Below are 72,089 nucleotides of genomic sequence, written 5' to 3'. Positions count from 1 at the left end.
GTGTAGATATTTCCATGTTCCTATAGATGGCGGTGTAGGTATTTCCATGTTCATACAGATAGCGATGTAGATATTTCCATGTTCATTCAGATATCGGTGTAGATATTTCCATGTTCGTAAAGATGGCGGTGAAGGTATTTCCATGTTCATACAGATGGCGGTGTAGATATTTCCATGTTCATACAGATGGCGGTGTAGATATTTCCATGTTCATACAGATAGCGGTGTAGTTATTTTCATGTATATAGAGAAAGCTGTGTAGATATTTCCATGTATATGCAGATAGCTGTGTTGATATTTCAATGTTCATACAGATAGCGGTGTAGATATTTCCTTGTTCATCCAGATAGCGGTGTAGATATTTCCATGTTCATCCAGATGTCGGTGTAGATATATCCATGTTCCTACAGATGGCGGTGTAGATATTTCCATGTTCCTATAGATGGCGGTGTAGGTATTTCCATGTTCATACAGATAGCGATGTAGATACTTCCATGTTCATTCAGATATCGGTGTAGATATTTCCATGTTCATACAGATGGCGGTGAAGGTATTTCCATGTTCATACAGATGGCGGTGTAGATATTTCCATGTTCATACAGATGGCGGTGTAGATATATCCATGTTCATACAGATGCCTTTGAAGATATTTACATGTTCATACAGATGGAGGTGTAGATATTTCCATGTTCAATCAAATGGGGCTGTAGATATTTCCATGTTCATAGAGATGGCGGTGTAGATATTTCCATGTTTATACCGATAGCGGTGTAGTTATTCCCATGTTTATAGAGATAGCAGTGTAGATATTTCCATTGATATACTGATAGCTGTGTAGATATATCCATGTTCGTACAGACAGCGGTGTAGATATTTCCATGTTCATACAGATAGCGGTGTAGATATTTCCATGTTCATACAGATAGCGGTGTAGATATTTCCATGTTCATACAGATAGCGGTGTAGATATTTCCATGTTCATAGAGTTAGCGGTGTAGATATTTCCATGTTCATACAGATGGCGGTGTAGATATTTCCATGTTCATATAGATGGCGGTGAAGATATTTACATGTTCAAATAGATGTTGGTGTAGATATTTCCATGTTCATAGAAGCGTCGGTGCAGATATTACCATGCTCATAGAGATGGCGGTGTAGATATTCCCATGTTCCTACAGATGGCTGTGTAGGTATTTCCATGTTCATACAGATAGCGGTGTAGTTATTTCCATGTTCATTCAGATAGCGGTGTAGATATTTCCATGTTCATACAGATAGCGCTGTAGATATTTCCATGTTCATACAGATAGCGGTGTAGATATTTCCATGTTCATACAGATGGCGGTGAAGATATTTCCATGTTCATACAGATGGCGGTGTAGATATTTCCAAGTTCATGCAGATGGCGGTGTAGGTATTTCCATGTTTCTACAGATGGCGGTGTAGATATTTCCATGTTCATACAGATGGTGGTGTAGGTATTTCCTTGTTCATACAGATGGCGGTGAAGATATTTCCTTGTTCATAGAGTTATCGGTGTAGATATTTCCATGTTCATACAGATGGCGGTGAAGATATTTCCATGTTCATTCAGATAGCGGTGTAGATGTTTCCATGTCATACAGATGGCGGTGTAGATATTTCCATGTTCCTACAGATGGCCTTGTAGATATTTCCATGTTCCTACAGATAGCGGTGTAGTTATTTCCATGTTCATAGAGATGGCGGTGTAGATATTTCCATGTTTATACAGATAGCGGTGTAGTTATTTCCATGTTTATAGAGATAGAAGTGCCGATATTTCCATTGATATACAGATAGCTGTGTAGATATATCCATGTTCATACAGATAACAGTGTAGATATTTCCATGTTCATACAGTTAGCGATGTAGATATTTCCATGTTCATACAGATGGCGGTGTAGATATTTCCACGTTCATAAAGATGGCAGTGAAGATATCTACATGTTGAAACAGATGGCGGTTTGGTTATTTCCATGTTCATAGAGATGGCGGTGTAGATATTACCATGCTCATAGAGATAGCGTTGTAGGTGTTTCCATGTTCTTACGGATGGTGGTGTAGATGTTTCCATGTTAATACGGATGGTGGTGTAGATATTTCCATGTTTATACAGAGTTCGGTTTAGATATTTCCATGTTTACATAGATAGCGGTGTAGATATTTCCATGTTGATACACTAAGTTGTGTAGATATTTCCAAGTTTATAGAGGTAGCGGTGTAGATATTTCCATGATTATAATGATAGCGTGGTAGATATTTCCATGTTTATACAGATAGCGGTATAGATATTTCCATGTTTATACAGATGGCCGTGTAGATATTTCCATGATTATAGAGATGGCGGTCTAGATATTTCCATGTTTACAGAGATAGTGGTGCAGTTATTTCCAAGTTTATAGAGAGAGCTGTGTAGATATATCCATGTTTATACAGATAGCGGTGTAGTTATTTTCATGTTTATAAAGATATCAGTGTAGATATTTCCATTGATATACAGATAACTGTGTAGATATTTCCATGTTCATACAGATAGCGGTGTAGATATTTCCATGTTCATACAGACAGCGCTGTAGATATTTCCATGTTCATACAGATGGCGGTGTAGATATATCCATGTGCATACAGATGGCGGTGAAGATATTTCCATGTTCATACAGATAGCGGTGTAGTTACTTCCATGTTTATAGAGAAAGCTGTGTATATATTTCCATGTATATGCAGATAGCTGTGTAGATATTTCCATGTTCATACAGATAGCGGTGTAGATATTTCCATGTTCATCCAGATGGCGGTGTAGATATATCCATGTTCATACCGATGGCCGTGAAGATATTTCCATAATCATACAGATGGCGGTGTAGATATTTCCATGTTCATACAAATGGCGGTGTAGATATTTCCATATTCATAGAGATGGTGGTGTAGATATTTCCATGTTTATACAAATGGCGGTGTAGGTATTTCCATGTTTATAGAGATAGCGGTGTAGATATTCCCATGTTCATACAGATGGCGGTGTAGATATTTCCATGTTCATGGAGATGGCGGTGTAGATATTTCCATGTTCCTACAGATGGCGGTGTAGATATTTCCATGTTCATCCAGATAGCGGTGTAGATATTTCCATGTTCATCCAGATGGCGGTGTAGATATATCCATGTTCATACAGATGGCGGTGAAGATATTTACATGTTCATACAGATGGCGGTGTAGATATTCCCATGTTCATAGAGATGGCGTTGTAGATATTACCATGCTCATAGAGATGGCGGTGTAGATATTTCCATTTTCATACAGATGGCGATGTAGATATTTCCATGTTTATAGGGATGGCGGTGTAGTTATTTCCATGTTTATACAGAGTTTGGTTTAGATATTTCCATGTTTACACAGATAGCGGTGTAGATATTTCCATGTTGATACACATAGCGGGGTAGATATTTCCAAGTTTATAGAGATAATGGTGTAGATATTTCCATGTTTATACAGATAGCGGCATAGATATTTCCATGTTTATACTGATGGCAGTGTAGATATTTCCATGTTTATAGAGTTGGCGGTCTAGATATTTCCATGTTCATAGAGATATGGTGTAGTTATTTCCAAGCTTATATAGAGAGAGGCGTAGATATTTCCATGTTTATACAGATAGCGATGTAGTTATTTTCGTGCTTATAGAGATAGCAGTGTATATATTTCCATTGATATACAGATAGATGTGTAGATATTTCCATGTTCATACAGATTGTGGTGTAGATATTTCCATATTCTTACAGATAGCGGTGTAGATATTTACAAGTTTATATAGATAGCGGTGTAGTTATTTCCATGTTTATACAGATGGCGGTGTAGTTATTTCCATGTTTATAGAGATGGCGGTGTAGATATTTCCACGTTTATAGAGATAGTGGTGCAGTTATTTCCAAGTTTATAGAGAGAGCGGTGTAGATATTTCCATGTTTATACAGATAGCAGTGTAGTTATTTCCGTGTTTATACAGATAGCGGTGTATATATTTACATGTTTATAGAGATGGCGGTTTAGATATTTTCTTGTTTATACAGATAGCGGTGTAGATATTTCCATGTTTATGGAGATAGCGGTGTAGGTATTTCCAATATTATACATGTAGCAGTGTAGATATTTCCATGTTCATACAGATAGCGGTGTAGATATTTCCATGTTTACACAGATAGCGTTGTAGATATTTACATGTTTATAGAGATAGCGGTGTAGTTATTTCCATGTTTATACAGATTGCGCTGAAGATATTTCCATGTTTACACAGATAGCGGTGTGGATATTTCCATTTTTATACAGATAGCGGTGTAGATATTACCATCTTAATACAGATGGCGGTTTAGATATTTCCAAGTTCCTACAGATGGCGCTGTAGTTATTTCCATGTTCATACAGATGGCAGTGTAGATATTTAAAAGTTTATAGAGAGAGCGGTGTAGTTATTTCAAAGTTTATAGAGAAAGCTGTGTAGATATTTCCATGTATATGGAGATAGCTGTGTAGATATTTCGATGTTCATACTGATAGCGGTGTTGATGTTTCCATGTTCCTACAGATAGCGGTGTAGATATTTCCATGTTCATACAGATAACGGTGTAGATATTTCCATGTTCATACAGATGGCGGTGTAGATTTTTCCATGTTCATACAAATAGCGGTGTAGATATTTCCATGTTTATAGAGAAACCTGTGTAGATATTTTCATGTCTATGAAGATAGCTGTGTAGATATTTCCATGTTCATGCAGATAGCGTTGTAGATATTTCCATGTTCATCCAGATGCCGGAGTAGATATATCCATGTTCATACAGATGGCGGTGAAGATATTTCCATGTTCATACAGTTGGCGGTGTAGATATTTCCATGTTCATAGAGATGGCATTGTAGATATTTCCATGTTCATACAAACGGCGCTGTAGATATTTCCATGTTCATAGAGATGGCGTTGTAGATATTTCCATGTTTATACAGACTTCGGTTTAGATATTTCCATGTTTACACAGATAGCGGTGTAGATATTTCCATCTTGATACACATAGCGGTGTAGGTATTTCCAAGTTTATAGAGATAGCGGTGTAGACATTTCCATGTTTATAATGATAGCATTGTAAATATATCCATGTTTATACAGATAGCGGTATAGATATTTCCATGTTTATACAGATGGTGGTGAAAATATTTCCATGTTTATAGAGATTGCGGTCTAGATATTTCCATGTTTATAGAGACAGTGGTGTAGTTATTTCCAAGTTTATAGAGAGAGCGGTGTAGATATATCGATGTTTATACAGATAGCGGTGTAGTTATTTTCATGTTTATAGATATAGCAGTGTAGATATTTCCATTGATATACTGATAGCTGTGTAGATACTTCCATATTCATACAGATTGCGGTGTAGATATTTCCATGTTCATAGTGATAGCGGTGTAGTTATTTCCATGTTTATACAGATGGCGGTATAGTTATTTCTATGTTTATAGAGATGGCGGTCTAGATATTTCCATGTTTATAAAGATAGTGGTGTAGTTAATTCCAAGTTTCTAGAGAGATCGGTGTAGATATTTGCTTGTTTATACAGATAGGGGTATAGATATTTCCATGTTTATACAGATAGCAGTGCAGATATTTACATGTTTATAGAGATGGCATTCTAGATATTTTCTTGTTTAAACAGATAGCGGTGTAGATTGTCCATGTTTATATAGATAGCGGTGTAGATATTTCCAATTTTATACGGATAGCAGAGTAGATATTTCCATGTTCATGCAGATAGCGGTGTAGACATTTCCATGTTTACACAGATAGCGTTGTAGATATTTACATGTTTATAGAGATAGCGGTAAAGTTATTTCCAGGTTTATACAGCTAACGCTGTAGATATTTCCATGTTTATACAGATAGCGGTGTAGATATTTCCATCTTAATACAGATGGCGGTGTAGATATTTCCATGTTCATACAGATGGCGGTGCAGATATTTCCATGTTTATAGAGATAGCGTTGTAGTTATTTCCATGTTTATAGAGATAGCGGTGTAGATATTTCCAAGTTTATAGAGATAGCAGTGTAGATTTTTCCATGTTTATAGACACAGCGGTGTAGATATTTCCATGTTTATACAGGTAATGGTGTAGATATTTTGATGTTCATGTGGATAGCGGTGTATATATTTCCATGTTCATACAGATAGCGGTGTAGATATTTCCATGTTCATACAGATGGCAGTGAAGATATTTCCATGTTCCTACAGATAGCGGTGTAGATATTTCCATGTTCATACAGATGGCGGTGTAGATATTTCCATGTTCATACAGATAGCGGTGTAGATATTTCCATGTTCATACAGATGGCGTTGTAGAAATTTCCATGTTCATTCTGATGGCAGTGTAGATATTTCCATGTTCATACAGATAGCGGTGAAGATATTTCCATGTTCATACAGATGGCGATGTAGATATTTCCATGTTCATACAGATCGCCGTGTAGATATTTCCATGATTATAGACATGGCGGTGAAGCTATTTACTTGTTTATACAGATAGCGATGTAGATATTTCTATGTTTATAGAGATGGCGGTGTAGATATTTCCATGTTCATACAGATAGCGCTGCAGATATTTCCATGTTCATACGGATAGCGGTATAGATATTTCCATGATCGTACAGATGGCGGTGTAGATATTTCCATGTTTACAGGGATAGCGGTGTAGATATTTCCATGTTAATACACAAAGCGGAGTAGATATTTCCAAGTTTACAGAGATAGCAGTATAGATATTTCCATGTTTATAGAGATAGCGTTGTAGATATTTCCTTGTTTATACAGAAAGCAGTATAGATATTTCCATGTTTATACAGATTGCGGTGTAGATATTTCCATGTTTATAGAGATGGCGGTTAAGATATTTCCATGTTCATATAGAGAGTTGTGTAGTTATTTCCAAGTTTATAGATATAGCGGTGTAGGTATTTCCATATTAATACAGATAGCGGTGTAGATATTTCCATGTTTATACAGATACCGGTGTAGATATTTTCATGTTTATAGAGATGGCGGTCCAGATATTTCCTGGTTTATACAGATAGCGGTGTGGGTATTTCCATGTTTATACAGATAGCGGTGTAGATATTTCCATCTTAAAACAGATGGCGGTAGAGATATTTCCATGTTCATACAGATGGCGTTCTAGATATTTCCATGTTAACACAGATAGTGGTGTGGATATTTCCATGTTGTTACAGATAGCGGTGTAGGTAATTTCATGTGTATAGAGATGGCAGTCCAGATATTTCCTTGTTTATACAGATAGTGGTGTAGATATTTCCATGTATATAGAGATAGCGGTGTAGATATTTCCATTTTTATACAGATAGCAGTGTAGATATTTCCACGTCCATAGAGATAGCGGTGTAGATATTTCCACCTTTATAGAGATGGCGGTGGAGGTATTTTGATATTCCTACAGATGGCGGTGTAGATATTTCCATGTTTATACAGATAGCGGTGTAGATATTTCCATCTTAATACAGATGGCGGTGTAGATATTTCTATGTTCCTACAGATGGCGGTGCAGGTATTTCCATGTTCATACAGATGGCGTTGTAGATATTTCCATGTTTATAGAGATGGCGGTGTAGATATTTGCATGTTTATAGACATAGTGGTGTAGATAATTCCATGTATATACAGAAAGCTCTGAAGATATTTCCATGTTCATACAGATGGCGGTGTAGATATTTCCATGTTCATACAGATCGCGGTGTATATATTTCCATGATTATAGAGATAGCGGTGTAGTTATTTTCACGTTTATAGAGATGGCGTTGCAGATATTTCCATGTTTATAGAGATGGCGGTGTAGTTATTTCCATCTTTACATAGATAGCGTTGTAGACATTTCCATGTTCATACAGTAGCGGTGTAGATATTTCCATGTTTATACAGATAGTAGTGTAGATATTTCCATGTTTATAGAGATAGCGGTGTAGTTGTTTCCCTGTTTTACAGATAGCACTGTAGCTATTTCCATGTTTATAGAGATAGCGGTGTATATATTTCCATGTTTATGCAGATAGCGGTGTAGATATTTCCACGTTCATACGGATGTCGGTGTAGATATTTCCATGTTCATAGAGATGGTGCTGTAGATATTTCCACGTTCATAGAGATGTTGCTGTACATATTTCCACGTTTGTACGGATGGCGGTGTAGATATTTCCATGTTTATATAGATGGTGTGTAGATATTTCCATGTTTATACAGAGGGCGGTTTAGATATTTCCATGTTTACAGAGATAGCGGTGTAGATATTTCCATGTTGATACACATAGCGGTGTAGTTATTTCCAAGTTTATAGAGATAGCGGTGTAGATATTTCTATGTTTATACAGATAGCGGCGCAGATATTTCCATCTTAATACAGATGGCGGTGTAGGTATTTTCGTGTTCCTACAGATGGCTGTGTAGATATTTCCATGTTCATACAGATGGCGGTGTAGATATTTCCAAGTTTACAGTGATAGCGGTGTAGTTATGTCCATGCTTATAGGGAAAGCTGTGTAAATATTTCCATGTATATGCAGATAGCAGTGTAGATATTTCCATGTTCATACAGATAGCTGTGTAGATAATTCCACCTTTATAGAGATGGTGGTGTAGATATTTCTATGTTCATACAGATGGCGGTGTAGATATTTCCATGTTCATTGAGATGGCGATGTAGATATTTCCATGTTTATACAGATGGCCGTGTACATATTTCTATGTTTGTAGAGATTGCGGTGTAGATATTTCCATGTTTATTCAGAAAGCGGTGTAGATAATTCCATGTTTACACAGACAGCGGTGCAGACCTTTCCATGTTTACAGAGATAGCGTTGTAGAAATTTACATGTATATTGAGATAGCAGTGTAGTTATTTCCATGTTTATACAGATAGTGCTGAAGATATTTCCATGTTTACACAGATAGCGGTGTGGATATTTGCATGTTCATACAGATAGCGGTGTAGATATTTCCATCTTAATACAGATGGCGGTGTAGGTATTTTCGTGTTCCTACAGATGGCTGTGTAGATATTTCCATGTTCATACAGATGGCTGTGTAGATATTTCCATGTTCATACAGATAGCGGTGTAGATATTTCCATGTTCATACAGTTAGCGGTGTAGATATTTCCATGTTCCTACAGAGAGCGGTGTACATATTTCCATGTTCATACAGATGGGGGTGATGATATTTACATGTTCATACAGATGACGGTGTAAATTTTCCACGTTCATAGAGATGCCGGTGTAGATATTTCCAAGTTCATATGGATGGCGGTGTAGATATTTCTATGTTCATACAGATGACGGTGTAGATATTGAAATATTTACACAGATAGCGGTGTAGATATTTCCATGTTGATACACATAGTGGTGTAGACATTTCCAAGATTATAGAGATAGCGGTGTAGAAGTTTCCATGTTTATAGAGACAGCGTTGTAGATATTTCCATGTTTATATAGATAGCGGTAAAGATATTTCCATGTTTATACAGATGGCGTTGTAGATATTTCCATGTTCATCCAGATAGCGGTGTAGATATTTCCATGTTCATCCAGATGGCGGTGTAGATATATCCATGTTCATACAGATGGCGGTGAAGATATTTCCATGTTCATACAGATGGCGGTGTAGATATTTCCATGTTCATACAGATAGCGGTGTAGTTATTTCCATGTTTATAGAGAAAGCTGTGTAGATATTTCCATGTATATGCAGATAGCTGTGTTGATATTTCAATGTTCATACAGATAGCGGTGTAGATATTTCTTTGTTCATCCAGATAGCGGTGTAGATATTTACATGTTCATCCAGGTGGCGGTGTAGATATATCCATGTTCATACAGAAGGCGGTGTAGATATTTCCATGTTCCTATAGATGGCGGTGTAGGTATTTCCATGTTCATACAGTTAGCGATGTAGATATTTCCATGTTCATTCAGATATCGGTGTACATATTTCCATGTTCATAAAGATAGCGCTGTAGATATTTCCATGTTCATACAGATGGCGGTGTAGATATTTCCATGTTCCTACAGATGGCGGTCTAGATATTTCCATGTTCATACAGAAAGCGGTGTAGTTATTTCCATGATTATAGAATAAGCTGTGTAGATGTTTGCATGTATATGCAGATAGCTGTGTTGATATTTCAATGTTCATACAGATAGCGGTGTAGATATTTCCACGTTCATCCAGATAGCGGTATAGATATTTCCATGTTCATCCAGATGGCGGTGTAGATATATCCATGTTCATACAGCTGGCGGTGAAGATATTTCCATGTTCATACAGATGGTGGTGTAGATATTTCCATGTTCATACAGATGGCAGTGAAGATATTTCCATGTTCAAACAGATGGCGGTGTAGATATTTCCATGTTCATGCTGATGGCGGTGTAGATATTTTCATGTTCCTACAGATGGCGGTGTAGATATTTCCATGTTCATGCTGATGGCGGTGTAGATATTTTCATGTTCCTACAGATGGCGGTGTAGATATTTTCATGTTCATACAGGTGGCGGTGTAGATATTTCCATGTTCATACTGTTGGCTGTGTAGGTATTTCCATGTTCATACAGATGGCTGTGAAGATACTTCCATGTTCATACAGATGGTGGTGAATATATTTCCATGTTCATACAGATGGTGGTGTAGATATTTCCATGTTCCTACAGATGGTGGTGTAGATATTTCCATGTTCATACAGATAGCGGTGTAGTTATTTCCATGTATATAGAGAAAGCTGTGTATATATTTCCATGTATATGCAGATAGCTGTGTTGATATTTCAATGTTCATACAGATAGCGGTGTAGATATTTCCTTGTTCATCCAGGTAGCGGTGTAGATATTTCCATGTTCATCCAGATGTCGGTGTAGATATATCCATGTTCCTACAGATGGCGGTGTAGGTATTTCCATGTTCCTATAGATGTCGGTGTAGGTATTTCCATGTTCATACAGATAGCGATGTAGATATTTCCATGTTCATTCAGATATCGGTGTAGATATTTCAATGTTCATAAAGATATCGCTGCAGATATTTCCAAGATCATACAGATAGCGGTGTAGATATTTCCATGTTCATAGAGATGGCGGTGAAGTTATTTCCATGTTCATACAGATGGCGGTGTAGATATTTCCATGTTCATACAGATGGGGGTGTAGATATTTCCATGTTCATACAGACGGCGGTGTAGATATTTCCATGTTCCTACAGATGGCGGTCGTGATGTTTCCATGTTCATACAGAAAGCGGTGTAGTTATTTCCATGATTATAGAGAAAGCTGTGTAGATGTTTACATGTATATGCAGATAGCTGTGTTGATATTTCAATGTTCATACAGATAGCGGTGTAGATATTTCCTTGTTCATCCAGATAGCGGTGTAGATATTTCCATGTTCATGCTGATGGCGGTGTAGATATTTTCATGTTCCTACAAATGGCGGTGTAGATATTTCCATGTTCATACAGGTGGCGGTGTAGATATTTCCATGTTCATACAGTTAGCTGTGTAGATATTTCCATGTTCATAAAGATATCGCTGTAGATATTTCCATGTTCATACAGTTAGCGGTGTAGATATTTCCATGTTCCTACAGATGGCGGTGTAGGTATTTCCATGTTCATACAGATAGCGCTGTAGATATTTCCATGTTCATACAGATAGCGCTGTAGATATTTCCATGTTCATACAGATGGCGGTGAAGTTATTTCCATGTTCATACAGATGGCGGTGTAGATATTTCCATGTTCATACAGATGGTGGTGTAGATATTTCCATGTTCATACAGATGGCGGTGTAGATATTTCCATGTTCCTACAGATGGCGGTCTTGATGTTTCCATGTTCATACAGAAAGCGGTGTAGTTATTTCCATGATTATAGAGAAAGCTGTGTAGATGTTTACATGTATATGCAGATATCTGTGTTGATATTTCAATGTTCATACAGATAGCGGTGTAGATATTTCCTCGTTCATCCAGATAGCGGTGTAGATATTTCCATGTTCATGCTGATGGCGGTGTAGATATTTTCATGTTCCTACAGATGGCGGTGTAGATATTTCCATGTTCATACAGGTGGCGGTGTAAATATTTCCATGTTCATACAGATGGCGGTGTAGATATTTCCATGTTCATACAGATGGCGGTGTAGATATTTCCATGTTCATACAGATGGCAGTGTAGATATTTCCATGTTCATACAGATAGCGGTGTAGATATTTCCATGTTCATAGAAATGGCGGTGTAGATATTACCATGCTCATAGAGATGGTGGTGTAGATATTTCCATGTTCATACGGATGGTGGTGTAGATATTTCCATGTTCCTATAGATGGCAGTGTAGGTATTTCCATGTTCATACAAATAGTGAAGTAGATATTTCCATGTTCATTCAGATAGTGGTGTAGATATTTCCATGTTCATACAGATGGCGGTGAAGATATTTCCATGTTCACACAGATGGCAGTGTAGTTATTTCCATGTTCATGCAAATGGTGATGTAGATATTTCCATGTTCATTCAGATAGTGGTGTAGATATTTCCATGTTCATACAGATAGCGCTGTAGATATTTCCATGTTCCTACAGATGGCGGTGTAGATATTTCCATGTTCATACAGATAGCGGTGTAGATATTTCCATGTTCATACAGATGGCGGTGTAGATATTTCCATGTTCATACAGATAGCGGTGTAAATATTTCCACGTTCATACAGTTAGCGATGCAGATATTTCCATGTTCATACAGATGGCGGTGTAGATATTTCCATGTTCATACAGATGGCGGTGAAGATATTTACATGTTCAAACAGATTGCGGTGTAGATATTTCTGTGATCATAGAGATGGCGGTGTAGATAGTTCCATGCTCATAGAGATGGCCATGTAGATGTTTCCATGTTCATACGGATGGCGGTGTAGATATTTCCATGTCCATACGGATGGCGGTGTAGATATTTCCATGTTTATACAGAGTTCGGTTTAGATATTTCCATGTTTACACAGATAGCGGTGTAGATATTTCCATCTTGATAGAGAAAGCGGTGTAGATATTTCCAAGTTTATAGAGGTAGCAGTGTAGGTATTTCCGTGTTTATAATGATAGCGTTGTAGATCTTTCCATGTTTATACAGATAGCGGTATATATATTTCCATGTTTATACAGATGGCGGTGTAGATATTTCCATGATTATTGAGATGGCGGTCTAGATATATCCATGTTTACAGAGATAGTGGTGTAGTTATTTCCAAGTTTATAGTGAGAGTGGTGTAGATCTATCCATGTTTACAGATAGTGGTTTAGTTACTTTCATGTTTATAAAGATAGCAGTGTAGATATTTCCATTGATATACAGATATCTGTGTTGATATTTCCATGTTCATACAGATATCGGTGTAGATATTTCCATGTGCATACAGAAGGCGGTGAAGATATTTCCATGTTCATACAGATGGCTGTGTAGATATTTCCATATTCCTACAGATGGCGGTGTAGATATTTCCGTGTTCATACAGATAGCGGTGTAGTTATTTCCATGTATATAGAGAAAGCTGTGTATATATTTCCATGTATATGCAGATAGCTGTGTTGATATTTCAATGTTCATACAGATAGCGGTGTAGATATTTCCTTGTTCATCCAGGTAGCGGTGTAGATATTTCCATGTTCATCCAGATGTCGGTGTAGATATATCCATGTTCCTACAGATGGCGGTGTAGGTATTTCCATGTTCCTATAGATGTCGGTGTAGGTATTTCCATGTTCATACAGATAGCGATGTAGATATTTCCATGTTCATTCAGATATCGGTGTAGATATTTCAATGTTCATAAAGATATCGCTGCAGATATTTCCAAGATCATACAGATAGCGGTGTAGATATTTCCATGTTCATAGAGATGGCGGTGAAGTTATTTCCATGTTCATACAGATGGCGGTGTAGATATTTCCATGTTCATACAGATGGCGGTGTAGATATTTCCATGTTCATACAGACGGCGGTGTAGATATTTCCATGTTCCTACAGATGGCGGTCGTGATGTTTCCATGTTCATACAGAAAGCGGTGTAGTTATTTCCATGATTATAGAGAAAGCTGTGTAGATGTTTACATGTATATGCAGATAGCTGTGTTGATATTTCAATGTTCATACAGATAGCGGTGTAGATATTTCCTTGTTCATCCAGATAGCGGTGTAGATATTTCCATGTTCATGCTGATGGCGGTGTAGATATTTTCATGTTCCTACAGATGGCGGTGTAGATATTTCCATGTTCATACAGGTGGCGGTGTAGATATTTCCATGTTCATACAGTTAGCTGTGTAGATATTTCCATGTTCATAAAGATATCGCTGTAGATATTTCCATGTTCATACAGTTAGCGGTGTAGATATTTCCATGTTCATACAGATGGCGGTGTAGATATTTCCATGTTCATATAGATAGCGGTGAAGATATTTACATGTTCAAACTGATGGCCGTGTAGATATTTCCATGTTCATAGAAATGGCGGTGCAGATATAACCATGCTCGTAGAGATGGTGGTGTAGATATTTCCATGTTCATACGGATGGCGGTGTAGATATTTCCATGTTCCTACAGATGGCGGTGTAGGTATTTCCATGTTCATACAGATAGCGCTGTAGATATTTCCATGTTCATACAGATAGCGCTGTAGATATTTCCATGTTCATACAGATGGCGGTGAAGTTATTTCCATGTTCATACAGATGGCGGTGTAGATATTTCCATGTTCATACAGATGGTGGTGTAGATATTTCCATGTTCATACAGATGGCGGTGTAGATATTTCCATGTTCCTACAGATGGCGGTCTTGATGTTTCCATGTTCATACAGAAAGCGGTGTAGTTATTTCCATGATTATAGAGAAAGCTGTGTAGATGTTTACATGTATATGCAGATATCTGTGTTGATATTTCAATGTTCATACAGATAGCGGTGTAGATATTTCCTTGTTCATCCAGATAGCGGTGTAGATATTTCCATGTTCATGCTGATGGCGGTGTAGATATTTTCATGTTCCTACAGATGGCGGTGTAGATATTTCCATGTTCATACAGGTGGCGGTGTAAATATTTCCATGTTCATACAGATGGCGGTGTAGATATTTCCATGTTCATACAGATGGCGGTGTAGATATTTCCATGTTCATACAGATGGCAGTGTAGATATTTCCATGTTCATACAGATAGCGGTGTAGATATTTCCATGTTCATAGAAATGGCGGTGTAGATATTACCATGCTCATAGAGATGGTGGTGTAGATATTTCCATGTTCATACGGATGGTGGTGTAGATATTTCCATGTTCCTATAGATGGCAGTGTAGGTATTTCCATGTTCATACAAATAGTGAAGTAGATATTTCCATGTTCATTCAGATAGTGGTGTAGATATTTCCATGTTCATACAGATGGCGGTGAAGATATTTCCATGTTCACACAGATGGCAGTGTAGTTATTTCCATGTTCATGCAAATGGTGATGTAGATATTTCCATGTTCATTCAGATAGTGGTGTAGATATTTCCATGTTCATACAGATAGCGCTGTAGATATTTCCATGTTCCTACAGATGGCGGTGTAGATATTTCCATGTTCATACAGATAGCGGTGTAGATATTTCCATGTTCATACAGATGGCGGTGTAGATATTTCCATGTTCATTCAGATAGCGGTGTAAATATTTCCACGTTCATACAGTTAGCGATGCAGATATTTCCATGTTCATACAGATGGCGGTGTAGATATTTCCATGTTCATACAGATGGCGGTGAAGATATTTACATGTTCAATCAGATTGCGGTGTAGATATTTCCGTGATCATAGAGATGGCGGTGTAGATAGTTCCATGCTCATAGAGATGGCCATGTAGATGTTTCCATGTTCATACGGATGGCGGTGTAGATATTTCCATGTCCATACGGATGGCGGTGTAGATATTTCCATGTTTATACAGAGTTCGGTTTAGATATTTCCATGTTTACACAGATAGCGGTGTAGATATTTCCATCTTGATAGAGAAAGCGGTGTAGATATTTCCAAGTTTATAGAGGTAGCAGTGTAGGTATTTCCGTGTTTATAATGATAGCGTTGTAGATCTTTCCATGTTTATACAGATAGCGGTATATATATTTCCATGTTTATACAGATGGCGGTGTAGATATTTCCATGATTATTGAGATGGCGGTCTAGATATATCCATGTTTACAGAGATAGTGGTGTAGTTATTTCCAAGTTTATAGTGAGAGTGGTGTAGATCTATCCATGTTTACAGATAGTGGTTTAGTTACTTTCATGTTTATAAAGATAGCAGTGTAGATATTTCCATTGATATACAGATATCTGTGTTGATATTTCCATGTTCATACAGATATCGGTGTAGATATTTCCATGTGCATACAGAAGGCGGTGAAGATATTTCCATGTTCATACAGATGGCTGTGTAGATATTTCCATATTCCTACAGATGGCGGTGTAGATATTTCCGTGTTCATACAGATAGCGGTGTAGTTATTTCCATGTTTATAGAGAAAGCTGTGTAGATATTTCCATGTATATGCAGATAGCTGTGCAGATATTTCCATGTTCATACAGACAGCGGTGTAGATATATCCATGTTCATACAGATGGCGGTGAAGATATTTCCATGTTCATACAGATGGCGGTGTAGATGCTTCCATGTTCATACTGATGGTGTAGATAGTTCCATGTTCCTACAGATGGCGGTGTAGATATTTCCATGTTCATAGAGATAGCGGTGTAGATATTTCCAAGTTTATAGAGATAGCGGTGTAGTTTTTTCTATGTTTACAGAGAAAGCTGTGTAGATATTTGCATGTATATGCAGATAGCTGTGTAGATATTTCCATGTTCATACAGATAGCGTTGTAGATATTTCCATGTTCATTCAGATGGCGATGTAGACATATCCATGTTCATACAGATGGCGGTGAAGATATTTCCATGTTCATACAAATGGCGGTGTAGATATTTCCATGTTCATACAAATGGCGGTGTAGATATTTCCATGTTCATAGAGACGGCGGTGTAGATATTTCCATGTTTATATAGATAGCGGTGTAGTTATTTAAATGTTTATAGACATAGCAGTGCAGATATTTCCATTGATATACAGATAGCTGTGTAGATATATCCATGTCCATACAGATAGCCGTGTAGATATTTCCATGTTCATACAGGTAGCGGTGTAGATATTTCCATGTTCATACAGATAGCGGTGTAGATATTTCCATGTTCATACAGATAGCGGTGTAGATATTTCCATGTTCATACAGATAGCGGTGTAGATTTCCATGTTCATACAGTTAGCGGTGTAGATATTTCCATGTTCATACAGAAGGCGGTGTAGATATTTCCATCTTCATACAGATGGCGGTGAAGATATTTACTTGTTCAAACAGATGGCGGTGTAGATATTTCCATGTTCATAGAGATGGCTGTTTAGATATTACCATGCTCATAGAGATGGCGGTGCAGTGTTCATATGGATGGCGGTGTGGATATTTCCATGTTCATACGGATGGCGGTGTAGATATTTCCATGTTTATACAGAGTTCGGTTTAGATATTTCCATGTTTACAGAGATAGCGGTGTAGATATTTCCATCTTGATACACTAAGCGGTGTAGATATTTCCAAGTTTATAGAGGTAGCGGTGTAGATATTTCCGGGTTTATAATGATAGCGTTGTAGATATTTCCATGTTTTTACAGATAGCTGTATAGATACTTCCATGTTTATACAGACGGCGGTGTAGATATTTCCATGATTATAGAGATGGCGGTCTAGATATTTCCATGTTTACAGAGATAGTGGTGTAGTTATTTCCAAGTTTATAGAGAGAGCGGTGTAGATATATCCATGTTTATACAGATAGCGGTGTAGTTATTTTCATGTTTATAAAGATAGCAGTGTAGATATTTCCATTGATATACAGATATCTGTGTAGATATTTCCATGTTCATACAGATATCGGTGTAGATATTTCCATGTTCATACGGATAGCGGTGTAGATATATGCATATTCATACAGTTAGCGGTGTAGATATTTCCATGTTCATACAGATGGCGGTGAAGATATTTCCATGTTCATACAGATGGCGGTGTAGATATTTACATGTTCCTGCAGATGGTGGTGTAGATATTTCCATGTTCATACAGATGGCGGTGTACATATCTCCATGTTCAAACAGATGGCAGTGTAGATATTTCCATGTTCATACAGATGGCGGTGTAGATATTTAAATGTTCATATAGATGGCGGTGAAGATATTTCCATGTTCATAGAAATGGCGGTGTAGATATTACCAAGCTCATAGAGATGGTGGTGTAGATATTTCCATGTTCATACTGATGGCGGTGTAGATATTTCCACGTTCCTACAGATGGCGTTGTAGGCATTTGCATGTTCATACAGATAGCGGTGTAAATATTTCCATGTTCATTCAGATAGCGGTGTAGATATTTCCATGTTCATACAGATAGCGCTGCAGATATTTCCATGTTCATACAGACAGTGGTGTAGATATTTCCATGTTCATACAGATAGCGCTGCAGATATTTCCATGTTCATACTGATGGCGGTATAGATATTTCCATGTTCATACAGATAGCGCTGTAGATATTTCCATGTTCATACAGATGGCGGTGTAGATATTTCCATGTTCATACAGATGGTGGTGTAGATATTTCCATGTTCATACAGATGGCGTTGTAGATATTTCCATGTTCCTACAGATGGCGGTCTAGATATTTCCATGTTCATACAGAAAGCGGTGTAGTTATTTCCATGATTATAGAAAAAGCTGTGTAGATGTTTGCATGTATATGCAGATAGCTGTGTTGATATTTCAATGTTCATACAGATAGCAGTGTAGATATTTCCACGTTCATCCAGATAGCGGTGTAGATATTTCCATGTTCATCCAGATGGCGGTGTAGATATATCCATGTTCATACAGCTGGCGGTGAAGATATTTCCATGTTCATACAGATGGTGGTGTAGATATTTCCATGTTCATACAGATGGCGGTGTAGATATTTCCATGTTCATAGAGATGGCGGTGTAGATATTTCCATGTTCATAGAGATGGCGGTGTAGATATTTCCATGTTCATCGGGATGGTGGTGTAGATATTTCCATGTTCCTACAGATGGCGGTGTAGGTATTTCCATGTTCATACAGATAGCGCTGTAGATATTTCCATGTTCATACAGATAGCGCTGTAGATATTTCCATGTTCATACAGATGGCGGTGAAGTTATTTCCATGTTCATACAGATGGCGGTGTAGATATTTCCATGTTCATACAGATGGTGGTGTAGATATTTCCATGTTCATACAGATGGCGGTGTAGATATTTCCATGTTCCTACAGATGGCGGTCTTGATGTTTCCATGTTCATACAGAAAGCGGTGTAGTTATTTCCATGATTGTAGAGAAAGCTGTGTAGATGTTTACATGCATATGCAGATATCTGTGTTGATATTTCAATGTTCATACAGATAGCGGTGTAGATATTTCCTTGTTCATCCAGATAGCGGTGTAGATATTTCCATGTTCATGCTGATGGCGGTGTAGATATTTTCATGTTCCTACAGATAGCGGTGTAGATATTTCCATGTTCATACAGGTGGCGGTGTAAATATTTCCATGTTCATACAGATGGCGGTGTAGATATTTCCATGTTCATACAGATGGCGGTGTAGATATTTCCATGTTCATACAGATGGCAGTGTAGATATTTCCATGTTCATACAGATAGCGGTGTAGATATTTCCATGTTCATAGAAATGGCGGTGTAGATATTACCATGCTCATAGAGATGGTGGTGTAGATATTTCCATGTTCATACGGATGGTGGTGTAGATATTTCCATGTTCCTATAGATGGCAGTGTAGGTATTTCCATGTTCATACAAATAGTGATGTAGATATTTCCATGTTCATTCAGATAGTGGTGTAGATATTTCCATGTTCATACAGATGGCGGTGAAGATATTTCCATGTTCACACAGATGGCAGTGTAGTTATTTCCATGTTCATGCAAATGGTGATGTAGATATTTCCATGTTCATTCAGATAGTGGTGTAGATATTTCCATGTTCATACAGATAGCGCTGTAGATATTTCCATGTTCCTACAGATGGCGGTGTAGATATTTCCATGTTCATACAGATAGCGGTGTAGGTATTTCCATGTTCATACAGATGGCGGTGTAGATATTTCCATGTTCATACAGATAGCGGTGTAAATATTTCCACGTTCATACAGTTAGCGATGCAGATATTTCCATGTTCATACAGATGGCGGTGTAGATATTTCCATGTTCATACAGATGGCGGTGAAGATATTTACATGTTCAAACAGATTGCGGTGTAGATATTTCCGTGATCATAGAGATGGCGGTGTAGATAGTTCCATGCTCATAGAGATGGCCATGTAGATGTTTCCATGTTCATACGGATGGCGGTGTAGATATTTCCATGTCCATACGGATGGCGGTGTAGATATTTCCATGTTTATACAGAGTTCGGTTTAGATATTTCCATGTTTACACAGATAGCGGTGTAGATATTTCCATCTTGATAGAGAAAGCGGTGTAGATATTTCCAAGTTTATAGAGGTAGCAGTGTAGGTATTTCCGTGTTTATAATGATAGCGTTGTAGATCTTTCCATGTTTATACAGATAGCGGTATATATATTTCCATGTTTATACAGATGGCGGTGTAGATATTTCCATGATTATTGAGATGGCGGTCAAGATATTTCCATGTTTACAGAGATAGTGGTGTAGTTATTTCCAAGTTTATAGTGAGAGTGGTGTAGATCTATCCATGTTTACAGATAGTGGTTTAGTTACTTTCATGTTTATAAAGATAGCAGTGTAGATATTTCCATTGATATACAGATATCTGTGTTGATATTTCCATGTTCATACAGATATCGGTGTAGATATTTCCATGTGCATACAGAAGGCGGTGAAGATATTTCCATGTTCATACAGATGGCTGTGTAGATATTTCCATATTCCTACAGATGGCGGTGTAGATATTTCCGTGTTCATACAGATAGCGGTGTAGTTATTTCCATGTTTATAGAGAAAGCTGTGTAGATATTTCCATGTATATGCAGATAGCTGTGCAGATATTTCCATGTTCATACAGACAGCGGTGTAGATATATCCATGTTCATACAGATGGCGGTGAAGATATTTCCATGTTCATACAGATGGCGGTGTAGATGCTTCCATGTTCATACTGATGATGTAGATATTTCCATGTTCCTACAGATGGCGGTGTAGATATTTCCATGTTCATAGAGATAGCGGTGTAGATATTTCCAAGTTTATAGAGATAGCGGTGTAGTTTTTTCCATGTTTACAGAGAAAGCTGTGTAGATATTTGCATGTATATGCAGATAGCTGTGTAGATATTTCCATGTTCATACAGATAGCGTTGTAGATATTTCCATGTTCATTCAGATGGCGATGTAGACATATCCATGTTCATACAGATGGCGGTGAAGATATTTCCATGTTCATACAAATGGCGGTGTAGATATTTCCATGTTCATACAAATGGCGGTGTAGATATTTCCATGTTCATAGAGACGGCGGTGTAGATATTTCCATGTTTATATAGATAGCGGTGTAGTTATTTAAATGTTTATAGACATAGCAGTGCAGATATTTCCATTGATATACAGATAGCTGTGTAGATATATCCATGTCCATACAGATAGCCGTGTAGATATTTCCATGTTCATACAGGTAGCGGTGTAGATATTTCCATGTTCATACAGATAGCGGTGTAGATATTTCCATGTTCATACAGATAGCGGTGTAGATATTTCCATGTTCATACAGATAGCGGTGTAGATTTCCATGTTCATACAGTTAGCGGTGTAGATATTTCCATGTTCATACAGAAGGCGGTGTAGATATTTCCATCTTCATACAGATGGCGGTGAAGATATTTACTTGTTCAAACAGATGGCGGTGTAGATATTTCCATGTTCATAGAGATGGCTGTTTAGATATTACCATGCTCATAGAGATGGCGGTGCAGTGTTCATATGGATGGCGGTGTGGATATTTCCATGTTCATACGGATGGCGGTGTAGATATTTCCATGTTTATACAGAGTTCGGTTTAGATATTTCCATGTTTACAGAGATAGCGGTGTAGATATTTCCATCTTGATACACTAAGCGGTGTAGATATTTCCAAGTTTATAGAGGTAGCGGTGTAGATATTTCCGGGTTTATAATGATAGCGTTGTAGATATTTCCATGTTTTTACAGATAGCTGTATAGATACTTCCATGTTTATACAGACGGCGGTGTAGATATTTCCATGATTATAGAGATGGCGGTCTAGATATTTCCATGTTTACAGAGATAGTGGTGTAGATATTTCCAAGTTTATAGAGAGAGCGGTGTAGATATATCCATGTTTATACAGATAGCGGTGTAGTTATTTTCATGTTTATAAAGATAGCAGTGTAGATATTTCCATTGATATACAGATATCTGTGTAGATATTTCCATGTTCATACAGATATCGGTGTAGATATTTCCATGTTCATACGGATAGCGGTGTAGATATATGCATATTCATACAGTTAGCGGTGTAGATATTTCCATGTTCATACAGATGGCGGTGAAGATATTTCCATGTTCATACAGATGGCGGTGTAGATATTTACATGTTCCTGCAGATGGTGGTGTAGATATTTCCATGTTCATACAGATAGCGCTGCAGATATTTCCATGTTCATACAGACAGTGGTGTAGATATTTCCATGTTCATACAGATAGCGCTGCAGATATTTCCATGTTCATACTGATGGCGGTATAGATATTTCCATGTTCATACAGATAGCGCTGTAGATATTTCCATGTTCATACAGATGGCGGTGTAGATATTTCCATGTTCATACAGATGGTGGTGTAGATATTTCCATGTTCATACAGATGGCGGTGTAGATATTTCCATGTTCCTACAGATGGCGGTCTAGATATTTCCATGTTCATACAGAAAGCGGTGTAGTTATTTCCATGATTATAGAAAAAGCTGTGTAGATGTTTGCATGTATATGCAGATAGCTGTGTTGATATTTCAATGTTCATACAGATAGCGGTGTAGATATTTCCACGTTCATCCAGATAGCGGTGTAGATATTTCCATGTTCATCCAGATGGCGGTGTAGATATATCCATGTTCATACAGCTGGCGGTGAAGATATTTCCATGTTCATACAGATGGTGGTGTAGATATTTCCATGTTCATACAGATGGCGGTGAAGATATTTCCATGTTCAAACAGATGGCGGTGTAGATATTTCCATGTTCATGCTGACGGCGGTGTAGATATTTTCATGTTCCTACAGATGGCGGTGTAGATATTTCCATGTTCATACAGGTGGCGGTGTAGATAATTCCATGTTCATACAGTTAGCTGTGTAGGTATTTCCATGTTCATACAGATGGCTGTGAAGATACTTCCATGTTCATACAGATGGTGGTGAATATATTTCCATGTTCATACAGATGGTGGTGTAGATATTTCCATGTTCCTACAGATGGTGGTGTAGATATTTCCATGTTCATACAGATAGCGGTGTAGATATTTCCATGTATATAGAGAAAGCTGTGTAGATATTTCCATGTATATGCAGATAGCTGTGTTGATATTTCAATGTTCATACAGATAGCGGTGTAGATATTTCCTTGTTCATCCAGATAGCGGTGTAGATATTTCCATGTTCATCCAGACGTCGGTGTAGATATATCCATGTTCCTACAGATGGCGGTGTAGATATTTCCATGTTCCTATAGATGGCGGTGTAGGTATTTCCATGTTCATACAGATAGCGATGTAGATATTTCCATGTTCATTCAGATATCGGTGTAGATATTTCCATGTTCGTAAAGATGGCGGTGAAGGTATTTCCATGTTCATACAGATGGCGGTGTAGATATTTCCATGTTCATACAGATGGCGGTGTAGATATTTCCATGTTCATACAGATAGCGGTGTAGTTATTTTCATGTATATAGAGAAAGCTGTGTAGATATTTCCATGTATATGCAGATAGCTGTGTTGATATTTCAATGTTCATACAGATAGCGGTGTAGATATTTCCTTGTTCATCCAGATAGCGGTGTAGATATTTCCATGTTCATCCAGATGTCGGTGTAGATATATCCATGTTCCTACAGATGGCGGTGTAGATATTTCCATGTTCCTATAGATGGCGGTGTAGGTATTTCCATGTTCATACAGATAGCGATGTAGATACTTCCATGTTCATTCAGATATCGGTGTAGATATTTCCATGTTCATACAGATGGCGGTGAAGGTATTTCCATGTTCATACAGATGGCGGTGTAGATATTTCCATGTTCATACAGATGGCGGTGTAGATATATCCATGTTCATACAGATGCCTTTGAAGATATTTACATGTTCATACAGATGGAGGTGTAGATATTTCCATGTTCAATCAAATGGGGCTGTAGATATTTCCATGTTCATAGAGATGGCGGTGTAGATATTTCCATGTTTATACCGATAGCGGTGTAGTTATTCCCATGTTTATAGAGATAGCAGTGTAGATATTTCCATTGATATACTGATAGCTGTGTAGATATATCCATGTTCGTACAGACAGCGGTGTAGATATTTCCATGTTCATACAGATAGCGGTGTAGATATTTCCATGTTCATACAGATAGCGGTGTAGATATTTCCATGTTCATACAGATAGCGGTGTAGATATTTCCATGTTCATAGAGTTAGCGGTGTAGATATTTCCATGTTCATACAGATGGCGGTGTAGATATTTCCATGTTCATATAGATGGCGGTGAAGATATTTACATGTTCAAATAGATGTTGGTGTAGATATTTCCATGTTCATAGAAGCGTCGGTGCAGATATTACCATGCTCATAGAGATGGCGGTGTAGATATTCCCATGTTCCTACAGATGGCTGTGTAGGTATTTCCATGTTCATACAGATAGCGGTGTAGTTATTTCCATGTTCATTCAGATAGCGGTGTAGATATTTCCATGTTCATACAGATAGCGCTGTAGATATTTCCATGTTCATACAGATAGCGGTGTAGATATTTCCATGTTCATACAGATGGCGGTGAAGATATTTCCATGTTCATACAGATGGCGGTGTAGATATTTCCAAGTTCATGCAGATGGCGGTGTAGGTATTTCCATGTTTCTACAGATGGCGGTGTAGATATTTCCATGTTCATACAGATGGTGGTGTAGGTATTTCCTTGTTCATACAGATGGCGGTGAAGATATTTCCTTGTTCATAGAGTTATCGGTGTAGATATTTCCATGTTCATACAGATGGCGGTGAAGATATTTCCATGTTCATTCAGATAGCGGTGTAGATGTTTCCATGTCATACAGATGGCGGTGTAGATATTTCCATGTTCCTACAGATGGCCTTGTAGATATTTCCATGTTCCTACAGATAGCGGTGTAGTTATTTCCATGTTCATAGAGATGGCGGTGTAGATATTTCCATGTTTATACAGATAGCGGTGTAGTTATTTCCATGTTTATAGAGATAGAAGTGCCGATATTTCCATTGATATACAGATAGCTGTGTAGATATATCCATGTTCATACAGATAACAGTGTAGATATTTCCATGTTCATACAGTTAGCGATGTAGATATTTCCATGTTCATACAGATGGCGGTGTAGATATTTCCACGTTCATAAAGATGGCAGTGAAGATATCTACATGTTGAAACAGATGGCGGTTTGGTTATTTCCATGTTCATAGAGATGGCGGTGTAGATATTACCATGCTCATAGAGATAGCGTTGTAGATGTTTCCATGTTCTTACGGATGGTGGTGTAGATGTTTCCATGTTAATACGGATGGTGGTGTAGATATTTCCATGTTTATACAGAGTTCGGTTTAGATATTTCCATGTTTACATAGATAGCGGTGTAGATATTTCCATGTTGATACACTAAGTTGTGTAGATATTTCCAAGTTTATAGAGGTAGCGGTGTAGATATTTCCATGATTATAATGATAGCGTGGTAGATATTTCCATGTTTATACAGATAGCGGTATAGATATTTCCATGTTTATACAGATGGCCGTGTAGATATTTCCATGATTATAGAGATGGCGGTCTAGATATTTCCATGTTTACAGAGATAGTGGTGCAGTTATTTCCAAGTTTATAGAGAGAGCTGTGTAGATATATCCATGTTTATACAGATAGCGGTGTAGTTATTTTCATGTTTATAAAGATATCAGTGTAGATATTTCCATTGATATACAGATAACTGTGTAGATATTTCCATGTTCATACAGATAGCGGTGTAGATATTTCCATGTTCATACAGACAGCGCTGTAGATATTTCCATGTTCATACAGATGGCGGTGTAGATATATCCATGTGCATACAGATGGCGGTGAAGATATTTCCATGTTCATACAGATAGCGGTGTAGTTACTTCCATGTTTATAGAGAAAGCTGTGTATATATTTCCATGTATATGCAGATAGCTGTGTAGATATTTCCATGTTCATACAGATAGCGGTGTAGATATTTCCATGTTCATCCAGATGGCGGTGTAGATATATCCATGTTCATACCGATGGCCGTGAAGATATTTCCATAATCATACAGATGGCGGTGTAGATATTTCCATGTTCATACAAATGGCGGTGTAGATATTTCCATATTCATAGAGATGGTGGTGTAGATATTTCCATGTTTATACAAATGGCGGTGTAGGTATTTCCATGTTTATAGAGATAGCGGTGTAGATATTCCCATGTTCATACAGATGGCGGTGTAGATATTTCCATGTTCATGGAGATGGCGGTGTAGATATTTCCATGTTCCTACAGATGGCGGTGTAGATATTTCCATGTTCATCCAGATAGCGGTGTAGATATTTCCATGTTCATCCAGATGGCGGTGTAGATATATCCATGTTCATACAGATGGCGGTGAAGATATTTACATGTTGATACAGATGGCGGTGTAGATATTCCCATGTTCATAGAGATGGCGTTGTAGATATTACCATGCTCATAGAGATGGCGGTGTAGATATTTCCATTTTCATACAGATGGCGATGTAGATATTTCCATGTTTATAGGGATGGCGGTGTAGTTATTTCCATGTTTATACAGAGTTTGGTTTAGATATTTCCATGTTTACACAGATAGCGGTGTAGATATTTCCATGTTGATACACATAGCGGGGTAGATATTTCCAAGTTTATAGAGATAATGGTGTAGATATTTCCATGTTTATACAGATAGCGGCATAGATATTTCCATGTTTATACTGATGGCAGTGTAGATATTTCCATGTTTATAGAGTTGGCGGTCTAGATATTTCCATGTTCATAGAGATATGGTGTAGTTATTTCCAAGCTTATATAGAGAGGGGCGTAGATATTTCCATGTTTATACAGATAGCGATGTAGTTATTTTCGTGCTTATAGAGATAGCAGTGTATATATTTCCATTGATATACAGATAGATGTGTAGATATTTCCATGTTCATACAGATTGTGGTGTAGATATTTCCATATTCTTACAGATAGCGGTGCAGATATTTACAAGTTTATATAGATAGCGGTGTAGTTATTTCCATGTTTATACAGATGGCGGTGTAGTTATTTCCATGTTTATAGAGATGGCGGTGTAGATATTTCCACGTTTATAGAGATAGTGGTGCAGTTATTTCCAAGTTTATAGAGAGAGCGGTGTAGATATTTCCATGTTTATACAGATAGCAGTGTAGTTATTTCCGTGTTTATACAGATAGCGGTGTATATATTTACATGTTTATAGAGATGGCGGTTTAGATATTTTCTTGTTTATACAGATAGCGGTGTAGATATTTCCATGTTTATGGAGATAGCGGTGTAGGTATTTCCAATATTATACATGTAGCAGTGTAGATATTTCCATGTTCATACAGATAGCGGTGTAGATATTTCCATGTTTACACAGATAGCGTTGTAGATATTTACATGTTTATAGAGATAGCTGTGTAGTTATTTCCATGTTTATACAGATTGCGCTGAAGATATTTCCATGTTTACACAGATAGCGGTGTGGATATTTCCATTTTTATACAGATAGCGGTGTAGATATTACCATCTTAATACAGATGGCGGTTTAGATATTTCCAAGTTCCTACAGATGGCGCTGTAGTTATTTCCATGTTCATACAGATGGCAGTGTAGATATTTCCAAGTTTATAGAGAGAGCGGTGTAGTTATTTCAAAGTTTATAGAGAAAGCTGTGTAGATATTTCCATGTATATGGAGATAGCTGTGTAGATATTTCGATGTTCATACTGATAGCGGTGTTGATGTTTCCATGTTCCTACAGATAGCGGTGTAGATATTTCCATGTTCATACAGATAACGGTGTAGATATTTCCATGTTCATACAGATGGCGGTGTAGATTTTTCCATGTTCATACAAATAGCGGTGTAGATATTTCCATGTTTATAGAGAAACCTGTGTAGATATTTTCATGTCTATGAAGATAGCTGTGTAGATATTTCCATGTTCATGCAGATAGCGTTGTAGATATTTCCATGTTCATCCAGATGCCGGAGTAGATATATCCATGTTCATACAGATGGCGGTGAAGATATTTCCATGTTCATACAGTTGGCGGTGTAGATATTTCCATGTTCATAGAGATGGCATTGTAGATATTTCCATGTTCATACAAACGGCGCTGTAGATATTTCCATGTTCATAGAGATGGCGTTGTAGATATTTCCATGTTTATACAGACTTCGGTTTAGATATTTCCATGTTTACACAGATAGCGGTGTAGATATTTCCATCTTGATACACATAGCGGTGTAGGTATTTCCAAGTTTATAGAGATAGCGGTGTAGACCTTTCCATGTTTATAATGATAGCATTGTAAATATATCCATGTTTATACAGATAGCGGTATAGATATTTCCATGTTTATACAGATGGTGGTGAAAATATTTCCATGTTTATAGAGATTGCGGTCTAGATATTTCCATGTTTATAGAGACAGTGGTGTAGTTATTTCCAAGTTTATAGAGAGAGCGGTGTAGATATATCGATGTTTATACAGATAGCGGTGTAGTTATTTTCATGTTTATAGATATAGCAGTGTAGATATTTCCATTGATATACTGATAGCTGTGTAGATACTTCCATATTCATACAGATTGCGGTGTAGATATTTCCATGTTCATAGTGATAGCGGTGTAGTTATTTCCATGTTTATACAGATGGCGGTGTAGTTATTTCTATGTTTATAGAGATGGCGGTCTAGATATTTCCATGTTTATAAAGATAGTGGTGTAGTTAATTCCAAGTTTCTAGAGAGATCGGTGTAGATATTTGCTTGTTTATACAGATAGGGGTATAGATATTTCCATGTTTATACAGATAGCAGTGCAGATATTTACATGTTTATAGAGATGGCATTCTAGATATTTTCTTGTTTAAACAGATAGCGGTGTAGATTGTCCATGTTTATATAGATAGCGGTGTAGATATTTCCAATTTTATACGGATAGCAGAGTAGATATTTCCATGTTCATGCAGATAGCGGTGTAGACATTTCCATGTTTACACAGATAGCGTTGTAGATATTTACATGTTTATAGAGATAGCGGTAAAGTTATTTCCAGGTTTATACAGCTAACGCTGTAGATATTTCCATGTTTATACAGATAGCGGTGTAGATATTTCCATCTTAATACAGATGGCGGTGTAGATATTTCCATGTTCATACAGATGGCGGTGCAGATATTTCCATGTTTATAGAGATAGCGTTGTAGTAATTTCCATGTTTATAGAGATAGCGGTGTAGATATTTCCAAGTTTATAGAGATAGCAGTGTAGATTTTTCCACGTTTATAGACACAGCGGTGTAGATATTTCCATGTTTATACAGATAGCGGTATACGTATTTCCATGTTTATACAGGTAGCGGTGTACATATTTCCATGTTCATACAGATAGCAGTGTAGATTTTCCATGTTCATACAGATAGCGGTGTAGACATTTCCATGTTCATACAGATAGCGGTGTACATATTTCCATGTTCATACAGATAGCAGTGTAGATATTTCCCTGTTCATACAGATAGCGGTGTAGATATTTCCATGTTCATCCAGATGGCGGTGAAGATATTTCCGTGTTCATACAGATGGCAGTGAAGATATTTCCATGTTTATACAGATAGCGGTGTAGATATTTCCATGTTTATAGAGATGGCGGTCTAGATATTTCCATGTTTATAGAGATAGTGGTGTAGTTATTTCCATGTTTATAGAGACAGCGTTGTAGATATTTCCATGTTTATACAGATAGCGGTGGGGATATTTCCATGTTTATACAGATAGCATTGTAGATATTTCCAAGTTTATACAGATAGTGGTGTAGGTATTTCTATGTTTATAGAGATGGCGGTCTAGATATTTCCATGTTTACAGAGTTAGTGTTGTAGTTATTTCCAAGTTTATAGAGATAGCGGTGTAGATATTTCCATGTTTATACAGATAGCTGTGTGGATATTTCCATGTTTATACAGATAGCGGTGTAGATATTTACATGTTTATAGAGATGGCGGTCCAGATATTTTGTTTATGCAGATAGCGGTGTAGATATTTCCATGATTATAGAGATGGCAGTGTAGATATTTCCAATTTTACACAGATAGCAGTGTAGTTATTTCCATGTTCATACAGATGGCTTTGTAGATATTTCGAGGTTTATAGAGATGGAGGTGTAGATATTTCCATGTTTATACGGATAGCAGTGTAGATATTTCCATGTTTACACAGATAGCGGTGTGGATATCTCCATGTTTATACAGATAGCGGCATAGATATTTCCATGTTTATGCAGATAGCGGTGTAGATATTTCCATCTTAATACTGATGGCGGTGTAGGTATTTCCGTGTTCCTACAGATGGCTGTGTAGATATTTCCATGTTCATACAGATGGCGGTGTAGATATTTCCGAGTTTATAGAGGTAGCGGTGTAGTTATGTCCATGTTTATAGAGAAAGCTGTGTAGATATTTCCATGTATATGCAGATAGCAGTGTAGATATTTCCATGTTAATACAGATAGCTGTGTAGATAATTCCACCTTTATAGAGATGGCGGTGTGGATATTTCTATGTTCATACAGATAGCGGTGTAGATATTTCCATGTTTATTGAGATGGCGGTGTAGATATTTCCATGTTTATACAGATGGCGGTGTAGTTATTTCTATGTTTGTAGAGATGGCGGTGTAGATATTTCCATGTTTATTCAGAAAGCGGTGTAGATAATTCCATGTTTACACAGACATCGGTTCAGGCCTTTCCATGTTTACACAGATAACGTTGTAGAAATTTACATGTTTATTGAGATAGCAGTGTAGTTATTTCCATGTTTATACAGATAGCGCTGAAGATATTTCCATGTTTACACAGATAGTGGTGTGGATATTTCCATGTTCATAGAGATGGCGGTGTAGTTATTTCCATGTTTATGGAGATAGCGGTGTAGTTATTTCCATGTTTATAGAGATAGCAGTGTAGATATTTCCATTTATATACAGATAGCTGTGTTGATATTTCCATGTTATTACAGATAGCAGTGTAGATATTTCCATGCTCATACAGATAGCGGTGTAGATATTTCCATGTTCATCCAGATGGCGGTGAAGATATTTCCGTGTTCATACAGATGGCGGTGAACATATTTCCATGTTCATACAGATGGCGTTGTAGATATTTTCTTGTTCGTACACATGGCGGTGTAGATATTTCCATGTTCATAGAGATGGCGGTGTAGATATTTCCATTTTCATATGGACGGCTTTGTAGATATTTCCATGTTCCTACAGATGGCAGTGTAGATATTTCCATGTTTATAGAGGTGGCGGTGTAGATATTTTCATGTTTATACAGAGGGCGGTTTAGATATTTCCATCTATACAGAGATAGCGGTGTAGATATTTCCATGTTGATACACTTAGCGGTGTAGAGATTTCCAAGTTTATAGAGATAGCGGTGTAGATATTTCCAAGTTTGTAGAGATAGCGGTGTTGATATTTCTATGTTTGCAGAGATAGCGGTGTTGATATTTCCATGTTTGTACAGATAGCGGTATAGATATTTCCATGTTTATACAGATGGCGGTGTAGATATTTCTATGTTTATAGTTATGGCAGTCAACATATTTGCATGTTTACAGAGATAGTGTTGTGGTTATTTCCAAGTTTATAGAGATAGCAATGTAGATATTTCCATGTTTATACAGATAGCTGTGTAGATATTTCCATGTTTATACAGATAGCATTGTAGATATTTACATGTTTATAGAGATGGCGATCTAGATATTTTCTTGTTTATACAGATAGCGGTGTAGATATTTCCATGTTTATAGAGATAGCGGTAAAGATATTTCCATGTTTATACAGATAACGCTGTAGATATTTCCATGTTTATACAGATAGCGCTATAGACATTTCCATCTTAATAGAGATGGCGGTGTAGATATTTCCATGTACATAGAGATGGCGGTGCAGATATTTCCATGTTCAAACAGATGGCGATGTAGATATTTCCATGTTTATAGAGATAGCGGTGTAGTTATTTCCATGTTTATAGAGATAGCGGTGTAGATATTTCCATGTATATACAGATAGCTTTGTAGATATTTCCATGTTCATACAAAAAACGCTGTAGGTATTTCCATGTTCATACAGATAGCAGAGTAGATATTTCCATGTTCATACAGATAGCGGTGTAGATATTTCCATGTTTATAGAGATAGCGGTGTAGATATTTCCAAGTTCATACAGATGGCGGTGAAGATATTTCCATGTTTATACAGATGGCGGTGTAGATATTTCCATGTTCATAGAGATGGCCGTGTAGATATTTCCATGTCCATAGAGATGGCGGTGTAGATATTTCCATGTTTATGCAGATGGCGGTGTAGATATTTCCATGTTTAGAGAGATGGCGTTGTAGATATTTCCATGTTTATACAGATGGCGGTCTAGATATTTCTTTGTTTATAGAGATGGCGGTCTACATATTTCCATGTTTACAGAGATAGTGTTGTAGTTATTTCCAAGTTTATAGAGATAGCGGTGTAGATATTTCCATGTTTATACAGATAGCTGTGTAGATATTTCCATGTTTATACAGATAGCGGTGTAGATATTTACATGTTTATAGAGATGGCGGTCTAGATATTTTCATGTTTATACAGATAGCGGTGTATATATTTCCATGATTATAGAGATGGCGGTGTAGATATTTCCAATTTTATACAGATAGCAGTGTAGATATTTCCATGTTCATACAGATAGCGGTGTATATATTTCCACGTTTATAGAGATGGCGGTGTAGATATTTCCATGTTCATACAGCGGGCGTTGTAGATATTTCCAAGTTCATCCAGATGGCGGTGTAGATATATCCATGTTCATACAGATGGCGGTGAAGATATTTCCATGTTCATACAGATGGCGGTGTAGATATTTCCATGTTCATACAAATGGCGGTGTAGATATTTCCATCTTCATAGAGTTGGCAGGGTAGATATTTCCATGTTTATACATATGGCGGTGTAGATATTTCCATGTTTATAGAGATAGCGGTGTACATATTCCCATGTTCCTGCAGATGGCCGTGTAGTTGTTTCCATGTTCATGCAGATGGCGGTGTAGATATTTCCATGTTCCTACAGATGGTTGTGTAGATGTTTCCATGTTCATACAGATGGCGGTGTAGATATTTCCATGTTCATAAAGATGGCGGTGAAGATATTTACATGTTGAAACAGGTGCCGGTTTGGATATTTCCATGTTCATAGAGATAGCGAAGTAGATATTACCATGCTCATAGAGATGGCGGTGTAGATGTTTCCATGTTCTTACGGATGGTGGTTTAGATGTTTCCATGTTAATACGGATGGCGGTGTAGATATTTCCGTGTTTATACAGAGTTCGGTTTAGATATTTCCATGTTTACATAGATATCGGTGTAGATATTTCCATGTTGATACACTAAGTTGTGTAGATATTTCCATGTTTATAGAGGTAGCGGTGTAGATATTTCCATGATTATAATGATAGCGTGGTAGATATTTCCATGTTTATACAGATAGTGGTATAGATATTTCCATGTTTATACAGATGGCCGTGTAGATATTTCCATGATTATAGAGATGGCGGTCTAGATATTTCCATGTTTACAGAGATAGTGGTGTAGTTATTTCCAAGTTTATAGAGAGAGCGGTGTAGATATATCCATGTTGATACAGATAGCGGTGTAGTTTTTTTCATGTTTATAAAGATAGCAGTGTAGATATTTCCATTGATATACAGATATCTGTGTAGATATTTCCATGTTCATACAGATAGCGGTGTAGATGTTTCCATGTTCATACAGATAGCGGTGTAGATATTTGCATGTTCATGCAGTTAGCGGTGTAGATACTTCCATTTTAATACAGAAGGTGGTGAAGATATTTGGAAGTTCATACAGATGGCGGTGTAGATATTTCCATGTTCCTACAGATGGCGGTGTAGATATTTCCATGTTCATACAGATAGCGGTGTAGTTATTTCCATGTTTATACAGAAAGCAGTGTAGATATTTCCATGTATATGCAGATAGCTGTGTAGACATTTCCATGTTCATACAGACAGCGCTGTAGATATTTCCATGTTCATACAGATGGTGGTGTAGATATATCCATGTGCATACAGATGGCGGTGTAGATATTTCCGTGTTCATTCAAATGGCGGTGTAGATATATCCATGTTCATATAGATGGCGGTGAAGGTATTTGCATGTTCATACAGATGGCGGTGTAGATATTTCCATGTTTATACAAATGTCGGTGTAGATATTTCCATGTTCACACAGATGGCGGTGTAGATATTTCCATGTTCATACAGATGGCGGTGAAAATATTTCCATGTTCAATCAGATGGCAGTGTAGATATTCCCATGTTCATAGAGATGGCGGTGTAGATATTACCATGCTCATAGAGATGGCGGTGTAGTTATTTCCATCTTCATACAGATGGCGGTGTAGATATTTCCATGTTTATAGGGATGGCGCTGTAGTTATTTCCATGTTTATACAGAGTTTGGTTTAGATATTTCCATGTTTACACAGATAGCGGTGTAGATATTTCCATGTTGATACACATAGCGGGGTAGATATTTCCTAGTTTATAGAGATAGTGGTGTAGATATTTCCATGTTTATACAGATAGCGGCATAGATATTTCCATGTTTATACAGATGGCAGTGTAGATATTTCCATGTTTATAGAGTTGGCGGTCTAGATATTTCCAAGTTCATAGAGATATGGTGTAGTTATTTCCAAGCTTATAGAGAGAGAGGTGTAGATATTTCCATGTTTATACAGATAGCCATGTAGTTATTTTCGTGCTTATAGAGATAGCAGTGTATATATTTCCATTGATATACAGATAGATGTGTAGATATTTCCATGTTCATACAGATTGTGGTGTAGATATTTCCATATTCTTACAGATAGCGGTGTAGATATTTACAAGTTTATATAGATAGCGGTGTAGTTATTTCCATGTTTATACAGATGGCGGTGTAGTTATTTCCATGTTTATAGAGATGGCGGTGTAGATATTTCCACGTTTATAGAGATAGTGGTGCAGTTATTTCCAAGTTTATAGAGAGAGCGGTGTAGATATTTCCATGTTTATACAGATAGCAGTGTAGTTATTTCCGTGTTTATACAGATAGCGGTGTATATATTTACATGTTTATAGAGATGGCGGTTTAGATATTTTCTTGTTTATACAGATAGCGGTGTAGATATTTCCATGTTTATGGAGATAGCGGTGTAGGTATTTCCAATATTATACATGTAGCAGTGTAGATATTTCCATGTTCATAAAGATAGCGGTGTTGATATTTCCATGTTTACACAGATAGCGTTGTAGATATTTACATGTTTATAGAGATAGCGGTGTAGTTATTTCCATGTTTATACAGATTGCGCTGAAGATATTTCCATGTTTACACAGATAGCGGTGTGGATATTTCCATTTTTATACAGATAGCGGTGTAGATATTACCATCTTAATACAGATGGCGGTTTAGATATTTCCAAGTTCCTGCAGATGGCGCTGTAGTTATTTCCATGTTCATACAGATGGCAGTGTAGATATTTCCAAGTTTATAGAGAGAGCGGTGTAGTTATTTCAAAGTTTATAGAGAAAGCTGTGTAGATATTTCCATGTATATGGAGATAGCTGTGTAGATATTTCGATGTTCATACAGATAGCGCTGTTGATGTTTCCATGTTCCTACAGATAGCGGTGTAGATATTTCCATGTTCATACAGATAACGGTGCAGATATTTCCATGTTCATACAGATGGCGGTGTAGATATTTCCATGTTCATACAAATAGCGGTGTAGATATTTCCATGTTCATACAGTTAGCGGTGTAGATATTTCCATGTTCATACAGATTGCGGCGTAGATATTTCCATGTTCATACAGATGGCGGTGAAGATATTTACATGTTGAAACAGATGGCGGTGTAGATATTTCCATGTTTATACAGATAGCAGAATAGATATTTCCATGTTTATACAGATGGCGGTGTAGCTATTTCCATGTTTATAGAGATGGCGGTCTAGATATTTCCAGGCTTACAGAGATAGTGGTGTAGTTATTTCCAAGTTTATAGAGAGAGCGGTGTAGATATATCCTTGTTTATACAGATAGCGGTGTAGTTATTTTCATGTTTATAAAGATAGCAGTGTAGATATTTCCATTGATATACAGATATCTCTGTAGGTATTTCCATGTTCATACAGATATCGGTGTAGATATTTCCATGTTCATACAGATAGCGGTGTAGATATTTCCATGTTCATACAGATAGCGGTGTAGTTATTTCCATGTTTATACAGAAAGCAGTGTAGGTATTTCCATGTATATGCAGATAGCTGTGTAGACATTTCCATGTTCATACAGACAGCGCTTTAGATATTTCCATGTTCATACAGATGGTGGTGTAGATATATCCATGTGCATACAGATGGCGGTGTAGATATTTCCGTGTTCATTCAAATGGCGGTGTAGATATATCCATGTTCATATTGATGTCGGTGAAGGTATTTGCAAGTTCATACAGATGGCGGTGTAGATATTTCCATGTTTATACAAATGTCGGTGTAGATATTTCCATGTTCACACAGATGGCGGTGTAGATATTTCCATGTTCATACAGATGGCGGTGAAAATATTTCCATGTTCAATCAGATGGCAGTGTAGATATTCCCATGTTCATAGAGATGGCGGTGTAGATATTACCATGCTCATAGAGATGGCGGTGTAGTTATTTCCATCTTCATACAGATGGCGGTGTAGATATTTCCATGTTTATAGGGATGGCGCTGTAATTATTTCCATGTTTATACAGAGTTTGGTTTAAATATTTCCATGTTTTCACAGATAGCGGTGTAGATATTTCCATGTTGATACACATAGCGGGGTAGATATTTCCTAGTTTATAGAGATAGTGTTGTAGATATTTCCATGTTTATACAGATAGCGGCATAGATATTTCCATGTTTATACAGATGGCAGTGTAGATATTTCCATGTTTATAGAGTTGGCGGTCTAGATATTTCCAAGTTCATAGAGATATGGTGTAGTTATTTCCAAGCTTATAGAGAGAGAGGTGTAGATATTTCCATGTTTATACAGATAGCCATGTAGTTATTTTCGTGCTTATAGAGATAGCAGTGTATATATTTCCATTGATATACAGATAGATGTGTAGATATTTCCATGTTCATACAGATTGTGGTGTAGATATTTCCATATTCTTACAGATAGCGGTGTAGATATTTACAAGTTTATATAGATAGCGGTGTAGTTATTTCCATGTTTATACAGATGGCGGTGTAGTTATTTCCATGTTTATAGAGATGGCGGTGTAGATATTTCCACGTTTATAGAGATAGTGGTGCAGTTATTTCCAAGTTTATAGAGAGAGCGGTGTAGATATTTCCAAGTTTATACAGATAGCAGTGTAGTTATTTCCGTGTTTATACAGATAGTGGTGTATATATTTACATGTTTATAGAGATGGCGGTTTAGATATTTTCTTGTTTATACAGATAGCGGTGTAGATATTTCCATGTTTATGGAGATAGCGGTGTAGGTATTTCCAATATGATACATGTAGCAGTGTAGATATTTCCATGTTCATACAGATAGCGGTGTTGATATTTCCATGTTTACACAGATAGCGTTGTAGATATTTACATGTTTATAGAGATAGCGGTGTAGTTATTTCCATGTTTATACAGATTGCGCTGAAGATATTTCCATGTTTACACAGATAGCGGTGTGGATATTTCCATTTTTATACAGATAGCGGTGTAGATATTACCATCTTAATACAGATGGCGGTTTAGATATTTCCAAGTTCCTGCAGATGGCGCTGTAGTTATTTCCATGTTCATACAGATGGCAGTGTAGATATTTCCAAGTTTATAGAGAGAGCGTTGTAGTTATTTCAAAGTTTATAGAGAAAGCTGTGTAGATATTTCCATGTATATGGAGATAGCGGTATAGATATTTCCATGTTTATACAGATGGCGGTGTAGATATTTCCATAATTATAGAGATGGTGGTCTAGATATTTCCACGTTTACAGAGATAGTGGTGTAGCTATTTCCAGGTTTATAGAGAGAGCGGTGTAGATATATCCATGTTTATACAGATAGCGGTGTAGTTATTTTCATGTTTATAAAGATAGCTGTGTTGATATTTCCATTGATATACAGATATCTGTGTAGATGTTTCCATGTTCAGACAGATAGCGGTGTAGATATTTGCATGTTCATACAGTTAGCGGTGTAGATATTTCCATTTTCAAACAGATGGCTGTGTAGATATTTCCATGTTCCTACAGACGGCGGTGTAGATATTTCCATGTTCATACACATAGCGGTGTAGTTTTTCCATGTTTATAGAGAAAGCTGTGTAGATTTTTCCATGTATATGCAGGTAGCGGTGTAGTTCTTTCCATGTTTATAGAGAAAGCTGTGTAGATATTTCCATGTATATGCAGATAGCTGTGTAGATATTTCCATGTTCATACAGACAGTGGTGTAGATATTTCCATGTTCATACAGTTGGCGGTGTAGATATTTCCATGTTCATACAGACAGTGGTGTAGATATTTCCATGTTCATACAGTTGGCGGTGTAGATATTTCCATGTTCATACAGATGTCGGTGAAGGTATTTCCATGTTAGTACAGATGGCGGTGTAGATATTTCCATGTTCATACAGATGGTGGTGAGGATATATCCATGTTCATACAGATGGCGGTGAAAATATTTCCATGTTCATACAGATAGCGGTGTCGTTATTTCCATGTTTATGGAGACAGCGGAGTATTTATTTCCATGTTTATAGAGATAGCGGTGTTGATATTTCCAAGTTCATACAGATGGCGGTGTAGATATTTCCAGGTTAATACAGATGGAAGTGAAGTTATTTCCATGTTCATACAGATGGCGGTGTAGATCTTTCCGTGTTCATACAGATGGCGGTGTAGATATTTCCATGTTGATACAGATGGCGGTGTAGATATTTCCATGTTCATACAGATGGCGGTGTACATATTTCCATCTTTATACAGATGGCGGTGGAGATATTTCCATGTTTATACAGATAGTTGTGTAGTTATTTCCATGTTTATGGAGATAGTAGTGTACATATTTCCATGTTTATACAGGTAATGGTGTCGATATTTTGATGTTCATGTGGATAGCGGTGTAGATATTTCCATGTTCATACAGATAGCGGTGTAGATATTTCCATGTTCATACAGATGGCGGTGAAGATATTTCCATGTTCCTACAGATAGCGGTGTAGATATTTCCATGTTCATACAGATAGCGGTGTAGATATTTCCATGTTCATACAGATAGCGGTGTAGATATTTCCATGTTCATACAGATGGCGTTGTAGATATTTCCATGTTCATTCCGATGGCAGTGTAGATATTTCCATGTTCATACAGATAGCGGTGAAGATATTTCCATGTTCATACAGAACACCGTGTAGATATTTCCATGATTATAGACATGGCGGTGAAGCTATTTCCTTGTTTATACAGATAGCGGTGTAGATATTTCTATGTTTATAGAGATGGCGGTGTAGATACTTCCATGTTCATAGAGATACCGCTGCAGATATTTCCATGTTCATACAGATAGCGGTGTAGATATTTCCATGTTCGTACAGATGGCGGTGTAGATATTTCCATGTTTACAGGGATAGCGGTGTAGATATTTCCATGTTCATACAGATAGCAGTGTAGATATTTCCATGTTCATACAGATAGCGGTGTAGTTATTTCCATGTTTATACAGAAAGCAGTGTAGGTATTTCCATGTATATGCAGATAGCTGTGTAGACATTTCCATGTTCATACAGACAGCGCTTTAGATATTTCCATGTTCATACAGATGGTGGTGTAGATATATCCATGTGCATACAGATGGCGGTGTAGATATTTCCGTGTTCATTCAAATGGCGGTGTAGATATATCCATGTTCATATAGATGTCGGTGAAGGTATTTGCAAGTTCATACAGATGGCGGTGTAGATATTTCCATGTTTATACAAATGGCCGTGTAGATATTTCCATGTTCACACAGATGGCGGTGTAGATATTTCCATGTTCATACAGATGGCGGTGAAAATATTTCCATGTTCAATCAGATGGCAGTGTAGATATTCCCATGTTCATAGAGATGGCGGTGTAGATATTACCATGCTCATAGAGATGGCGGTGTAGTTATTTCCATCTTCATACAGATGGCGGTGTAGATATTTCCATGTTTATAGGGATGGCGCTGTAATTATTTCCATGTTTATACAGAGTTTGGTTTAAATATTTCCATGTTTACACAGATAGCGGTGTAGATATTTCCATGTTGATACACATAGCGGGGTAGATATTTCCTAGTTTATAGAGATAGTGTTGTAGATATTTCCATGTTTATACAGATAGCGGCATAGATATTTCCATGTTTATACAGATGGCAGTGTAGATATTTCCATGTTTATAGAGTTGGCGGTCTAGATATTTCCAAGTTCATAGAGATATGGTGTAGTTATTTCCAAGCTTATAGAGAGAGAGGTGTAGATATTTCCATGTTTATACAGATAGCCATGTAGTTATTTTCGTGCTTATAGAGATAGCAGTGTATATATTTCCATTGATATACAGATAGATGTGTAGATATTTCCATGTTCATACAGATTGTGGTGTAGATATTTCCATATTCTTACAGATAGCGGTGTAGATATTTACAAGTTTATATAGATAGCGGTGTAGTTATTTCCATGTTTATACAGATGGCGGTGTAGTTATTTCCATGTTTATAGAGATGGCGGTGTAGATATTTCCACGTTTATAGAGATAGTGGTGCAGTTATTTCCAAGTTTATAGAGAGAGCGGTGTAGATATTTCCAAGTTTATACAGATAGCAGTGTAGTTATTTCCGTGTTTATACAGATAGTGGTGTATATATTTACATGTTTATAGAGATGGCGGTTTAGATATTTTCTTGTTTATACAGATAGCGGTGTAGATATTTCCATGTTTATGGAGATAGCGGTGTAGGTATTTCCAATATGATACATGTAGCAGTGTAGATATTTCCATGTTCATACAGATAGCGGTGTTGATATTTCCATGTTTACACAGATAGCGTTGTAGATATTTACATGTTTATAGAGATAGCGGTGTAGTTATTTCCATGTTTATACAGATTGCGCTGAAGATATTTCCATGTTTACACAGATAGCGGTGTGGATATTTCCATTTTTATACAGATAGCGGTGTAGATATTACCATCTTAATACAGATGGCGGTTTAGATATTTCCAAGTTCCTACAGATTTCGCTGTAGTTATTTCCATGTTCATACAGATGGCAGTGTAGATATTTCCAAGTTTATAGAGAGAGCGTTGTAGTTATTTCAAAGTTTATAGAGAAAGCTGTGTAGATATTTCCATGTATATGGAGATAGCGGTATAGATATTTCCATGTTTATACAGATGGCGGTGTAGATATTTCCATGATTATAGAGACGGTGGTCTAGATATTTCCACGTTTACAGAGATAGTGGTGTAGCTATTTCCAGGTTTATAGAGAGAGCGGTGTAGATATATCCATGTTTATACAGATAGCGGTGTAGTTATTTTCATGTTTATAAAGATAGCTGTGTTGATATTTCCATTGATATACAGATATCTGTGTAGATGTTTCCATGTTCAGACAGATAGCGGTGTAGATATTTGCATGTTCATACAGTTAGCGGTGTAGATATTTCCATTTTCAAACAGATGGCTGTGTAGATATTTCCATGTTCCTACAGACGGCGGTGTAGATATTTCCATGTTCATACACATAGCGGTGTAGTTTTTCCATGTTTATAGAGAAAGCTGTGTAGATTTTTCCATGTATATGCAGGTAGCGGTGTAGTTCTTTCCATGTTTATAGAGAAAGCTGTGTAGATATTTCCATGTATATGCAGATAGCTGTGTAGATATTTCCATGTTCATACAGACAGTGGTGTAGATATTTCCATGTTCATACAGTTGGCGGTGTAGATATTTCCATGTTCATACAGACAGTGGTGTAGATATTTCCATGTTCATACAGTTGGCGGTGTAGATATTTCCATGTTCATACAGATGTCGGTGAAGGTATTTCCATGTTAGTACAGATGGCGGTGTAGATATTTCCATGTTCATACAGATGGCGGTGAGGATATATCCATGTTCATACAGATGGCGGTGAAAATATTTCCATGTTCATACAGATAGCGGTGTCGTTATTTCCATGTTTATGGAGACAGCGGAGTATTTATTTCCATGTTTATAGACATAGCGGTGTTGATATTTCCAAGTTCATACAGATGGCGGTGTAGATATTTCCAGGTTAATACAGATGGAAGTGAAGTTATTTCCATGTTCATACAGATGGCGGTGTAGATCTTTCCGTGTTCATACAGATGGCGGTGTAGATATTTCCATGTTGATACGGATGGCGGTGTAGATATTTCCATGTTCATACAGATGGCGGTGTACATATTTCCATCTTTATACAGATGGCGGTGGAGATATTTCCATGTTTATACAGATAGTTGTGTAGTTATTTCCATGTTTATGGAGATAGTAGTGTACATATTTCCATGTTTATACAGGTAATGGTGTCGATATTTTGATGTTCATGTGGATAGCGGTGTAGATATTTCCATGTTCATACAGATAGCGGTGTAGATATTTCCATGTTCATACAGATGGCGGTGAAGATATTTCCATGTTCCTACAGATAGCGGTGTAGATATTTCCATGTTCATACAGATAGCGGTGTAGATATTTCCATGTTCATACAGATAGCGGTGTAGATATTTCCATGTTCATACAGATGGCGTTGTAGATATTTCCATGTTCATTCCGATGGCAGTGTAGATATTTCCATGTTCATACAGATAGCGGTGAAGATATTTCCATGTTCATACAGATGGCGATGTAGATATTTCCATGTTCATACAGATCGCCGTGTAGATATTTCCATGATTATAGACATGGCGGTGAAGCTATTTCCTTGTTTATACAGATAGCGGTGTAGATATTTCTATGTTTATAGAGATGGCGGTGTAGATACTTCCATGTTCATAGAGATACCGCTGCAGATATTTCCATGTTCATACAGATAGCGGTGTAGATATTTCCATGTTTATACAGATGGCGGTGTAGATATTTCCATGTTTACAGGGATAGCGGTGTAGATATTTCCATGTTAATACACAAAGCGGAGTAGATATTACCAAGTTTACAGAGATAGCGGTATAGATATTTCCATGTTTATAGAGATAGCGTTGTAGATATTTCCTTGTTTATTCAGAAAGCAGTATAGATATTTCCATGTTTATACAGATTGCGGTGTAGATATTTCCATGTTTATAGAGATGGCGGTTTAGATATTTCCATGTTCATATAGAGAGTTGTGTAGTTATTTCCAAGTTTATAGATATAGCGGTGTAGGTATTTCCATATTAATACAGATAGCGGTGTAGATATTTCCATGTTTATACAGATACCGGTGTAGATATTTTCATGTTTATAGAGATGGCGGTCCGGATATTTCCTTTTTTATACAGATAGCGGTGTGGGTATTTCCATGTTTCTACAGATAGCGGTGAAGATATTTCCATGTTCATACAGATGGCGGTGAAGATATTTCCATGTTCGTACACATGGCGGTGTAGATAATTCCGTGTTTATAGAGATGGTGGTGTAGATATTTCCCTTTTCATACGGATGGCATTGTAGATATTTCCATGTTCATACAGATGGCGGTGTAGATATTTCCATGTTTATACAGATAGCAGTGTAGATATTTCCATGTTTACAGAGATAGCGGTGTAGATATTTCCATGTTGATACACATAGCGGTGTAGTGATTTCTAAGTTTATGGAGATAGCAGTGTAGATATTTCCAAGTTTATAGAGTTAGCGGTATAGATATTTCCATGTTTATAGAGAGAGCGGTGTAGATATTTCAATGTATATACAGAGAGCGGTATAGATATTTCCTTGTTTATACTGATGGCGGTGTAGATATTTCCATGTTTATACAGGTAGCGGTGTAGATATTTCCATTTTAAAACAGATGGCGGTGTAGATATTTCCATGTTTATACAGATGGCGTTGTAGATATATCCATCTTAACACAGATAGCGGTGTGCATATTTCCATGTTGATAAATATAGCAGTGTTGATATGTCAATGTTTATACAGATAGTGGTGCAGATATTTCCATGTTTATACAGCTAGCGGTGTAGATATTCCCATTTTTATAAAGATAGCAGTGTAGATATTTCCATGTTTAAACAGATAGCGCTGCAGATATTTCCATCTTAAAACAGACGGTGGTGTAGATATTTCCATGTTCATTCAGATGGCGGTGTAGATATTTCCATGTTCACCTAGATGGCGGTGTAGATATTTCCATGTTCATACAGATGGCGGTGTAGATATTTCCATGTTCATACAGATCGCCGTGTAGATATTTCCATGATTATAGAGATAGCAGTGTAGTTATTTCCATGTTTATATAGATAGCGTTGTAGATATTTCCATGTTCATACAGTAGCGGTGTACATATTTCCATGTTTATAGAGATAGAGGTGTAGATATTTCCCTGTTTTACAGATTGCACTGTAGATATTTCCATGTTTATAGAGGGCAGTTTAGATATTTCCGTGTTTACAGAGATAGCAGTGTAGATATTTCCGTTTTGATGCACATAGCAGTGTAGTTATTTCCAAGTTTCTGGAGATAGCAGTGTAGATATTTCCATGTTTATAGAGACAGCAGTGTAGTTATTTCCATGTTTATACAGATAGCGGTGAAGATATTTCCATGTTTACACAGATAGCGGTTTGGATATTTCCATGTTTATACCATTAGCGGTGCAGATATTTCCATGTTTATACAGATAGGGGTGTAGATATTTCCATGTTTATACAGACAGCGGTGTAGATAATTCCGTGTTCATACAGATAGCGGTGTAGATATTTCCATCTTAACAGAGATGGCAGTTTAGATATTTCCATGTTCATACAGATGGCGTTGTAGATAATTCCATGTTCATACAGATGGCGGTGTAGATATTTGCATGTTCATACAGATAGCCGTGTAGATATTTCCATGCTCATATAGATAGCGGTGTAGATATTTATATGTTCATAGAGATGGCGGTGTCGATATTTCCATGTTAATCCAGATGGCGGTGTAGATATTTCCATGTTCATCCAGACGGCGGTGTAGATATTGAAATGTTTACACAGATAGCGGTGTAGATATTTCCATGTTGATACACATAGCGGTGTAGATATTTCCATGTTGATACACATAGCGGTGTGGATATTTCCATGTTTATACAGATAGTGGTGTAGATATTTCCATCTCAATACAGATAGCGGTGTAGATATTTGCATGTTCATACAGATAGCGGTGTAGATATTTCCATGTTCATACAGTTAGCGGTGTAGATATTTCCATGTTCCTACAGATAGCGGTGTACATATTTCCATGTTCATACAGATGGCGGTGATGATATTTACATGTTCATACAGATGACGGTGTAAATTTTCCACGTTCATAGAGATGGCGGTGTAGATATTTCCAAGTTCATAGAGAAGGCGTTGTAGATATTTCCAAGTTCATATGGATGGCGGTGTAGATATTTCCATGTTCATACAGATGACGGTGTAGATATTGAAATGTTTACACAGATAGCGGTGTAGATATTTCCATGTTGATACACATAGCGGTGTAGATATTTCCATGTTGATACACATAGTGGTGTAGACATTTCCAAGTTTATAGAGATAGCGGTGTAGAAGTTTCCATGTTTATAGAGACAGCGTTGTAGATATTTCCATGTTTATATAGATAGCGGTAAAGATATTTCCATGTTTATACAGATGGCGGTGTAGATATTTTCATGTTTATAGAGATGGCAGTGTAGATATTTCCATGTTCATACAAATGGCGGTGTAGATATTTCCATCTTTATAGAGATAGCGGTGTTGTTATTTCCTTGTTTATAGAGAAAGCTGTGTAGATATTTCCATGTATATACAGTTAGCTATGTAGATATTCCCATGTTCATACAGATAGCGGTGTAGATATTTCCAGGTTCATACAGATAGCGGTGTAGATATTTCCATGTTCATACAGGTAGCGGTGTAGATATTTCCATGTTCATCTAGATGGTGGTGTAGATATTTCCAAGTTCATGCAGATGGCGGTGTAGATATTTCCATGTTCTTGCCGATGGTGGTGTAGATATTTCCATGTTCAAGCAGATGGCGGTGAAGATATTTCCATGTTCATACAGATGGCGGTGTAGATATTTCCATGTTCATACACATGGCGGGGTAGATATTTCCATGTTCATAGAGACGGCGGTGTAGTTATTTCCATGTTTATAGAGATAGCAGTGTAGATATTTTCATTTATATACAGATAGCTGTGTAGATATTTCCATGTTAATACAGATAACGGTGTAGATATTTCCATGTTCATACAGATAGCGGTGTAGATATTTCCATGTTCATCCAGATGGTGGAGAAGATATTTCCGTGTTCATACAGATGGCGGTGAACATATTTCCATGTTCATACAGATGGCGGTGTAGATATTTTCTTGTTCGTACACATGGCGGTGTAGATATTTCCATGTTCATAGAGATGGCGGTGTAGATATTTCCATTTTCATCCGGATGGCGTTGTAGATATTTCCATGTTCATACAGATGGCGGTGTAGATATTTCCATGTTTATAGAGGTGGCGGTGTAGATATTTTCATGCTTATACAGAGGGCGGTATAGATATTTCCATGTTTACAGAGATAGCGGTGTAGATATTTCCATGTTGATACACATAGCAGTGTAGAGATTTCCAAGTCTATAGAGATTGTGGTGTAGATATTTCCAAGTTTATAGAGATAGCGGTGTAGATATTTCCATGTTTGCAGAAATTGCGGTGTAGATATTTCCTTGTTTATACAGAAAGCGGTGTAGATATTTCCATGTTCATACAAATGGCGGTGTAGATATTTCCATGTTCATGGAGATGGCGGTGTAGATATTTCCATGTTTATACAGATAGCAGTGTAGTTATTTCCATGTTTATAGAGATAGCAGTGTAGATATTTCCATTGATATACAGATAGCTGTGTAGATGTTTGCATGTTCGTACAGATAGCGGTGTAGATATTTCCATGTTCATACACCTAGCAGTGTAGATATTTCCATGTTCATACAGATAGTGGTGTAGATATTTCCATGTTCATACAGATGATGCTGAAGATATTTACATGTTCATACAGATGGTGGTGTAGATATTTCCATGTTCATACAGATGGCGGTGAAGATATTTCCATGTTCCTACAGATATCGGTGTAGATATTTCCATGTTCATGCAGATGGCGGTGTAGATATTTCCATGTTCATACAGATAGCGGTGTAGATATTTCCATGTTCATACAGATGGCGTTGTACATATTTCCATGTTCATTCCGATGGCAGTGTAGATATTTCCATGTTCATACAGATAGCGGTGAAGATATTTCCATGTTCATACAGATGGCGATGTAGATATTTCCATGTTCATACAGATCGCCGTGTAGATATTTCCAAGATTATAGACATGGCGGTGAAGCTATTTCCTTGTTTATACAGATAGCGATGTAGATATTTCTATGTTTATAGAGATGGCGGTGTAGATATTTCCATGTTCATACAGATAGCGCTGCAAATATTTCCATGTTCATACGGATAGCGGTGTAGATATTTCCATGATCGTACAGATGGCGGTGTAGATATTTCCATGTTTACAGGGATAGCGGTGTAGATATTTCCATGTTAATACACAAAGCGGAGTAGATATTTCCAAGTTTACAGAGATAGCGGTATAGATATTTCCATGTTTATAGAGATAGCGTTGTAGATATTTCCTTGTTTATACAGAAAGCAGTATAGATATTTCCATGTTTATACAGATTGCGGTGTAGATATTTTCATGTTTATAGAGATGGCAGTTTAGATATTTCCATGTTCATATAGAGAGTTGTGTAGTTATTTCCAAGTTTATAGATATAGCGGTGTAGGTATTTCCATATTAATACAGATAGCGGTGTAGATATTTCCATGTTTATACAGACACCGGTGTAGATATTTTCATGTTTATAGAGATGGCGGTCCAGATATTTCCTTGTTAATACAGATAGCGGTGTGGGTATTTCCATGTTTATACAGATAGCGGTGTAGATATTTCCATCTTAAAACAGATGGCGGTAGAGATATTTCCATGTTCATACAGATGGCGTTGTAGATATTTCCATGTTAACACAGATAGTGGTGTGGATATTTCCATGTTGATACAGATAGCGGTGTAGGTATTTTCATGTTTATAGAGATGGCAGTCCAGATATTTCCTTGTTTATACAGATAGTGGTGTAGATATTTCCATGCATATAGAGATAGCGGTGTACATATTTCCATTTTTATACAGATAGCAGTGTAGATATTTCCACGTACATAGAGATAGCGGTGTAGATATTTCCACCTTTATAGAGATGGCGGTGGAGATATTTTGATATTCCTACAGATGGCGGTGTAGATATTTAAATGTTTATACAGATAGCGGTGTAGATATTTCCATCTTAATACAGATGGCGGTGAAGATATTTCTATGTTCCTACAGATGGCGGTGCAGGTATTTCCATGTTCATACAGATGGCGTTGTAGATATTTCCATGTTTATGGAGATGGCGGTGTAGATATTTGCATGTTTATAGACATAGTGTTGTAGATAATTCCATGTATATACAGAAAGCTCTGAAGATATTTCCATGTTCATACAGATGGCGGTGTAGATATTTCCATGTTCATACATATCGCGGTGTAGATATTTCCATGATTATAGAGATAGCGGTGTAGTTATTTTCACGTTTATAGAGATGGCGTTGCAGATATTTCCATGTTTATAGAGATGGCGGTGTAGTTATTTCCATCTTTACATAGATAGCGTTGTAGACATTTCCATGTTCATACAGTAGCTGTGTAGATATTTCCATGTTTATACAGATAGTAGTGTAGATATTTCCATGTTTATAGAGATAGCGGTGTAGTTGTTTCCCTGTTTTACAGATAGCACTGTAGCTATTTCCATGTTTATAGAGATAGCGGTGTATATATTTCCATGTTTATGCAGATAGCGGTGTAGATATTTCCACGTTCATACGGATGGCGGTGTAGATATTTCCATGTTCATAGAGATGGTGCTGTAGATATTTCCACGTTCATAGAGATGTTGCTGTACATATTTCCACGTTTGTACGGATGTCGGTGTGGATATTTCCATGTTCATACAGATGGTGGTGTAGATATTTACATGTTTATATAGATGGTGTGTAGATATTTCCATGTTTATAGAGATGGCGGTGTAGATATTTGCATGTTTATAGACATAGTGTTGTAGATAATTCCATGTATATACAGAAAGCTCTGAAGATATTTCCATGTTCATACAGATGGCGGTGTAGATATTTCCATGTTCATACATATCGCGTTGTAGATATTTCCATGATTATAGAGATAGCGGTGTAGTTATTTTCACGTTTATAGAGATGGCGTTGCAGATATTTCCATGTTTATGGAGATGGCGGTGTAGTTATTTCCATCTTTACATAGATAGCGTTGTAGACATTTCCATGTTCATACAGTAGCGGTGTAGATATTTCCATGTTTATACAGATAGTAGTGTAGATATTTCCATGTTTATAGAGATAGCGGTGTAGTTGTTTCCCTGTTTTACAGATAGCACTGTAGCTATTTCCATGTTTATAGAGATAGCGGTGTATATATTTCCATGTTTATGCAGATAGCGGTGTAGATATTTCCACGTTCATACGGATGGCGGTGTAGATATTTCCATGTTCATAGAGATGGTGCTGTAGATATTTCCACGTTCATAGAGATGTTGCTGTACATATTTCCACGTTTGTACGGATGTTGGTGTGGATATTTCCATGTTCATACAGATGGTGGTGTAGATATTTACATGTTTATATAGATGGTGTGTAGATATTTCCATGTTTATACAAAGGGCGGTTTAGATATTTCCATGTTTACAGAGATAGCGGTGTAGATATTTCCATGTGGATACACATAGCGGTGTAGTTATTTCCAAGTTTATAGAGATAGCGGTGTAGATATTTCCATGTTTATACAGATAGCGGCGCAGATATTTCCATCTTAATACAGATGGCGGTGTAGGTATTTCCGTGTTCCTACAGATGGCTGTGTAGATATTTCCATGTTCATACAGATGGCGGTGTAGATATTTCCAAGTTTACAGTGATAGCGGTGTAGTTACGTCCATGTTTATAGGGAAAGCTGTGTAAATATTTCCATGTATATGCAGATAGCAGTGTAGATATTTCCATGTTCATACAGATAGCTGTGTAGATAATTCCACCTTTATAGAGATGGCGGTGTAGATATTTCTATGTTCATACAGATGGCTGTGTAGATATTTCCATGTTCATTGAGATTGCGATGTAGATATTTCCATGTTTATACAGATGGCGGTGTACATATTTCTATGTTTGTAGAGATTGCGGTGTAGATATTTCCATGTTTATTCAGAAAGCGGTGCAGACCTTTCCATGTTTACAGAGATAGCGTTGTAGAAATTTACATGTATATTGAGATAGCAGTGTAGTTATTTCCATGTTTATACAGATAGTGCTGAAGATATTTCCATGTTTACACAGATAGCGGTGTGGATATTTCCATGTTTATACAGATAGTGGTGTAGATATTTCCATCTCAATACAGATAGCGGTGTAGATATTTGCATGTTCATACAGATAGCGGTGTAGATATTTCCATGTTCATACAGTTAGCGGTGTAGATATTTCCATGTTCCTACAGATAGCGGTGTACATATTTCCATGTTCATACAGATGGCGGTGATGATATTTACATGTTCATACAGATGACGGTGTAAATTTTCCACGTTCATAGAGATGGCGGTGTAGATATTTCCAAGTTCATAGAGAAGGCGTTGTAGATATTTCCAAGTTCATATGGATGGCGGTGTAGATATTTCCATGTTCATACAGATGACGGTGTAGATATTGAAATGTTTACACAGATAGCGGTGTAGATATTTCCATGTTGATACACATAGCGGTGTAGATATTTCCATGTTGATACACATAGTGGTGTAGACATTTCCAAGTTTATAGAGATAGCGGTGTAGAAGTTTCCATGTTTATAGAGACAGCGTTGTAGATATTTCCATGTTTATACAGATAGCAGTGTAGTTATTTCCATGTTTATAGAGATAGCAGTGTAGATATTTCCATTGACATACAGATAGCTGTGTAGATATTTGCATGTTCATACAGATACCGGTGTAGATATTTCCATGTTCGTACACCTAGCAGTGTAGATATTTCCATGTTCCTACAGATAGTGGTGTAGATATTTCCATGTTCATACAGATGATGCTGAAGATATTTACATGTTCATACAGATGGCGGTGTAGATATTTCCATGTTCATACAGATGGCGGTGTAGATATTTCCATGTTCATAGAGATGGCGGTGTAGATATTTCCATGTTCATAGAGATGGCGGTGTAGATATTTCCATGTTCATCGGGATGGTGGTGTAGATATTTCCATGTTCCTACAGATGGCGGTGTAGGTATTTCCATGTTCATACAGATAGCGCTGTAGATATTTCCATGTTCATACAGATAGCGCTGTAGATATTTCCATGTTCATACAGATGGCGGTGAAGTTATTTCCATGTTCATACAGATGGCGGTGTAGATATTTCCATGTTCATACAGATGGTGGTGTAGATATTTCCATGTTCATACAGATGGCGGTGTAGATATTTCCATGTTCCTACAGATGGCGGTCTTGATGTTTCCATGTTCATACAGAAAGCGGTGTAGTTATTTCCATGATTATAGAGAAAGCTGTGTAGATGTTTACATGTATATGCAGATATCTGTGTTGATATTTCAATGTTCATACAGATAGCGGTGTAGATATTTCCTTGTTCATCCAGATAGCGGTGTAGATATTTCCATGTTCATGCTGATGGCGGTGTAGATATTTTCATGTTCCTACAGATGGCGGTGTAGATATTTCCATGTTCATACAGGTGGCGGTGTAAATATTTCCATGTTCATACAGATGGCGGTGTAGATATTTCCATGTTCATACAGATGGCGGTGTAGATATTTCCATGTTCATACAGATGGCAGTGTAGATATTTCCATGTTCATACAGATAGCGGTGTAGATATTTCCATGTTCATAGAAATGGCGGTGTAGATATTACCATGCTCATAGAGATGGTGGTGTAGATATTTCCATGTTCATACGGATGGTGTTGTAGATATTTCCATGTTCCTATAGATGGCAGTGTAGGTATTTCCATGTTCATACAAATAGTGATGTAGATATTTCCATGTTCATTCAGATAGTGGTGTAGATATTTCCATGTTCATACAGATGGCGGTGAAGATATTTCCATGTTCACACAGATGGCAGTGTAGTTATTTCCATGTTCATGCAAATGGTGATGTAGATATTTCCATGTTCATTCAGATAGTGGTGTAGATATTTCCATGTTCATACAGATAGCGCTGTAGATATTTCCATGTTCCTACAGATGGCGGTGTAGATATTTCCATGTTCATACAGATAGCGGTGTAGATATTTCCATGTTCATACAGATGGCGGTGTAGATATTTCCATGTTCATACAGATAGCGGTGTAAATATTTCCACGTTCATACAGTTAGCGATGCAGATATTTCCATGTTCATACAGATGGCGGTGTAGATATTTCCATGTTCATACAGATGGCGGTGAAGATATTTACATGTTCAAACAGATTGCGGTGTAGATATTTCCGTGATCATAGAGATGGCGGTGTAGATAGTTCCATGCTCATAGAGATGGCCATGTAGATGTTTCCATGTTCATACGGATGGCGGTGTAGATATTTCCATGTCCATACGGATGGCGGTGTAGATATTTCCATGTTTATACAGAGTTCGGTTTAGATATTTCCATGTTTACACAGATAGCGGTGTAGATATTTCCATCTTGATAGAGAAAGCGGTGTAGATATTTCCAAGTTTATAGAGGTAGCAGTGTAGGTATTTCCGTGTTTATAATGATAGCGTTGTAGATCTTTCCATGTTTATACAGATAGCGGTATATATATTTCCATGTTTATACAGATGGCGGTGTAGATATTTCCATGATTATTGAGATGGCGGTCTAGATATTTCCATGTTTACAGAGATAGTGGTGTAGTTATTTCCAAGTTTATAGTGAGAGTGGTGTAGATCTATCCATGTTTACAGATAGTGGTTTAGTTACTTTCATGTTTATAAAGATAGCAGTGTAGATATTTCCATTGATATACAGATATCTGTGTTGATATTTCCATGTTCATACAGATATCGGTGTAGATATTTCCATGTGCATACAGAAGGCGGTGAAGATATTTCCATGTTCATACAGATGGCTGTGTAGATATTTCCATATTCCTACAGATGGCGGTGTAGATATTTCCCTGTTCATACAGATAGCGGTGTAGTTATTTCCATGTTTATAGAGAAAGCTGTGTAGATATTTCCATGTATATGCAGATAGCTGTGCAGATATTTCCATGTTCATACAGACAGCGGTGTAGATATATCCATGTTCATACAGATGGAGGTGAAGATATTTCCATGTTCATACAGATGGCGGTGTAGATGCTTCCATGTTCATACTGATGGTGTAGATATTTCCATGTTCCTACAGATGGCGGTGTAGATATTTCCATGTTCATAGAGATAGCGGTGTAGATATTTCCAAGTTTATAGAGATAGCGGTGTAGTTTTTTCCATGTTTACAGAGAAAGCTGTGTAGATATTTGCATGTATATGCAGATAGCTGTGTAGATATTTCCATGTTCATACAGATAGCGTTGTAGATATTTCCATGTTCATTCAGATGGCGATGTAGACATATCCATGTTCATACAGATGGCGGTGAAGATATTTCCATGTTCATACAAATGGCGGTGTAGATATTTCCATGTTCATACAAATGGCGGTGTAGATATTTCCATGTTCATAGAGACGGCGGTGTAGATATTTCCATGTTTATATAGATAGCGGTGTAGTTATTTAAATGTTTATAGACATAGCAGTGCAGATATTTCCATTGATATACAGATAGCTGTGTAGATATATCCATGTCCATACAGATAGCCGTGTAGATATTTCCATGTTCATACAGGTAGCGGTGTAGATATTTCCATGTTCATACAGATAGCGGTGTAGATATTTCCATGTTCATACAGATAGCGGTGTAGATATTTCCATGTTCATACAGATAGCGGTGTAGATTTCCATGTTCATACAGTTAGCGGTGTAGATATTTCCATGTTCATACAGAAGGCGGTGTAGATATTTCCATCTTCATACAGATGGCGGTGAAGATATTTACTTGTTCAAACAGATGGCGGTGTAGATATATCCATGTTCATACAGATGCCTTTGAAGATATTTACATGTTCATACAGATGGAGGTGTAGATATTTCCATGTTCAATCAAATGGCGGTGTAGATATTTCCATGTTCATAGAGATGGCGGTGTAGATATTTCCATGTTTATACCGATAGCGGTGTAGTTATTCCCATGTTTATAGAGATAGCAGTGTAGATATTTCCATTGATATACTGATAGCTGTGTAGATATATCCATGTTCGTACAGACAGCGGTGTAGATATTTCCATGTTCATACAGATAGCGGTGTAGATATTTCCATGTTCATACAGATAGCGGTGTAGATATTTCCATGTTCATACAGATGGCGGTGTAGATATTTCCATGTTCATATAGATGGCGGTGAAGATATTTACATGTTCAAATAGATGTTGGTGTAGATATTTCCATGTTCATAGAAGCGTCGGTGCAGATATTACCATGCTCATAGAGATGGCGGTGTAGATATTCCCATGTTCCTACAGATGGCTGTGTAGGTATTTCCATGTTCATACAGATAGCGGTGTAGTTATTTCCATGTTCATTCAGATAGCGGTGTAGATATTTCCATGTTCATACAGATAGCGCTGTAGATATTTCCATGTTCATACAGATAGCGGTGTAGATATTTCCATGTTCATACAGATGGCGGTGAAGATATTTCCATGTTCATACAGATGGCGGTGTAGATATTTCCATGTTCATACAGATAGCGGTGTAAATATTTCCACGTTCATACAGTTAGCGATGCAGATATTTCCATGTTCATACAGATGGCGGTGTAGATATTTCCATGTTCATACAGATGGCGGTGAAGATATTTACATGTTCAAACAGATTGCGGTGTAGATATTTCCGTGATCATAGAGATGGCGGTGTAGATAGTTCCATGCTCATAGAGATGGCCATGTAGATGTTTCCATGTTCATACGGATGGCGGTGTAGATATTTCCATGTCCATACGGATGGCGGTGTAGATATTTCCATGTTTATACAGAGTTCGGTTTAGATATTTCCATGTTTACACAGATAGCGGTGTAGATATTTCCATCTTGATAGAGAAAGCGGTGTAGATATTTCCAAGTTTATAGAGGTAGCAGTGTAGGTATTTCCGTGTTTATAATGATAGCGTTGTAGATCTTTCCATGTTTATACAGATAGCGGTATATATATTTCCATGTTTATACAGATGGCGGTGTAGATATTTCCATGATTATTGAGATGGCGGTCTAGATATTTCCATGTTTACAGAGATAGTGGTGTAGTTATTTCCAAGTTTATAGTGAGAGTGGTGTAGATCTATCCATGTTTACAGATAGTGGTTTAGTTACTTTTATGTTTATAAAGATAGCAGTGTAGATATTTCCATTGATATACAGATATCTGTGTTGATATTTCCATGTTCATACAGATATCGGTGTAGATATTTCCATGTGCATACAGAAGGTGGTGAAGATATTTCCATGTTCATACAGATGGCTGTGTAGATATTTCCATATTCCTACAGATGGCGGTGTAGATATTTCCGTGTTCATACAGATAGCGGTGTAGTTATTTCCATGTTTATAGAGAAAGCTGTGTAGATATTTCCATGTATATGCAGATAGCTGTGCAGATATTTCCATGTTCATACAGACAGCGGTGTAGATATATCCATGTTCATACAGATGGCGGTGAAGATATTTCCATGTTCATACAGATGGCGGTGTAGATGCTTCCATGTTCATACTGATGGTGTAGATATTTCCATGTTCCTACAGATGGCGGTGTAGATATTTCCATGTTCATAGAGATAGCGGTGTAGATATTTCCAAGTTTATAGAGATAGTGGTGTAGTTTTTTCCATGTTTACAGAGAAAGCTGTGTAGATATTTGCATGTATATGCAGATAGCTGTGTAGATATTTCCATGTTCATACAGATAGCGTTGTAGATATTTCCATGTTCATTCAGATGGCGATGTAGACATATCCATGTTCATACAGATGGCGGTGAAGATATTTCCATGTTCATACAAATGGCGGTGTAGATATTTCCATGTTCATACAAATGGTGGTGTAGATATTTCCATGTTCATAGAGACGGCGGTGTAGATATTTCCATGTTTATATAGATAGCGGTGTAGTTATTTAAATGTTTATAGACATAGCAGTGCAGATATTTCCATTGATATACAGATAGCTGTGTAGATATATCCATGTCCATACAGATAGCCGTGTAGATATTTCCATGTTCATACAGGTAGCGGTGTAGATATTTCCATGTTCATACAGATAGCGGTGTAGATATTTCCATGTTCATACAGATAGCGGTGTAGATATTTCCATGTTCATACAGATAGCGGTGTAGATTTCCATGTTCATACAGTTAGCGGTGTAGATATTTCCATGTTCATACAGAAGGCGGTGTAGATATTTCCATCTTCATACAGATGGCGGTGAAGATATTTACTTGTTCAAACAGATGGCGGTGTAGATATATCCATGTTCATACAGATGCCTTTGAAGATATTTACATGTTCATACAGATGGAGGTGTAGATATTTCCATGTTCAATCAAATGGCGGTGTAGATATTTCCATGTTCATAGAGATGGCGGTGTAGATATTTCCATGTTTATACCGATAGCGGTGTAGTTATTCCCATGTTTATAGAGATAGCAGTGTAGATATTTCCATTGATATACTGATAGCTGTGTAGATATATCCATGTTCGTACAGACAGCGGTGTAGATATTTCCATGTTCATACAGATAGCGGTGTAGATATTTCCATGTTCATACAGATAGCGGTGTAGATATTTCCATGTTCATACAGATGGCGGTGTAGATATTTCCATGTTCATATAGATGGCGGTGAAGATATTTACATGTTCAAATAGATGTTGGTGTAGATATTTCCATGTTCATAGAAGCGTCGGTGCAGATATTACCATGCTCATAGAGATGGCGGTGTAGATATTCCCATGTTCCTACAGATGGCTGTGTAGGTATTTCCATGTTCATACAGATAGCGGTGTAGTTATTTCCATGTTCATTCAGATAGCGGTGTAGATATTTCCATGTTCATACAGATAGCGCTGTAGATATTTCCATGTTCATACAGATAGCGGTGTAGATATTTCCATGTTCATACAGATGGCGGTGAAGATATTTCCATGTTCATACAGATGGCGGTGTAGATATTTCCAAGTTCATGCAGATGGCGGTGTAGGTATTTCCATGTTTCTACAGATGGCGGTGTAGATATTTCCATGTTCATACAGATGGTGGTGTAGGTATTTCCATGTTCATACAGATGGCGGTGAAGATATTTCCTTGTTCATAGAGTTATCGGTGTAGATATTTCCATGTTCATACAGATGGCGGTGAAGATATTTCCATGTTCATTCAGATAGCGGTGTAGATGTTTCCATGTCATACAGATGGCGGTGTAGATATTTCCATGTTCCTACAGATGGCCTTGTAGATATTTCCATGTTCCTACAGATAGCGGTGTAGTTATTTCCATGTTCATAGAGATGGCGGTGTAGATATTTCCATGTTTATACAGATAGCGGTGTAGTTATTTCCATGTTTATAGAGATAGAAGTGCCGATATTTCCATTGATATACAGATAGCTGTGTAGATATATCCATGTTCATACAGATAACAGTGTAGATATTTCCATGTTCATACAGTTAGCGATGTAGATATTTCCATGTTCATACAGATGGCGGTGTAGATATTTCCATGTTCATAAAGATGGCAGTGAAGATATCTACATGTTGAAACAGATGGCGGTTTGGTTATTTCCATGTTCATAGAGATGGCGGTGTAGATATTACCATGCTCATAGAGATAGCGGTGTAGATGTTTCCATGTTCTTACGGATGGTGGTGTAGATGTTTCCATGTTAATACGGATGGTGGTGCAGATATTTCCATGTTTATACAGAGTTCGGTTTAGATATTTCCATGTTTACATAGATAGCGGTGTAGATATTTCCATGTTGATACACTAAGTTGTGTAGATATTTCCAAGTTTATAGAGGTAGCGGTGTAGATATTTCCATGATTATAATGATAGCGTGGTAGATATTTCCATGTTTATACAGATAGCGGTATAGATATTTCCATGTTTATACAGATGGCCGTGTAGATATTTCCATGATTATATAGATGGCGGTCTAGATATTTCCATGTTTACAGAGATAGTGGTGCAGTTATTTCCAAGTTTATAGAGAGAGCGGTGTAGATATATCCATGTTTATACAGATAGCGGTGTAGTTATTTTCATGTTTATAAAGATATCAGTGTAGATATTTCCATTGATATACAGATAACTGTGTAGATATTTCCATGTTCATACAGATAGCGGTGTAGATATTTCCATGTTCATACAGACAGCGCTGTAGATATTTCCATGTTCATACAGATGGCGGTGTAGATATATCCATGTGCATACAGATGGCGGTGAAGATATTTCCATGTTCATACAGATAGCGGTGTAGTTACTTCCATGTTTATAGAGAAAGCTGTGTATATATTTCCATGTATATGCAGATAGCTGTGTAGATATTTCCATGTTCATACAGATAGCGGTGTAGATATTTCCATGTTCATCCAGATGGCGGTGTAGATATATCCATGTTCATACAAATGGCGGTGTAGATATTTCCATATTCATAGAGATGGTGGTGTAGATATTTCCATGTTTATACAAATGGCGGTGTAGGTATTTCCATGTTTATAGAGATAGCGGTGTAGATATTCCCATGTTCATACAGATGGCGGTGTAGATATTTCCATGTTCATGGAGATGGCGGTGTAGATATTTCCATGTTCCTACAGATGGCGGTGTAGATATTTCCATGTTCATCCAGATAGCGGTGTAGATATTTCCATGTTCATCCAGATGGCGGTGTAGATATATCCATGTTCATACAGATGGCGGTGAAGATATTTACATGTTCATACAGATGGCGGTGTAGATATTCCCATGTTCATAGAGATGGCGTTGTAGATATTACCATGCTCATAGAGATGGCGGTGTAGATATTTCCATCTTCATACAGATGGCGATGTAGATATTTCCATGTTTATAGGGATGGCGGTGTAGTTATTTCCATGTTTATACAGAGTTTGGTTTAGATATTTCCATGTTTACACAGATAGCGGTGTAGATATTTCCATGTTGATACACATAGCGGGGTAGATATTTCCAAGTTTATAGAGATAATGGTGTAGATATTTCCATGTTTATACAGATAGCGGCATAGATATTTCCATGTTTATACTGATGGCATTGTAGATATTTCCATGTTTATAGAGTTGGCGGTCTAGATATTTCCATGTTCATAGAGATATGGTGTAGTTATTTCCAAGCTTATATAGAGAGAGGCGTAGATATTTCCATGTTTATACAGATAGCGATGTAGTTATTTTCGTGCTTATAGATATAGCAGTGTATATATTTCCATTGATATACAGATAGATGTGTAGATATTTCCATGTTCATACAGATTGTGGTGTAGATATTTCCATATTCTTACAGATAGCGGTGTAGATATTTACAAGTTTATATAGATAGCGGTGTAGTTATTTCCATGTTTATACAGATGGCGGTGTAGTTATTTCCATGTTTATAGAGATGGCGGTGTAGATATTTCCACGTTTATAGAGATAGTGGTGCAGTTATTTCCAAGTTTATAGAGAGAGCGGTGTAGATATTTCCATGTTTATACAGATAGCAGTGTAGTTATTTCCGTGTTTATACAGATAGCGGTGTATATATTTACATGTTTATAGAGATGGCGGTTTAGATATTTTCTTGTTTATACAGATAGCGGTGTAGATATTTCCATGTTTATGGAGATAGCGGTGTAGGTATTTCCAATATTATACATGTAGCAGTGTAGATATTTCCATGTTCATACAGATAGCGGTGTAGATATTTCCATGTTTACACAGATAGCGTTGTAGATATTTACATGTTTATAGAGATAGCGGTGTAGTTATTTCCATGTTTATACAGATTGCGCTGAAGATATTTCCATGTTTACACAGATAGCGGTGTGGATATTTCCATTTTTATACAGATAGCGGTGTAGATATTACCATCTTAATACAGATGGCGGTTTAGATATTTCCAAGTTCCTACAGATGGCGCTGTAGTTATTTCCATGTTCATACAGATGGCAGTGTAGATATTTCCAAGTTTATAGAGAGAGCGGTGTAGTTATTTCAAAGTTTATAGAGAAAGCTGTGTAGATATTTCCATGTATATGGAGATAGCTGTGTAGATATTTCGATGTTCATACTGATAGCGGTGTTGATGTTTCCATGTTCCTACAGATAGCGGTGTAGATATTTCCATGTTCATACAGATAACGGTGTAGATATTTCCATGTTCATACAGATGGCGGTGTAGATTTTTCCATGTTCATACAAATAGCGGTGTAGATATTTCCATGTTTATAGAGAAACCTGTGTAGATATTTTCATGTCTATGAAGATAGCTGTGTAGATATTTCCATGTTCATGCAGATAGCGTTGTAGATATTTCCATGTTCATCCAGATGCCGGAGTAGATATATCCATGTTCATACAGATGGCGGTGAAGATATTTCCATGTTCATACAGTTGGCGGTGTAGATATTTCCATGTTCATAGAGATGGCATTGTAGATATTTCCATGTTCATACAAACGGCGCTGTAGATATTTCCATGTTCATAGAGATGGCGTTGTAGATATTTCCATGTTTATACAGACTTCGGTTTAGATATTTCCATGTTTACACAGATAGCGGTGTAGATATTTCCATCTTGATACACATAGCGGTGTAGGTATTTCCAAGTTTATAGAGATAGCGGTGTAGACATTTCCATGTTTATAATGATAGCATTGTAAATATATCCATGTTTATACAGATAGCGGTATAGATATTTCCATGTTTATACAGATGGTGGTGAAAATATTTCCATGTTTATAGAGATTGCGGTCTAGATATTTCCATGTTTATAGAGACAGTGGTGTAGTTATTTCCAAGTTTATAGAGAGAGCGGTGTAGATATATCGATGTTTATACAGATAGCGGTGTAGTTATTTTCATGTTTATAGATATAGCAGTGTAGATATTTCCATTGATATACTGATAGCTGTGTAGATACTTCCATATTCATACAGATTGCGGTGTAGATATTTCCATGTTCATAGTGATAGCGGTGTAGTTATTTCCATGTTTATACAGATGGCGGTGTAGTTATTTCTATGTTTATAGAGATGGCGGTCTAGATATTTCCATGTTTATAAAGATAGTGGTGTAGTTAATTCCAAGTTTCTAGAGAGATCGGTGTAGATATTTGCTTGTTTATACAGATAGGGGTATAGATATTTCCATGTTTATACAGATAGCAGTGCAGATATTTACATGTTTATAGAGATGGCATTCTAGATATTTTCTTGTTTAAACAGATAGCGGTGTAGATTGTCCATGTTTATATAGATAGCGGTGTAGATATTTCCAATTTTATACGGATAGCAGAGTAGATATTTCCATGTTCATGCAGATAGCGGTGTAGACATTTCCATGTTTACACAGATAGCGTTGTAGATATTTACATGTTTATAGAGATAGCGGTAAAGTTATTTCCAGGTTTATACAGCTAACGCTGTAGATATTTCCATGTTTATACAGATAGCGGTGTAGATATTTCCATCTTAATACAGATGGCGGTGTAGATATTTCCATGTTCATACAGATGGCGGTGCAGATATTTCCATGTTTATAGAGATAGCGTTGTAGTTATTTCCATGTTTATAGAGATAGCGGTGTAGATATTTCCAAGTTTATAGAGATAGCAGTGTAGATTTTTCCATGTTTATAGACACAGTGGTGTAGATATTTCCATGTTTATACAGATAGCGGTATACGTATTTCCATGTTTATACAGGTAGCGGTGTACATATTTCCATGTTCATACAGATAGCAGTGTAGATTTTCCATGTTCATACAGATAGCGGTGTAGACATTTCCATGTTCATACAGATAGCGGTGTACATATTTCCATGTTCATACAGATAGCAGTGTAGATATTTCCCTGTTCATACAGATAGCGGTGTAGATATTTCCATGTTCATCCAGATGGCGGTGAAGATATTTCCGTGTTCATACAGATGGCAGTGAAGATATTTCCATGTTTATACAGATAGCGGTGTAGATATTTCCATGTTTATAGAGATGGCGGTCTAGATATTTCCATGTTTATGGAGATAGTGGTGTAGTTATTTCCATGTTTATAGAGACAGCGTTGTAGATATTTCCATGTTTATACAGATAGCGGTGGGGATATTTCCATGTTTATACAGATAGCATTGTAGATATTTCCAAGTTTATACAGATAGTGGTGTAGGTATTTCTATGTTTATAGAGATGGCGGTCTAGATATTTCCATGTTTACAGAGTTAGTGTTGTAGTTATTTCCAAGTTTATAGAGATAGCTGTGTAGATATTTCCATGTTTATACAGATAGCTGTGTGGATATTTCCATGTTTATACAGATAGCGGTGTAGATATTTACATGTTTATAGAGATGGCGGTCCAGATATTTTCTTGTTTATGCAGATAGCGGTGTAGATATTTCCATGATTATAGAGATGGCAGTGTAGATATTTCCAATTTTACACAGATAGCAGTGTAGTTATTTCCATGTTCATACAGATGGCTTTGTAGATATTTCCAGGATAATAGAGATGGTGGTGTAGATATTTCCATGTTTATACAGATAGCAGTGTAGATATTTCCATGTTTACACAGATAGCGGTGTGGATATCTCCATGTTTATACAGATAGCGGCATAGATATTTCCATGTTTATGCAGATAGCGGTGTAGATATTTCCATCTTAATACTGATGGCGGTGTAGGTATTTCCGTGTTCCTACAGATGGCTGTGTAGATATTTCCATGTTCATACAGATGGCGGTGTAGATATTTCCGAGTTTATAGAGGTAGCGGTGTAGTTATGTCCATGTTTATAGAGAAAGCTGTGTAGATATTTCCATGTATATGCAGATAGCAGTGTAGATATTTCCATGTTAATACAGATAGCTGTGTAGATAATTCCACCTTTATAGAGATGGCGGTGTGGATATTTCTATGTTCATACAGATAGCGGTGTAGATATTTCCATGTTTATTGAGATGGCGGTGTAGATATTTCCATGTTTATACAGATGGCGGTGTAGTTATTTCTATGTTTGTAGAGATGGCGGTGTAGATATTTCCATGTTTATTCAGAAAGCGGTGTAGATAATTCCATGTTTACACAGACATCGGTTCAGGCCTTTCCATGTTTACACAGATAACGTTGTAGAAATTTACATGTTTATTGAGATAGCAGTGTAGTTATTTCCATGTTTATACAGATAGCGCTGAAGATATTTCCATGTTTACACAGATAGTGGTGTGGATATTTCCATGTTCATAGAGATGGCGGTGTAGTTATTTCCATGTTTATGGAGATAGCGGTGTAGTTATTTCCATGTTTATAGAGATAGCAGTGTAGATATTTCCATTTATATACAGATAGCTGTGTTGATATTTCCATGTTATTACAGATAGCAGTGTAGATATTTCCATGCTCATACAGATAGCGGTGTAGATATTTCCATGTTCATCCAGATGGCGGTGAAGATATTTCCGTGTTCATACAGATGGCGGTGAACATATTTCCATGTTCATACAGATGGCGTTGTAGATATTTTCTTGTTCGTACACATGGCGGTGTAGATATTTCCATGTTCATAGAGATGGCGGTGTAGATATTTCCATTTTCATATGGATGGCGTTGTAGATATTTCCATGTTCATACAGATGGCAGTGTAGATATTTCCATGTTTATAGAGGTGGCGGTGTAGATATTTTCATGTTTATACAGAGGGCGGTTTAGATATTTCCATCTATACAGAGATAGCGGTGTAGATATTTCCATGTTGATACACTTAGCGGTGTAGAGATTTCCAAGTTTATAGAGATAGCGGTGTAGATATTTCCAAGTTTGTAGAGATAGCGGTGTTGATATTTCTATGTTTGCAGAGATAGCGGTGTAGATATTTCCATGTTTGTACAGATAGCGGTATAGATATTTCCATGTTTATACAGATGGCGGTGTAGATATTTCTATGTTTATAGTTATGGCAGTCAACATATTTGCATGTTTACAGAGATAGTGTTGTGGTTATTTCCAAGTTTATAGAGATAGCAATGTAGATATTTCCATGTTTATACAGATAGCTGTGTAGATATTTCCATGTTTATACAGATAGCATTGTAGATATTTACATGTTTATAGAGATGGCGATCTAGATATTTTCTTGTTTATACAGATAGCGGTGTAGATATTTCCATGTTTATAGAGATAGCGGTAAAGATATTTCCATGTTTATACAGATAACGCTGTAGATATTTCCATGTTTATACAGATAGCGCTATAGACATTTCCATCTTAATAGAGATGGCGGTGTAGATATTTCCATGTACATAGAGATGGCGGTGCAGATATTTCCATGTTCAAACAGATGGCGATGTAGATATTTCCATGTTTATAGAGATAGCGGTGTAGTTATTTCCATGTTTATAGAGATAGCGGTGTAGATATTTCCATGTATATACAGATAGCTTTGTAGATATTTCCATGTTCATACAAAAAACGCTGTAGGTATTTCCATGTTCATACAGATAGCAGAGTAGATATTTCCATGTTCATACAGATAGCGGTGTAGATATTTCCATGTTTATAGAGATAGCGGTGTAGATATTTCCAAGTTCATACAGATGGCGGTGAAGATATTTCCATGTTTATACAGATGGCGGTGTAGATATTTCCATGTTCATAGAGATGGCGGTGTAGATATTTCCATGTTTATGCAGATGGCGGTGTAGATATTTCCATGTTTAGAGAGATGGCGGTGTAGATATTTCCATGTTTATACAGATGGCGGTCTAGATATTTCTTTGTTTATAGAGATGGCGGTCTACATATTTCCATGTTTACAGAGATAGTGTTGTAGTTATTTCCAAGTTTATAGAGATAGCGGTGTAGATATTTCCATGTTTATACAGATAGCTGTGTAGATATTTCCATGTTTATACAGATAGCGGTGTAGATATTTACATGTTTATAGAGATGGCGGTCTAGATATTTTCATGTTTATACAGATAGCGGTGTATATATTTCCATGATTATAGAGATGGCGGTGTAGATATTTCCAATTTTATACAGATAGCAGTGTAGATATTTCCATGTTCATACAGATAGCGGTGTATATATTTCCACGTTTATAGAGATGGCGGTGTAGATATTTCCATGTTCATACAGCGGGCGTTGTAGATATTTCCATGTTCATCCAGATGGCGGTGTAGATATATCCATGTTCATACAGATGGCGGTGAAGATATTTCCATGTTCATACAGATGGCGGTGTAGATATTTCCATGTTCATACAAATGGCGGTGTAGATATTTCCATCTTCATAGAGTTGGCAGGGTAGATATTTCCATGTTTATACATATGGCGGTGTAGATATTTCCATGTTTATAGAGATAGCGGTGTACATATTCCCATGTTCCTGCAGATGGCCGTGTAGTTGTTTCCATGTTCATGCAGATGGCGGTGTAGATATTTCCATGTTCCTACAGATGGTTGTGTAGATGTTTCCATGTTCATACAGATGGCGGTGTAGATATTTCCATGTTCATAAAGATGGCGGTGAAGATATTTACATGTTGAAACAGGTGCCGGTTTGGATATTTCCATGTTCATAGAGATAGCGAAGTAGATATTACCATGCTCATAGAGATGGCGGTGTAGATGTTTCCATGTTCTTACGGATGGTGGTTTAGATGTTTCCATGTTAATACGGATGGCGGTGTAGATATTTCCGTGTTTATACAGACTTCGGTTTAGATATTTCCATGTTTACATAGATATCGGTGTAGATATTTCCATGTTGATACACTAAGTTGTGTAGATATTTCCATGTTTATAGAGGTAGCGGTGTAGATATTTCCATGATTATAATGATAGCGTGGTAGATATTTCCATGTTTATACAGATAGTGGTATAGATATTTCCATGTTTATACAGATGGCCGTGTAGATATTTCCATGATTATAGAGATGGCGGTCTAGATATTTCCATGTTTACAGAGATAGTGGTGTAGTTATTTCCAAGTTTATAGAGAGAGCGGTGTAGATATATCCATGTTGATACAGATAGCGGTGTAGTTTTTTTCATGTTTATAAAGATAGCAGTGTAGATATTTCCATTGATATACAGATATCTGTGTAGATATTTCCATGTTCATACAGATAGCGGTGTAGATATTTGCATGTTCATGCAGTTAGCGGTGTAGATACTTCCATTTTAATACAGAAGGTGGTGAAGATATTTGGAAGTTCATACAGATGGCGGTGTAGATATTTCCATGTTCCTACAGATGGCGGTGTAGATATTTCCATGTTCATACAGATAGCGGTGTAGTTATTTCCATGTTTATACAGAAAGCAGTGTAGATATTTCCATGTATATGCAGATAGCTGTGTAGACATTTCCATGTTCATACAGACAGCGCTGTAGATATTTCCATGTTCATACAGATGGTGGTGTAGATATATCCATGTGCATACAGATGGCGGTGTAGATATTTCCGTGTTCATTCAAATGGTGGTGTAGATATATCCATGTTCATATAGATGGCGGTGAAGGTATTTGCATGTTCATACTGATGGCGGTGTAGATATTTCCATGTTTATACAAATGTCGGTGTAGATATTTCCATGTTCACACAGATGGCGGTGTAGATATTTCCATGTTCATACAGATGGCGGTGAAAATATTTCCATGTTCAATCAGATGGCAGTGTAGATATTCCCATGTTCATAGAGATGGCGGTGTAGATATTACCATGCTCATAGAGATGGCGGTGTAGTTATTTCCATCTTCATACAGATGGCGGTGTAGATATTTCCATGTTTATAGGGATGGCGCTGTAGTTATTTCCATGTTTATACAGAGTTTGGTTTAGATATTTCCATGTTTACACAGATAGCGGTGTAGATATTTCCATGTTGATACACATAGCGGGGTAGATATTTCCTAGTTTATAGAGATAGTGGTGTAGATATTTCCATGTTTATACAGATAGCGGCATAGATATTTCCATGTTTATACAGATGGCAGTGTAGATATTTCCATGTTTATAGAGTTGGCGGTCTAGATATTTCCAAGTTCATAGAGATATGGTGTAGTTATTTCCAAGCTTATAGAGAGAGAGGTGTAGATATTTCCATGTTTATACAGATAGCCATGTAGTTATTTTCGTGCTTATAGAGATAGCAGTGTATATATTTCCATTGATATACAGATAGATGTGTAGATATTTCCATGTTCATACAGATTGTGGTGTAGATATTTCCATATTCTTACAGATAGCGGTGTAGCTATTTACAAGTTTATATAGATAGCGGTGTAGTTATTTCCATGTTTATACAGATGGCGGTGTAGTTATTTCCATGTTTATAGAGATGGCGGTGTAGATATTTCCACGTTTATAGAGATAGTGGTGCAGTTATTTCCAAGTTTATAGAGAGAGCGGTGTAGATATTTCCATGTTTATACAGATAGCAGTGTAGTTATTTCCGTGTTTATACAGATAGTGGTGTATATATTTACATGTTTATAGAGATGGCGGTTTAGATATTTTCTTGTTTATACAGATAGCGGTGTAGATATTTCCATGTTTATGGAGATAGCGGTGTAGGTATTTCCAATATTATACATGTAGCAGTGTAGATATTTCCATGTTCATAAAGATAGCGGTGTTGATATTTCCATGTTTACACAGATAGCGTTGTAGATATTTACATGTTTATAGAGATAGCGGTGTAGTTATTTCCATGTTTATACAGATTGCGCTGAAGATATTTCCATGTTTACACAGATAGCGGTGTGGATATTTCCATTTTTATACAGATAGCGGTGTAGATATTACCATCTTAATACAGATGGCGGTTTAGATATTTCCAAGTTCCTACAGATGGCGCTGTAGTTATTTCCATGTTCATACAGATGGCAGTGTAGATATTTCCAAGTTTATAGAGAGAGCGGTGTAGTTATTTCAAAGTTTATAGAGAAAGCTGTGTAGATATTTCCATGTATATGGAGATAGCTGTGTAGATATTTCGATGTTCATACAGATAGCGCTGTTGATGTTTCCATGTTCCTACAGATAGCGGTGTAGATATTTCCATGTTCATACAGATAACGGTGCAGATATTTCCATGTTCATACAGATGGCGGTGTAGATATTTCCATGTTCATACAAATAGCGGTGTAGATATTTCCATGTTCATACAGTTAGCGGTGTAGATATTTCCATGTTCATACAGATGGCGGCGTAGATATTTCCATGTTCATACAGATGGCGGTGAAGATATTTACATGTTGAAACAGATGGCGGTGTAGATATTTCCATGTTTATACAGATAGCAGAATAGATATTTCCATGTTTATACAGATGGCGGTGTAGCTATTTCCATGTTTATAGAGATGGCGGTCTAGATATTTCCAGGCTTACAGAGATAGTGGTGTAGTTATTTCCAAGTTTATAGAGAGAGCGGTGTAGATATATCCTTGTTTATACAGATAGCGGTGTAGTTATTTTCATGTTTATAAAGATAGCAGTGTAGATATTTCCATTGATATACAGATATCTCTGTAGGTATTTCCATGTTCATACAGATATCGGTGTAGATATTTCCATGTTCATACAGATAGCGGTGTAGATATTTCCATGTTCATACAGATAGCGGTGTAGTTATTTCCATGTTTATACAGAAAGCAGTGTAGATATTTCCATGTATATGCAGATAGCTGTGTAGACATTTCCATGTTCATACAGACAGCGCTTTAGATATTTCCATGTTCATACAGATGGTGGTGTAGATATATCCATGTGCATACAGATGGCGGTGTAGATATTTCCGTGTTCATTCAAATGGCGGTGTAGATATATCCATGTTCATATAGATGTCGGTGAAGGTATTTGCAAGTTCATACAGATGGCGGTGTAGATATTTCCATGTTTATACAAATGTCGGTGTAGATATTTCCATGTTCACACAGATGGCGGTGTAGATATTTCCATGTTCATACAGATGGCGGTGAAAATATTTCCATGTTCAATCAGATGGCAGTGTAGATATTCCCATGTTCATAGAGATGGCGGTGTAGATATTACCATGCTCATAGAGATGGCGGTGTAGTTATTTCCATCTTCATACAGATGGCGGTGTAGATATTTCCATGTTTATAGGGATGGCGCTGTAATTATTTCCATGTTTATACAGAGTTTGGTTTAAATATTTCCATGTTTACACAGATAGCGGTGTAGATATTTCCATGTTGATACACATAGCGGGGTAGATATTTCCTAGTTTATAGAGATAGTGTTGTAGATATTTCCATGTTTATACAGATAGCGGCATAGATATTTCCATGTTTATACAGATGGCAGTGTAGATATTTCCATGTTTATAGAGTTGGCAGTCTAGATATTTCCAAGTTCATAGAGATATGGTGTAGTTATTTCCAAGCTTATAGAGAGAGAGGTGTAGATATTTCCATGTTTATACAGATAGCCATGTAGTTATTTTCATGCTTATAGAGATAGCAGTGTATATATTTCCATTGATATACAGATAGATGTGTAGATATTTCCATGTTCATACAGATTGTGGTGTAGATATTTCCATATTCTTACAGATAGCGGTGTAGATATTTACAAGTTTATATAGATAGCGGTGTAGTTATTTCCATGTTTATACAGATGGCGGTGTAGTTATTTCCATGTTTATAGAGATGGCGGTGTAGATATTTCCACGTTTATAGAGATAGTGGTGCAGTTATTTCCAAGTTTATAGAGAGAGCGGTGTAGATATTTCCAAGTTTATACAGATAGCAGTGTAGTTATTTCCGTGTTTATACAGATAGTGGTGTATATATTTACATGTTTATAGAGATGGCGGTTTAGATATTTTCTTGTTTATACAGATAGCGGTGTAGATATTTCCATGTTTATGGAGATAGCGGTGTAGGTATTTCCAATATGATACATGTAGCAGTGTAGATATTTCCATGTTCATACAGATAGCGGTGTTGATATTTCCATGTTTACACAGATAGCGTTGTAGATATTTACATGTTTATAGAGATAGCGGTGTAGTTATTTCCATGTTTATACAGATTGCGCTGAAGATATTTCCATGTTTACACAGATAGCGGTGTGGATATTTCCATTTTTATACAGATAGCGGTGTAGATATTACCATCTTAATACAGATGGCGGTTTAGATATTTCCAAGTTCCTACAGATTTCGCTGTAGTTATTTCCATGTTCATACAGATGGCAGTGTAGATATTTCCAAGTTTATAGAGAGAGCGTTGTAGTTATTTCAAAGTTTATAGAGAAAGCTGTGTAGATATTTCCATGTATATGGAGATAGCGGTATAGATATTTCCATGTTTATACAGATGGCGGTGTAGATATTTCCATGATTATAGAGATGGTGGTCTAGATATTTCCACGTTTACAGAGATAGTGGTGTAGCTATTTCC

This window comes from Gorilla gorilla, chromosome 9, assembly GCF_029281585.2.
Source record: "Gorilla gorilla gorilla isolate KB3781 chromosome 9, NHGRI_mGorGor1-v2.1_pri, whole genome shotgun sequence".
In the NCBI taxonomy this organism is placed as follows: Eukaryota; Metazoa; Chordata; class Mammalia; order Primates; family Hominidae; genus Gorilla; species Gorilla gorilla.
Note: the sequence above shows the minus strand (reverse complement) of the source record.